The sequence below is a fragment of the Balaenoptera borealis genome, assembly GCF_965194805.1.
Source record: "Balaenoptera borealis genome assembly, chromosome: X".
NCBI classification, from domain to species: Eukaryota; Metazoa; Chordata; class Mammalia; order Artiodactyla; family Balaenopteridae; genus Balaenoptera; species Balaenoptera borealis.
The window spans coordinates 118,957,045-119,029,133 of record NC_138881.1 but is presented as its reverse complement, the minus strand read 5'-3'; the positions used below and the strand labels follow the sequence as shown (position 1 = coordinate 119,029,133).

Here is a 72,089-nt window from a genome sequence, read left to right as displayed (position 1 = left end):
GAGACAAGTCATGATACGTGGGCACAAAAAGGAAAGAGGATCTTCATCACATAGCAAGGCGCCTGATAACTATTTTAAAATGTTGAATTAAATACAAACCACAATTAGAATCCTATTTGATAGAAAGTATGAAAAACGATTATATTACTGACAATTATAGGTGGGGATTGAGGATGATCATGGGTTCTAGGTAGATTTACCATAAGCAAAGATGTGATTGTATGACATCATGGGGGCATATTCAGGGAAAAGTCAGATTGGTCTGAACCTAAGGTATGTGTAGAGGAGAAGTGAGAGATAAGACTGGGGTAGTTACTAAGGATCAACAGTATTGCTCTGATCCTACTTTGCTGCAAATCCATTAACCTCTACGAAATGTTACGGTTCTCCCACAAAGGAAATGGGGTGCCTACTCTGATATGATATGTAATCATCCACTACTGCTGATACCAATCACTGAAAAGCTATAATGACAGAAGACAATGGTACTGATGTATCTTTAAACCAAACTGAGCCTAACAATCTCAGGTCTGGACTTTCTCCTCTACACAGGCTAGGAAAATTCTAAGACATCACCATGGCTCTTTTCATGCCTGTTGTAAGGGCAGATGCCCAGAATTCACTTTAGTTAGGTACCCAACACTGAGTACACTGCCTTTTATACACCACACCTTTGAGAATATGTCTCTAATGGACCTTGGTGTCAGTCAACATGACCTGTTTGAGAACATTAGCTTGCTTCTGGCCCACCACCTGCTGAGGATGAGTCCAAGAAGAAATTGTCATCCCTGCATGAACAGTGCTGGACCTTCACCCTTTACGCAGTAGGTACAGTTAGAGCACAGCAAGAGATCTGCATCCCTGCTTTTTAGGTGTCACTCAGAAGACACAACATAAGATAAATCAGGAAAACTAAATATTTCATATATGCCACAGTAAATCGGGTGATTTTTATGGACGGAAGGAAATTGGCATTGGATGCCATGGGGAGAAGAAGCTTTTAATACTGCATGCACTCCTGTTTTAATCAAACTGAAGTTGTAATTTATGTTTAGGAACTATAAATATAATATTCTAGCTAATGTTGATTTGCATTTGGTTTCTGAACAAATAGAGCAGAATTATAGGAAACTGTAAAAAAAAAATCTCTGCATTTTACATGCTAAGAAGGCATTTTAATCGACTGTATGCTAAGATTAGTGGTTAACTATTACTGGCATAGGTTAAAATGTAAAACCCTGAAATTTCGGAAGTGGTGTAGTATTTGTATTTGGGATGTTTTCACATGCTGAAAGTCTAGTCTATTAAGTTATATAACTTCTTCCACACCAAAGCAATATTAAGAGACCAGTTGACGATAACAATATATAATAGATGCTTCGAGCTTGGTCATCAGAGTAAAATTTACCCAGCAAGCTAAATAAAAACATCTTGCCTTAATACAAATTACTCAGGGCATTTTTGGGGACTTAGGAGAATTTGGGCTAATTCCATTCCCATCTCCCAAACTGTGAACTAGTGCAACTGAACTGACCACTTTAACCTATTACTTGACTTTTCATTAGTCCTTGTACCTTAAAGTCACCAACTCACCACCTAGGCAATGCATAATTGAACCAGCAAAGTTGTAAAGAATGTTTGACATAGGTTATCATTGAATAAAGTGCTCAGATTTTTATAGTATATGTGTATTCAAAATTTCAGATTGTGGATTTTTACTCTGACATGTTATTCTCAGCTTATGAGGTCAAATTATTTGGGAAACTTCCCAAAGTGAAACTCTGTACCCATTTAACAACAACTCCCCATTTTCCCCTTCACAAACACTGGCAACCACCATTCTACTTTCTGTGTCTAAATTTGACTACTCCAGGTACTTCATATAAGAGGAATCATACAATACTTGTCCTTTTGTGTCTGGCTTATTTCACTTAGTGTAATGTCTTCAAGGTTTATCCACATTGTAGCAAATGTCAGAAATTTGTTATTTTTAAGGCTGAATAATATTTCATTGTATCTTATACCATATTTTGTTTATCTGTTCATCCATCAATGGGCACTTGGGTTTTTCCTACCCTTTGGCTATTATGAATAATGCTGTTATGAGCACGGGTGTACAAATATCTGTTTGAGTGTCTGCTTTCAATTCTTTGGGGTATATACCCAAAGGTAGAATTGCTGGATCATATAGTAATTCTATCTTTAATGTTGTGAAGTGCTTCCAGACTGTTTTCTACAGTCTCGGTTCTTGCTGTGCATCAGAATCACCTCTTGAGTCTTAAAAATAACACTTGCTTGATCCCCGCCCCGGAGACTGATTCACTAGATGTAAGGATGCATCTGACTTCTGTTTCTTCTTCGAGTTTATATTTTAAAATATACTAGTGATAAGTTATTAAGAGATAGTTTTTAAAGAGTGAAAATGAAAGAATATGGAGCAAAAAGTTCAAGTCTCCTGTTAACATTTGGAGTGTATCTTTACATATACATGTGTGTACATGCATTCACAGAGACAAACACACACGTACTTTTTTGTATTTAAAAAAAAATGTGATCACACCTTACACAGTTTCTACAGCTTTCAACTTGTCTCAACAGTGAGATAAGAAAAATAATTGGCAGACAGGTTATGGTTTAATACAGATAAGAGAGAGGGAATTGTCAATAATGTCGGTTTCCTAAGAAATGGTGTAGGGATTAGATACAATGTTCAGATTGAGAGTGTGGCTGCAAATATGCAAAGAGGACAAAGTATTTCTGTTCTTTCTCTCTGTAAGTTACAAGCAAGATCATATCTTGGCAGTCAGAGGGGAGGTACAACATTGAATGCTTGTTGAGTAAAGTTTTGTTATAGTTGTTGTGGGTAAAGGGAACTTGAGTTTACAGAATGAAATAGGATTGCTATTAGTGTTGTGAGCCCGTTCACTGTCTGTGCTTTTGATTTATAGTGGAATGCATCTACCATGTTGTTCAGTAGTATTGTGCTTTGTGGGTGAGGTCACAGAGAAAGTAGATAATTTAGTTCTTTCAGGGATTGTTTTTTACTATGTATTTAAAGGGCAAGAGTGACCTTTCACTTTAGAGTATTGGTGAGAACATTATTGACATGAAGAACCACAAAATTGAAGGCATATATAGAAGGAGTGAAGAGCACAAGTTATAATGGACTAGAATTCCCAGTCAAAGAGCCTAGAAGCCTGAATCTTAGAAGTTTGTATTTATGGTTATTAAAGAAAGCCAAAATTTGGCAGAAGTTACGATTGAGAGAAAAAGTCTTTGAATAGTTAGGGAAAATACCTGAGAGATTCATAAACCTCTCAGGTTTATGTGACATGGAGAAGGAGATACAGTCAATTGGCTTAGATTCTAATCTTTGGGTATTCTTAATGAGGTTTTAAAGGAGCCATCTGTAAGTAAGAAAGGGCAACAAGGAAGGTACAACTTAACTTTCTAAATTAATGATTTATAGAGTATCAACAATACATGAATTATGAAAGGACTGAACAAAAATAATGTTCTGAGAGGAAAGCCAGATTTCAGTGAAGGAGATTGAAGGATGTTTAGAGAAGAAATTGAGTACCTAAGAAAGTTGGATGATATGAGGATTCTGTACTGTTTTACTTACTATAATTTTATTGTATGTTTTTTATTTTGGTTGGCCCATTCTTTCCTCCTTATATTTAATTTTTACAATCCTTTCTTCTCATGCAGTAATCTTACTAATAAATGTTAGAATTTTTGGCCATGAAGTTATTTTAATTTAGTTCTCCTATTTTAACTCCCATGGCCAATCAGATTTTGAAGCTTGTTGACTCTAAGCTTGGTATTTTTCTGAATTTTTATTGAAAATTTAAAAATCCAACTGTAGAAAAATTTCCCAGAATATATGATGTTTTTAGTTTACTCCATTCTATTTTCTTTGTTGATATATGCTTTCTTTTTTTCATATATTATGCAAAGTATGAATTGTTAGCCTCCTCCCTATTGTTTAGCTTTATTATGGAAAAATTTCTTTTTCTTACATTTTCATTTATTCAGCAAATATGCACTGATCCACTACCATGTGACAGGCAATGTTCTAGGTGCTGGGGATAGAGTGATGTGTGAGAGAGGAAGGGTTTTCTTTCTTTTTTTTTTTGACATTTATCATGGCTTATTTTATTTTTTAATACATGTTTGCTTTTTTTAACATCTTTATTGGAGTGTAATTGTTTTACAATGGGATGTTAGTTTCTGCTGTATAACAAAGTGAATCAGCTATACATATACATATATCCCCATATCTCCTCCCTCTTGCATCTTCCTATAAATTTTTCTTCTATGAGTTTTGTTGCTTCAGTGGGACTTGGTGGAGGTGAAAGTGTGAGCTCAATCAACCACTTTTAACCATAAGTCTTGCTCTTTTACTCTTTAGTGAAGTATAGGAACTGTATCAGGAGAGAGAATCCAGTACTACTATAACACTGAAAAGAAGTATAATGATACTATAATGAGAGTCAGAGCAAGTCAGATAAATACCTGATACTATAATGATACCATAATTCTTTGATACCTTTTGGGAATTATGACAACTTTCCTCCTTTGTTTAACTCAATCTTACAAAAGCATTAAATCCAGAAGTATATAAAATATGCAAATGTCTTGCATAGTAAAATATCTAGTTGTTTTACATGATTCCAAAAAATCAAGGTAATAAAGGTTCAGACAAACATGATATTTTTATCATAAGAAGGTAAATGTGATTTGATAGATGTCACTATTGTTTGCTGATATAACTTGTGGTTGGAGTGAAAAAAAGTTTTCTGAGAGAAAGTTAAGGAAGTATTCATTTGTATTTAGAATTCTACACACATGAGAGGGAAACTTGGTGGTGATAGTTTCAATAAGAATAAAGTATAAAGCAAGACTGATTTTGGTGTTTGAGGATACAAAAATGGAATTTTCTTTAGGGTCACAGATGTCAAAATATTCTGTGAAATATAATACACTAATGATGGGAGATATCTACTGAAACATTTATTAGCTAAGAGAGGGTCAGTTAATTGAATTATTGACTTGACTTGTTCAAAAGATAATAAAAAGGGAATTTCACCATCCAAGTCTGAATTCTGACCAAGAAGTACAGCTTAGATATTTGGAAATAACAAAAATAAAGCATTATTTTATTACATTTTATGACATTAAATGAAGGAGGGCAACCAGCTATAGCTGGATTTACTCACATATTTTAGAAATTTTTATTGAGCAATTACTCTATGATAGACAATGTTCTAGGTGCTGGGGACATATTAGCATATAAAACAAAGAAGAATTCCTACCGTCTTGGCACTGAGGTTGTAATTGGGGGCTCAATAAAAACACAAATAATTAAATTATTTAGCTGGTAAAATGGTGGCAAGTGCCATGGAGAAAAAATAAGACTGTAAAAGAGGAATGAGGAATACCAGATTGGAGACTATAATTATTAAAATGGTAATCAAGAAAAGCCTCAGAGACAAGGTGATATTTGAACAAAGACCTAATGGAGGATGTAAAAGAGCAAGTAATGGTAATATCTAGGAGAAGAGCATTCCAGGAAGAGGCAAGAATACGTTAAAAGGTCTTGTGATGGAAGCATGTCTGGTATACTTGAGGAACAGTAAGCAAGGAAGCAGTGCAATGATCAGGGAGAAAACTAGTAGATGATGAAGTTAAAGAGGAAATGGTGGATTAGATCATGTTGAGTCTTCAGTCCATTTTAAAGACTCGGTTTTTATTCTGAGTAAGATGGGGAGTCCCTGAGGGTTTAGAGCAGAAGAGTGACATGATCTGATTTATATTTTTAAACAAGACTATGCTGGCTGATATGCTGAAAATACATTGTAGGGGGCTAGGATGGAGTGAACATCATTTAGGTAGCTATTGAAAAAAAAATAAGAGGTCATAATGGTGTGGGTAAGAATGATAGTGGTGAAGAGATTGAGAACTGGTTCAATTCTGAATAAATTTAAAGTAAAACTAGTGGATTTTGCTCATGGATTCAGTAAAGGAATGTGAAAGAAGATGTCTCCAAGGATTTGGTTTGTTCAAATGTAAAGATGAAGTTGCCATCAACTGAGATGGGGGAGAATTGCAGGAGCAGGTTCAGAGCAAATATCAGGAAATTTCTTTAGAAATGTTAAGTTTATGGTGACTGTTAGACACTACAGATGACAAGTATGTAGTTGGATGTAAGACTCTAGATTTAAGGCAAAAGTGCTGGGTTGACAATATACATTTGGTATAGAGCAGAAATTTTATGCTCATGAAATTGTATGAAATCATTAAGGAAATCAAAGTAGATAAAAATATTTCAAGATTTGATCCCTGGGACACTCCAATATTAAGAGAACAGGAACATGAGTATGAAAGAAGGTGGAAATTAAGTACTGTATTGAGATGAATATTCACAAATTTAAAGTGAGACAAGTCAGCATCGTTGTGTATTTCTCCAGAGCCACATTCTGCCGTACATGTTTAGACATAGATTACATGATGATCTGGATTGCCAAGGCTGCAATTTTGCCATGAGAATGCAATGAAGTGAGAGAAGACTAAGGAAGTTACAGGGCTGTAACTTGTAAGATTGTATAAGAAAGTGATCATAATGATGGACCATAGAATTTAAAGGTGGGAAAGGAGGGAGGTGAGGATATCAAAGGGATGAAGGCAGTTGAAAAGAGTTAGTATCAATGGATTGAAGATACTGGTGAGTCAAAGGATTATTAAAGTCAGGGAGTTGAATTAGGGAGAGTAGTCTTCACAGTAGGAAGGTGTTGGTTGGAAAGCAGAGGGTTTGAAAATGGTATTATGGAGGAGTTGTACTGATTAATAATGACAATATATAGAGTACAACCATGAAAGTAAGTGGCTAAAACAGGGTTGAGGAGATGAGGAGGAAAGGTCAAGAAATTTTGTACATTTTATTAGGATTATCACTTATGTAGATATTGAAATCACCAATAATTGTGACAGAAGTAGTGTTGGAGAAAACTTCCCAGAGCCAAGAACTAAACTCTTCTAAGGTAAAGACCTAGAATATCAACAGTTGCCTGTTACAAGGAAAGGCAGAGGTGGTAAAGTCTGACAAGTTGAGATTAAAAATTCAGGGGTTTTTAAAGCAATCTACAGATTCCATGCAATCCCTATCAAACTACCAATGGCATTCTTCACAGACCTAGAACAAAAAATTTCACAATTTGTATGGAAACACAAAAGACCCCGAATAGCCAAAGCAATCTTGAGAAAGAAAAACGGAGCTGGAAGAATCAGGCTCCCAGACTTCAGACTATACTACAAAGCTACAGTAATCAAGACAGTATGGTACTGGCACAAAAACAGAAATAGAAAACCCAGAGATAAACCCACACACACATGGTCACCTTATTTTTAATAAAGGAGGCAACAATATACAATGGAGAAAAGACAGCCTCTTCAATAAGTGGTGCTGGGAAAACTGGACAGCTACATGTAAAAGAATGAAATTAGAACACTCCCTCACACCATACACCAAAATAAACTCAAAATGGATTAAAGACCTAAATGTAAGGCCAGACTCTTATCAAACTCTTAGAGGAAAATATAGGCAGAACACTCTATGACATAAATCACAGCAGATCCTTTTTGACCCACCTACTAGAGAAATGGAAATACAAACAAAAATAAACAAATGGGACCTAATGAAACTTAAAAGCTTTTGCACAGCAAAGGAAACCATAAACAAGACCAAAAGACAACCCTCAGAGTGGGAGAAAATATTTGTAAATGAAGCAAGTGACAAAGGATTAATCTCCAAAATTTACAAGCAGCTCATGCAGCTCAATATCAAAAAAACAACCAACCCAATCCAAAAATGGGCAGAAGACCTAAACAGACATTTCTCCAAAGAAGATATACAGATTGCCAACAAACACATGAAAGGATGCTCAACATCACTAATCATTAGAGAAATGCAAGTCAAAACTACAATGACGTGTCACCTCACATGGGTCAGAATGGCCATCATAAAAAATCTACAAACAATAAATGCTGGAGAGGGTGTGGAGAAAAGGGAACCCTCTTGCACTGTTGGCGGGAATGTAAATTGATACAGCCACTATGGAGAACAGTATGGAGGTTCCTGAAAAAACTAAAACTAGAACTACCATACGACCCAGCAATCCCACTACTGGGCATATACCCTGAGAAAACCATAATTCAAAAAGAGTCATGTACCAAAATGTTCATTGCAGCTCTATTTACAATAACCAGGACATGGAAGCAACCTAAGTGTCCATCGACAGATGAATGGATAAAGAAGATGTGGCACATATATACAATGGAATATTACTCAGCCATAAAATGAAACGAAATTGAGTTATTTGTATTGAGGTGGATGGACCTAGAGTCTGTCATACAGAGTGAAGTAAGTCAGAAAGAGAAAAACAAATACCGTATGTTAACACATATATATGGAATCTTAAAAAAAAAAAAAAAAAAAAAAAGGTTCTGACGAACCTAGGGGCAGGACAGGAATAAAGACGCAGACGTACAGAATGGACTTGAGGACACGGGGAGGGGGAAGGGTAATCTGGGACGAAGTGAGAGAGTGGCATGGACATATATACACTACGAAATGTAAAATAGATAGCTAGTGGGAAGCAGCCACATAGCACAGGGAGATCAGCTCAGTGCTTTGTGACCACCTAGAGAGGTGGGATAGGGAGGGTGGGAGGGAGACACAAGAGGGAGGAGATATGGGGATATATGTATATGTATAGTGGATTCACTTTGTTATAAAGCAGAAAACTAACACACCATGGTAAAGCAATTATACTCCAATAAAGATGTTAAAAAAAAATTCAGGAGTTTTAGGTAAGTGAAAGGAATATAGCTACCCCTAAGTATCTGCAGGGGATTGGTTCCAGGACACCCCGTGGATGTTGAAATCAGTGGATGCTCAAGTCCCTCATATAAAATGGCATAGTCTTTGCATATAACCTACACACATCCTCCTGCATACTTTAAATCATCTCTAGATTACTTGTAGTAACTAATACAAAGTAAATGCTTTGTAAATAGTTGCCTGCATGCAGAAATTTCAAGTTTTGCTTTTCGGCACTTTCTGAATTCTTTTTTCCCAAATATTTTCAGTCGTGGTTGGTTGAATTGTGGATGCAGAATCTGTGCGTATGGAGGGTTGAATTTGATGTTCTGGAAACGACAATGAGGAACTGTTTCTGACTTTATATATATAGAGTGTGAGAGAGAACACAATCACCAGAAACAATTCTCTGGAGGCTGTGGTGTCCTAAGGGGAGAGCCAGCTTTTCTTTAGAGCAAGAAGCTTGAGGAAACTCACAGAGAAGATGTTAAAAACATGGGGGAGGGGGGGTTGCTGAAGATGTACCATGAGGTCCAGGAAGAACAGTAGCATGTCTTCAGAAGTTCAAAGGGAGAAGCAGTGGGGTCAGAAAATGGGTTTTCTGAGGAATATAAAGATTATAATCCAGAGGATAAAGAATGCCCTAGGAGATCTGGCTGCTTATCATAACTTGACCTAAGTAAATGAAGAGCATAGTAAGGTTACTCCTGGTTGTCTAAAGGCAGAATGATGGGAGTGGGGGAGGGATGAGTATCTTACTAAAAGCATACAGGAGGAAGGCACTCTTTTATTTAACTCCTTTCAATGGAAATTTGGAGTCTAGAGGAGAAACAGTCTTCTCTGGCACACAGGGATTTAGGGCTGCTTCTTCAAAAAATGATATGAGGAAAACAGGGGCAAGATGGTTTAATCCTGAGATGAGTAGCTCTGTGGTTCCCTCTTGTCTCCTAATGATGGTGGTCTGGAGACAGGGTGGAGGTAGTGTTTACCCTTGACTTTTAGATCCAAAAGGTCATAAGAAAGGGAACTGTAAAAATAAATAAAAATAGCTTAGTGAGGGAAGGAGGCTGGAATAATGCAGTTTGGGCTATCCAAATTATAATCATTGTGAAAGCAAAAGAGAAGGCATTAAATAAAATGAAGGAAGTTTCACAGGAAGGAAGATCTCTAATTTAAAAGAGTCTTATGTAAAAAATATAAGGAGAAGCACATAACCAAGGACGAGCATGGAAAATCTCTCTGAAGCTGTGAAAGTGCTAAGTATGAATAGAAAGGACTTTGTAGAGAGAAGATGAGGATGGAGAGGAGGATGAAATGATTGTTGTAGACTGTGAAACAATAAATTCATGGCTTGGAGCAGATCGTGTCATTTATTTTCATTTTATTTTAGCAAGCACTTATCAAGTTCATCGCTGTTGTGGTATAGAGATAAATAAAACACAGAATTTATTTTCAACACTTATTAATACAACAAATATCTCCTGAGTCCCTAATATGTACTAGACACTGTCTTAGGACCTGAAGATAAATTGATGAACTAAACATATCTAGCCACTGCCATCATAAATCTTACAGTGTAGTGTAAAAGACAGATATTTATCAAGCATAGAAATAAATACTAATTTATTGTACAAAGAGCACATTATGACACAACCTACCTACCTCTATCACAAGGTACCTTAGGGACCCAAAAAACTCACTTTTATAGTAGTTCACTGCAGAATTAATTGGCAACTGGAGGGGAGGGCATATCTGAATCTTCAGAGCAAGGGATGTGGTTGGAAAAAGCTCTCCCCTCTAGTGATTCCATATGACTCCACTGGATGTGTGCCTCCACTAAGAATCTCCAAAGTAGAGAGGTGGGGAGGGGATGGAGTAAGACTCAAGATCTATGCACTTAATGGTCATAGTAAAGCACAGGCAGGGCTTGGGTTTTGGAGAATCTTATTAGTCAGAATGTGTTGGATTATAAGCAATGGGCCTAAGTTAAAATGAAATTTATTGGTTCAAGTAACTGAAACATCCAGGGATTTAAAAAGTACTAAAAGTAAATGAAAAAAAAATCACCTAGGTCTAGATCTAGATGTTTAGATCACATTTTCAGAAATCTTTGTTTCCATCACTTGGCTCTTTTTTTTTCTTTTAAAGATTTTTTTTGATGTGGACCATTTTTAAAGTCTTTATTGAATTTGTTACAACATTGCTTCTGTTTTATGTTTTGGATTTTTTTTTTTTTTGGCCACAAGGCATGTGGGATCTTAGATCCCTGACCAGGGATCGAACCTGCACCCTCTGCATTGGAAGGCGGAGTCTTAACCACTGGACTGCCAGGGAAGTCCCTCACTTGGCTCTTTTCTCCTTAGCATTGCCTTTACTCATTGTCTGCTCTACCCATGTTGTGAGAAAGATGATTACCAGGAGATTTAGGGTTCTATCCTAACAACTTGGCAATTCCAGTGAAATTCATCAGCCTCTTTCCTGTTATTTCAGCATAAATCACAGTACTATATTTGACTTGGACCAGTTTGGTCGATATGCCTATATCTGAACCAACCACTACCACCAGGGTAGGAATATGCCGATCGGCCAGATCATACACCACCACCCCCCCTTGAGTTGAATAATGGGTTCTCTCTCATGGGAAACCCTAAAAACGGATGTGAAATGTCAATTCTCCAAAGTGAAACTGAAGTTTTATTAGAACAATGGAGAATGGCTGATAAATAGGAAAAAACAATTGATGTCATTTACAGAAGGCTTGCATGAAGTGATGACGTTTGATCTGGCTTTGAAAGATGGTTAGAATATTAATAGATGAAGGGAGAGAAAGGGTTGTTCCAGATACAGGAAACAATATGGGTAAAGGTATGTGAACTAAAAGAGCATGAAGGCTTCCCGTTCCATTTGATGCACTCAACATTCACATCTGCCTGCCTTCTCTCCAGAGACACTGTTAACATGAGAGTAAAGACGGCAGAAAAAATGTGGTAGATGGATTTCATTCGTGGTACTAATTCTTCACCCCTCCACACTTCTCGCCATGCAACTTTTTGGCACCTTCCTGCTCAGACTCGGGTTAGCCAGAGTGTGATTTTTTTGACAGATAGGCTGTTGGCAAATGTGACACAAACAGAGACTTGAAAAGTGCTTACAAAATTGAATTTGGTTGCTCTTGTACCTCTGCCTTTGCCATGAGAATGTGTCTGGACTGGCCTGCCGGAGAGATGTGAGAGACACGTAAAGCAGAACAGAATTGCCCCAGCTGACGTGTGAGGAAACCTAGCTGAGATTAGCACCTAGTGCTTCCGAGGCTGACTATAGACGCATGTGTGAGCACAGCTCAGATCAGCTGAGTCCAGCTCCCGTCAGCTGAACACCAGGGAAAAATAAGCTAAACAAACGTGTATGTTTGTACACCACTGAGGGTCTGTGCTTTGTTGTCATGCATTGTTATTGAGTTGATAGATAACTGAAACAGGAATGAATCGATATGAGGGAAGAGATTGGGAAGGGCACCTCTAGTGACGAAGGTATTTCAGCATATTTCTGGAAGACTGAAAATAGCAACATTAGCAAATGAAGTTGAACGGAAGAACAAACAGCCCAGGGGAGGACTGCGGTGACTGCCAATCGATTCTCTAGGTCTGGTCTTTGAGTTGGTGGTTACAGGTAACAGGGTTTATTAGCGGTGCTGAAAACAGGGGGATTCTTGAAATTGTTTACAGAGTAACTTGGAGAATTGCCTTCAGTGTCAACTTCCCTACCTGTGCAGAGAGTGGTGAGTGACAGAGGAACAGGCAATCCTGAGTGCATTTTTAAACAAATGCTAGGAATGCTGTTCTCTAGAGAGATGGGCATTGATTCTACAGCACTAGAAAGGATAGCTGACAGGAATGAGGCCAGGAGAAGGAGGAGAAAAGGTGGAAAGAAGAGAAGAGGACAGTCATATCACAGATTTGCATAATGAAACATCCAGAGTTACCGTTAAAGGTGATAGAATGAGAAATGGAGGCTCGTGCATTTGACGTAAGGTTAGAAAGGTTATGATTACAGTAAAACTATCCACATTTTGGAGGAGGATCTGATGAAAAAGTTGAGGTGGTATAAGTGATTGTAGTCCTCATTTTCTTAAGTTCGTAAATTGAGAAACAGTTAACACAGAGATGTTATATAATGCAGTGGAGGTAAGCACAAGAACTAAACACAAACGTCCATCAGAGATTGCTTCTGGAGTAGGTCTAAGAATAGAGAGGTTTGGAGTGGGAGACTTTTGTTTCCATTTTAAGTTCTTTGATCTTAGTTCATTATCTCTTTTAATACATGTGTGTGTAAGTCAGTACAGATAACAAAACACTCTAGCTACTTAAAGCAGGAATACATTTGATACAGGCAACTACATGCTTACAAATTATAGTAAGACCATGAGGAACAGAAGTTGAGGGTCTTCCATGAGGATATTGATTTCAAGGTTACAGCATCGTAAATGTGATCCAGAGGTCAAGGAGCTGTTGCTCCTGTAACTATGCTCTCTCCTATCCACAAAACTGGTGACTGGATAGAGGACCCTGGAAGTTTCTACTGAAGAGACGTTACAAACTCTGATGTGCTTTAGAACAAGAACTTCTGGTATTTGATGAAGAATGGATTTAGGAGTCCTAGAGACCACTGAGGAAATGGTTTAATTAGCTCAGGTAGAAAATCCTTCTATGGGGGAGGAAATTCTTGCTCCATTCCCCACACCTGCATTCTTGTTTCTTCCTTGTTCACTAGTATAGTCATTATGCAGGAAACATCTTTATGATATGCTGAATCAACATAATTTCTTGTCCTAGGTGGCAATCAGAGAGAGATAAGGACACAGATTTGGATCTTGAACTTATATGCACTAGAGGCCCTTATGGATATTTGGGCAAGGCCATCTACTCCAACAAAACTTTACTAAGGAGTTGTACAGGAAAGTCAGGCACTTGTGGAACTACTGATGAGGCAGTACATTGTTGTTCATTTGCTATCGTGTGTGTGTGTGTGTGTGTGTGTGTGTGTGTGTGTGTGTGTGTGTTTCCCCACAGGAAGGAAGGTGCCTGGCAAAGCGGGATTCAGACATTCCTGGATCCCTGACCATAGTATTACCTGGATTCCATAGAAACCCAAACTTTTATTCCTCATAATTACAAAATCCTGATCTAACTTTGCAACACACAGACAGCAAGGGAGTGATTCCCTCCTTATATGTGATAAAGGCATATGGAAATAGGAAAAAAAAAAAAAAAAAGAGCAGAACTGCTCAAGTCCTCAGCTGCTTTTACATTAAAGAGAATAATCTTAAGACTGGATAGAGTGAAGAAACATGGATAAAAGGGAATTGAAGTCCAAGTAAGACATTTCTTTTTTTTTTTTTTTTTAACATCTTCATTGGAGTATAATTGCTTTACCATGGTGTGTTAGTTTCTGCTTTATAACAAAGTGAATCAGCTATACATATACATATATCCCCATATCTCCTCCCTCTTGCATCTCCCTCCCACCCCACCTATCCCACCCCTCTAGGTAGACACAAAGCACCCAGCTGATCTCCCTGTGCTATGCGGCTGCTTCCCACTAGCTATCTATTTTACATTTGGTAGTGTATATATGCAAGTAAGACATTTCTGAGTATCTAAACTCTTTAAAGGAGTTGAAGGCTCTATATGCAGATAAATTATCAAGGTCAAAAACAATATCCAATTTTACCCTTGAGAAGCTGTGGAATATTAGAGAAAAACCAGGAGACTGGGGATGAACACATACTTCTCCCTTTATTAAAAAGGGGAAAATGGTGCAATCTGGAAAACAGAGATCAATAAGTGTGAGAACAATCTGTGGCAAGATTTCAGAGTGAATTATTCAACATACGTATGGGTAAGTGTAGCTAATCTACCATAGCAGTTAAGAGCATGGTTGCTGCTGGCTGTCTGGGTTCTAACCCCTGTTCTAAAACGATGATAATAATAGTACCTGTCTTATAGGGTTGTTGTGAAGATTAAATGAATTAATATAAAATGCTTAAAACAGTACCTTGTATATAGAAAGTGCTATGTACTTTTATATAATAATAATAATAATATATTTAGAAAGCACTTGGAGAAAAGTGATGTTCACAAAAAATAAGTCTGGGCTAACTATGAAAAATTCATCCAAACTAACTGCGCTTTCTTTTAAATAACATTTTGAGTTTGTTAAAGAGGAAAATGCTAATTCATAGGGCATTTGACCAAATGCCTCATTTCCTCCTGAGGCCTGGACCAATGGTAGAAGAAGTGGATATGGAGGTGGCCAGCAATCGGATGAAGTGGAAAGAACATGGGTGTCTGGATCAGACAGATTTAGATTCAAAGTCTGAATCTGTAACTTCTCAGTAAAATATTGAGTAAGTTATATAAACTCTTTGACAGTCAACTCTATCGTGTGTAAAATGGGGAAAATCATATCTACCTTGCAGGGCAATTGTACGGATTTGGTGTTTGTGGATGTTGCGTCAGTTGGGATTTGGGGTGGGGTAATTGCAATAGCTCCTTTCATCCCTACATTGTTTTGATTGCAGGCTTTTTGTTACGTCATCTGTATTGAACGACTTGACTTTGAAGGGTGTACCTCATTATATATAATCATTCCTATTAATAAGTTATTTAGAAACCTTTTCTGAGTCTATTATCTGTGTAACTTTCCCTCTTTTCACCCAGAAATCTCTATACTGAAGTAAATCTAAAAAAGACACAGACCCTTTAACTGGTCACAATTCCCTGACTCTTTTGCTGGTGATAATAAAAAGACCATTTTACATAGAAATTACTCCAAGCAAATAATGTACGATAGTTGGATAATTATAGTGAGAAGCAAATTGAAAAGTCAGTTTTCATAATTAGTCTCTGATATGTTGTGGCTCAAAGATTTTCATGCAATAGAGAACTTTGTATGTGGCAAGACTTATTAAGTTGATATCCTCTTAATCAACATCATACATCAGGTGCTTTCAAATTAACACAAGTTGAAATAGTTCAAAGAAGCTTTTACATTTGATATCATTAATTTAATTGAATCTTTAAGTACTGATTGCTAGGTCATAGATAAGATCATTTGTACTTGGCATATGTAAGAGACAAGAGACATCTACTTGATATTTTTCAGTGCCATGACTTCTGATACATGCCAACCATCGCTGGTCACCTATGATACCAGCAGGGCTGTGATGGGGAGGAGTCCTCACTGTAGATTCAACATAGATATTTTTCATTTGAATGTGTAATATATAACTTTGATATGGTCAGTCAAAAGCATAGAACACTAAAGAGCTGTTACGAACGTTCAGATCTTTCAAGACTAAACTGAGCCTGCTGCTGACAGGGAAAGGATAAATATTTTTGACCCCCTTTAGGCCTGGAGTAGCCTCATTGTTTCTGTCTCCACTGTGTCCCAATAGGTACCTGTATATAGAGCAATTGGAGGAAAAGAAAGTTGGGCTCTGATTTCTTGGTGCAGATGTTCATACTTTGTCAATGTTTTCTATCCCTTCTTCCATCGGTACTACCTCTATATAGTTATTATCTACGTCTGCCATGCCTTCACTCATCTTACCCTTCACATTCTCAACTACAGTCATACCAGTCAGCAGTTCTCAAAATAAACCATGTTCTTTCATTCTGCTCCTCTGTTTATGCTGTTCAGTCTACCTGAAACTCTCTCCCCTCTTCTTCTCCTCCTCCTCCTCCCCCTCCCTTTCCCCCTCCTCCTCCTGTCCGTTGCCCCTCCACTCCCCCTCCCCTCTTTCTCTTGCTACTCCTCCTAAAGGTAGCTTCATGATTTGGCACAAGCATCCTCTCCTCTGGGGAAGTTTCTTGACACTACCTGGTCCAGCCTGAGTTTGGTGTCCCTCTCTCATTCACAGGAATGAGAACATCTGTCTGTCCTAATCATCATATTGCACACTAAATATTTTCATTCACAAATAAAGCATCCTAGGACTTTTACCAATTCTTAAATACCATGTCATTCCACCACAAAAATATGTACTCTCTGACGCAAGGAAAACAGCTAAATCAAGAAGGGTATACTGGGCAGATGGCTAGACTGACTTACTAGCTAAGCAATGTGTCGCTTTACATAAGCTTTGCAATATATTAAGGCAAATCCTGGCTTCAGCAAAATTATACACATGATAGATACAGGGAAGGATAGTAGTAAGGCTTTCTTTTTGATTGATAAACTACGTAATTTTGAGCTACATTATTGAAGTAATCTCTCCATTTGGAACAGGGCAAAGGGAGTAAACAGGATAACAAAAGGTTTGGAGAGAAAATAAGTAAAAGCAACCTTAGGAGAAAAAAAATGAATCTACAGCCAGGTGTTGAAACAAGTAATACATATCTGCACATCTATTTATAAATGATTGTATAAATAAAATGAAGAAAACTACTCTTGATACCCTATGAGTGGTATGTCATTGTGCTCAGGAACTCGTGGCAGACACACCACTGTTGTCAGTTACTGGAGTCCTTTTCAGAAACAGTATTGAATCTCTCATTTCCCCAGGCTCACATTCATTGGAAGACCAGGGATATTTCTGTTCTGGCTGCAGGACTGTGGCTTTGTTCAGAATAAGAAGTATAGGGGAAATTGGAGTTGCCTGAATTACTCTAAATGCTGTTGATGTTACAACCACATACAATTTCTCTCACAGCTGTGGGGAACTCAACCCTCTGGGAATTCCCTCTAGTGTGAGAAATATGCCTGTAAGGTAATAACATATGCAAAACTGAATGAATTTTAACCGGGATTTCTGCCGACTAGGTGTCCCCAAGTTCTCTGGCTCTGTGCACTTACCTTTCCCTTGAATATTTAAAAATGTCGCACTCACTTATGGAGGAAAACAAAGGCTCCATCCCACCCCCGATACCTCAGAGGGCTTACATAGACTGAATTCTCTGTCTTACCTGTATCTTGTTTCTTGTGGCTATTCCCTTCTATCCACTCTATATTGATCTAGACATGTAACCTAATTAGAATTGTAAGATTTAGCAACATTTAAAAAAATCCAGTTAAATTTGAATTTCATAAAGTCAAATTTAAGTGAGCATCCTGTATTTGATCTGGCAACTCTGAACTTATCATCTTTTCCTTAATTTACCCAAAACACCTCTCTCTCAGAGGCAAGTGTGCATAGGATATAGAAGATTCATGGGTAACAGAGGCAAAGTTACAAAAAGCAAAGAAGTTTACTTAAATAGGAATGTATAATTCTAGATTTTAAGTCCCGTGGTCGTTCTCATCACAAGGACCCTTACACTGGTTGACTCTTCCTCAGGATTCCTGGCCTCCTGTCGTGTTGCTAAACCCTCTCTGTCCCTCTTTCTCCTTTTGATTATTAGCACTTGGACCCTGTCATTTTTAAATTGTTCCAGAACAAAAACAACCCCTCCCATTTTATTAAATGAGATGTTTTGGCTTTTTAAATTTGTCTCACCGTAGCCCATTCCCAAAGTGCCCTAAGGTGGCTGAGGCGGGAGGGGGGCGTTTACTTTTACACATTCAGTAACCATCAAATTATTCTCCCAAATAAAAACCATACTCTCCTAAGAAGACGCCAGCTGGTCAGCTTTAAAAATATAGTTTTTTCTCTTCTCTATTATATAATTAAACAACAAATGAAGGAAAAGGGAACATGATGTGTACAGAGTGTAGGATGAGCAATGAAACTGAGCAAGTCTTCACAACAAAACTGCTAAGTCAGTCTGAGCTAAGCATTGAAGGAGCAGTAGACCCTTCCTGAGTACGGAGTGGAGGAGTGATCTACTAAGTAGGGTTTTTAAAAAAATTGTATTGAGTTCTTCGCATGGGAATGGATCAAAGTTGCCAGAAAGCTACTATTCTTTCTACTTCACTTTGCTCATGTTGTATATGAAGTGTGTATTTAAAATATACTTGACTGACTCAAAGAAAGGAAGAAATTCAAGAGAATTAAAAATCAAAGCCACAATATAAAGTGTGACAGTTTTGCTCTTGTATGTGAAAGCAGGGTCACAAGGCCATGCTATTCTAGCACAGAGAATCTTAGTTCAAATTCCTTGGGGGAGGGGAGTCTTTCTCTTTGGATGAAGATGTGCTCTCAATTACATAGGTAGATATGGCAACATTGAACAGCCAAAGTTGATTCTAGATTGTTGAATTCAATAATATGGAGTCAATAGTATAGATTTAAGCTGAATTCATAGTTCTACAATTCATGTGAAAAGCATATCTTGAAGGGAACTCTGTGAAAGCTTTGAGACCAATGTGGATTTTTATGTCTGAAGGATTCCAGGATTGGTAACCTGAAAAATTTCCCTACTAGCCACCAGTCAATCCAATTGAACAAATGTTCCCCAAACAATCTTCCTCCTGCCTGCACACAAGAGATGGCTATCAGTTTATTCTGCTTTGGTGTCCTGAATACTTAGAACAAAATTAAGCCTTGAAAATCCTATAAAAATACAGAGATAGATAGTACATGGAAATCCCTAATAAATGAGCTTCATACAAAAACCCATTTACCAGCTGTGTCTGATCCAAATTCAGCTCCAAAGGTAATCTGGAATCACATTAGTTATTTTTATTCCATTCGTGACATATTAGAGATATAAACACACTGTCTCTCCTATATAGTAGAGTTTTAAACTTGTATTTGCTATAATAAAGTTACCTCAAGATGTGAATTTTACAACAAAAAATTAAAATATATTAAACTAGATAAAGCAACCATGATAAAAGAAAGTCAGTAATATGCTAATTCCAAGAGATTTTTTTTTACTGCCTTGAGGGCACCAGAATTTTGATTTTAGCTTCACAGGAGATGGGAAAACTGATCAACAACTTGCCCCTCTGCCTATTCCCTTTGATTTCTCATTCCACAAGATGAATTCTTGTGGGTGAGGAAGATTTATTTCACTGGTGTTCTCTGAGCATTGACTCAGTGCTGGGCTTGTCCTGGGTATTGGAGTCACAGAGATGAACGCCAGGACTCCTTCCTTTGGGAACTCCCAGTCTATTGAGGGAAATAGACATGTAAACAGGCAGTTGCAATATTATGGTAAAGAAGTGACCAAAATATGTATGGGAGTGAGGAGTGATAGGCAAAGTACATTTGATCATACATGTAGAAAAGCAGGGATGCTTTAAAAAATTAGATTCTGAATCTTTTCTGGTGAGGAACCTGTTTCCTTTGTCCTTAACGACTGGTATGGGCCATTAAAATGTTGATAAGCCCCTGGCAGAGTATGAGGAGATTGAAGAGTGTGGTTTTCCTTTTTTCTCTCCTATTTATTATCGCACATTGTGGTGTAGGAAGAAAGGAAAGTCAGGGTGTTGGACAGTACATAGGACGTACTGCTCACCTAGCACTGGGGTTAGGAAAGCTTCACAAAGGAAGTGAGAACCAAGTTGAGATGTGATAGAAAGGAGGCAAAAGAAATAGAGAATCAGGGGAGACATCCTGGGAAAAAGACATGGTATAGATGAGGCACAGTAGAAGGAACTAGGATGCCATGCTCAGGAAACCAAAACAGGTTAGTTATTACTGGCTCATGACATGGAAAGATGATGCTGGAGAGAGAAGCAAAGTCTAGAGTTTGGAGGGCCTTAGGTACCACCCATGTAGGCCAGGCCAAAGCTTAGACTTTTTCCTGTTAAGTCAGGGATTAGCAAACATTTTTTGCCAGAGAGGAAATATGGCTTGGCTGGCCATACTTTCTCCGTTGCAACTACTCATTTCTTTCTCAATTTTGCCTTTGTAAGCAAAAGCAGCAATGAATAGTATGTAAATGAATGGTCATGGCTGTGTTCCAATAGAATCTTATTGACAAAAAAGGCAGTGGGCTAGATTTGACCCAAGGGCCATAGTTTGCCCAACCTTGATATTAGTGATAAGCAGTGGCGTGCCATTTACATATGAGATGGAAGTTGGTAATATTTTAATAAGCTTCTCTGACGAATCTGACATATATTTAGGTTTAGGAAAGAAAGATTCTTTAGTCTGAGCTGTACATCAGAGCTGCTCCACAGAATTTTCTGTGATAATGGAAATGTTCTGTATCTGTATTATCCAATGCAGAAGCCCCTAGCTAAATTCTTGAAATGAAGCAAAGTGTGACAAAGAACTGAATTACAAATTTAATCTAAATTTAAATAGTTACATGTGGTTAGTGGTTGCCCTATTGAACAGCACAGTTCTAGGCTTTGGCCAATACTTGGATTTAGACTCAATTTCAAGTAGAAGCACAAAGCAAAGATCTATGCTAGGATGTACCTATCCACGTGATATGGGACATCAGCAGTATATCTAGAAAAGATTGCAAAGCAGGTTCTGAGAACACCTTAAAATCACTCAATTCCATTCCTTTCTTTTTTTTTTTCATTCTATCTTGCCTATTAGGATCCTTTGCCTAATTTTCTACTGAGTTTTTAAGCTTTCTTTCATTTATTTACATGGACTTTGCATACAGTAAGGAGATGAGCATTTTATAATGTGAGTTACAAATTTTTAAAACTGTATGTTTTTACTATTTTAAAATTTCTTTTGAGTTTTACTGTGTTACTTTTCATGGAATTTTAAAAATACGGTCTTTTAAAAAGGTTTTTCTTTGATGACTTCAGGTATTGTGCTACTCTTTTAAGCCTTTTCTATCCAGCAATTATTGGGGAAAAAAAGAAAAAAACATTCCATAGCTTTCTCTGGAATTGTTATGGTTTGATTATTTACTTTTAAATATTTGCTCCATGTGAAATTTATTTATTTTTGTTTGAAGTGTGAGGTTAGAGATTTGACTTAATTTTTTTTTCCAGATACCAAACCATTTATTTATTTATTTATTTTTAATATTTTATTTATTTATTTTTATATTTATTTTTGGCTGTGTTGGGTCTTCGTTTCTGTGCGAGGGCTTCCTCTAGTTGCGGCAAGCGGGGGCCACTCTTCCTCGCGGTGTGCGGGCCTCTCACTGTCGCAGCCTCTCTTGTTGCGGAGCACAGGCTCCAGACGCGCAGGCTCAGTAATTGTGGCTCACGGGCCTAGTTGCTCCGCGGCATGTGGGATCTTCCCAGACCAGGGCTCGAACCCGTGTCCCCTGCATTAGCAGGCAGACTCTCAACCACTGCGCCACCAGGGAAGCCCCCAAACCATTTACTGAATAATTGACATTTACCCACAAACAGGGTATTGTATCATAAAAACTCTCTTGTATGTACTTGCATACCTAGCTTGATTTTGTATGCTACATTATTGATCTATCTATTCGTGAATCAGGGCCATACTCTTTAAATTAGTAAAGGCTTATAATGTGTTTGAATATTAATTAAGGTTAGTCATCATCCTACTCCCCCTCTTTCTTCCTCTTTTTTATTTTGTTTTTCTATAAGGATTTTATTTTACTTTTTTTGACATCGTTATTGAAGTATAATTGTTTTAAAATGGTGTGTTAGTTTCTGCTTTATAACAGAGTTAATCAGCTATACATATACATATATCCCCGTATCTCCTCCCTCTTGTGTCTCCCTCCCACCCTCCCTATCCCACCCCTCTAGGTGGACACAAAGCACTGAGCTAATCTCCCTGGGCTATGTGGCTGCTTCCTACTAGCTATCTATTTTACATTTGGTAGTGTATATATGTCCATGCCACTCTCTCACTTCGTCCCAGCTTACCCTTCCCCCTCCCCGTGTCCTCAAGTCCATTCTCTACGTCTGGGTCTTATTCCTGTCCTGCCCCAAGGTTCTTCAGAACATTTTTTTTTTTTAGATTCCATATATATGTGTTAGAATATGGTATTTATTTTTCTCTTTCTGACTTACTTCACTCTGTATGACAGTCTCTAGGTCCATTCACCACACTACAAATAACTCAATTGCGTTTCTTCTTATGGCTGAGTAATATTCCATTGTATATATGTGACACATCTTTATCCATTCATCTGTCGATGGACACTTAGGTTGCTTCCATGTCCTGCCTATTGTAAATAGTGCTTCAATGAACATTGTGGTACATGACTCTTTTTGAATTATGGTTTTCTCAGGATATATGCCCAGTAGTGGGATTGCTGGGTCATATGGTAGTTGTATTTTTAGTTTTTTAAGGACCTCCATACTGTTCTCCATAGTGGCTGTATCAATTTACATTCCCACCAGCAGTGCAAGAGGGTTCCGTTTTCCCCACACCCTCTCCAGCACTTACTGTTTGTAGATTTTTTTGATGATGGCCATTCTGAGGGGTGTGAGGTGATACCTCACTGTAGATTTTATTTGCATTTCTCTAATGATTAGTGATGTTGAGCATCCTTTCATGGGTTTGTTGGCAATCTGTATATCTTCTTTGGAGAAATGTCTATTTAGGTCTTCTGCCCATTTTTGGATTGGGTTGTTTGATTTTTTGATATTGAGAGCTGCATGAGCTGCTTGTAATTTTTTCGAGATTAATCCTTTGTCAGTTGCTTCATTTGCAAATATTTTCTCCTATTCTGAGGGTTATCTTTTCATCTCGTTTATGTTTTCCTTTGCTATGCAAAAGCTTTTAAGTTTCATTAGGTCCCATTTGTTTATTTTTGTTTTTATTTCCATTTCTCTAGGAGGTGGGTCAAAAAGGATCTTGCTGTAATTTATGTCATAGAGTGTTCTGCCTATGTTTTCCTCTAAGAGTTTTATAGAGTCTGGCCTTACATTTAGGTCTTTAATCCATTTTGAGTTTATTTTTGTGTATGGTGTTAGGGAGTATTCTAATTGCATTCTTTTACATGTAGCTGTCCAGTTTTCCCAGCACCACTTATTGAAGAGGCTGTCTTTTCTCCATTCTATATCTTTGCCTCCTTTATCAAAAATAAGGTGACCATATGTGTGTGGGTTTATCTCTGGGCTTTCTATCCTGTTCCATTGATCTGTATTTCTCTTTTTGTGCCAGTGCCATACTGTCTTGATTACTGTAGCTTTATAGTATAGTCTGAAGTCCGGGAGCCTTATTCCTCCAGCTCCATTTTTCTTTCTCAACATTGCTTTGGCTATTTGGGGTCTTTTGTGTTTCCATACAAATTGTGAAATTTTTTGTTCTAGTTCTGTGAAAAATGCCAGTGGTAGTTTGATAGGGCTTGCATGGAATCTGTAGATTACTTTGGGTAGTATAGTCATTTCACAGTGTTGATTCTTCCAATCCAAGAACCTTGTATATCTCTCCATCTGTTCCTATCATCTTTAATTTCTTTCATCAGTGTCTTATACTTTTCTGCATACAAGTCATTTGTCTCCTTAGGTAGGTTTATTCCTAGGTATCATATTCTTTTAGTTGCAGTGGTAAATGGGAGTGTTTCCTTAATTTTTCTTTCAGATTTTTCATGATTAGTGTATAGGAATGCAAGAGATTTCTGTGCATTAATTTTTATACTGCTATGTTACCAAATTCACTGATTAGTTCTAGTAGTTTTCTGGTAGCATCTTTAGGATTGTCTATGTATAGTATCATGTCATCTACAAACAGTGACAGCTTTACTCCTTCTTTGCTGATTTGGATTCCTTCTATTTCTTTTTCTTCTCTGATTGCTGTGGCTAAAACTTCCAATACTATGTTGAATAGTAGTGGTCAGAGTGGATATCCTTGTCTTGTTCCTGATCTTAGAGGAAATGCTTTCAGGTTTTCACCATTGAGAACAATGTTAGCTGTGGTTTTGTCATATATGGCCTTTATTATATTGAGGTATGTTCCTTCTTTGCCTACTTTCTGGAGAGTTATTAATCATAAATGGGTGTTGAATTTTGTCAAAAGCTTTCTCTGCATCTATTGAGATGATCATATGGTTTTTCTCCTTCAATTTGTTATTATGGTTTATCACATTGATTGATTTGTGTATATTGAAGAATCCTGGCAATTCCTGGGATAAACCCCACTTGATCATGGTGCATGATCCTTTTAATGTGCTGTTGGGTTCTGTTTGCTAGTATTTTGTTGAGGATTTTTGCATCTATGTTCATCAGTAATATTGGCCTGTAGTTTTCTTTCTTTGTGACGTCTTTGTCTGGTTTTGGTATTAAGGTGGTGGTGGCCCCATAGAATGAGTTTGGGAGTGTTCCTCCCTCTGCTATATTTTGGAAGAGTTTGAGAAGGATAGGTGTTAGCTCTTCTCTAAATGTTTGAAAGAATTGACCTGTGAAGCCATCTGGTCCTGGGCTTTTGTTTGTTGGAAAATTTTTAATCACAGTCTCAATTTCAGTGCTTGTGATTGGTCTGTTTATATTTTCTATTTTTTCCTGGTTCAGTCTCAGAAGGTTGTGCTTTTCTAAGAATTTGTCCATTTCTTCCAGGTTGTCCATTTTATTGGCATAGAGTTGCTTGTAGTAATCTCTCATGATCCTTTGTATTTCTGCAGTGTCAGTTGTTACTTCTCCTTTTTCATTTCTAATTCTATTGATTTGAGTCTTCTCCCTTTTTTTCTTGATGAGTCTGGCTAATGCTTTTTCAATTTTGTTTATCTTCTCAAAGAACCTGCTTTTAGTTTTATTGATCTTAGCTATTGTTTTCTCTGTTTCTATTTCATTTATTTCTGCTCTGATCTTTATGATTTCTTTCCTTCTGCTACTTTTGGGGTTTTTTTTTTTTTCTTCTTTCTCTAATTGTTTTAGGTTTAAGGTTAGGTTGTTTATTTGAGATGTTTCTTGTTTCTTGAGGTAGGATTGTATTGCTATAAACTTCCCTCTTAGAAGTGCTTTTTGCTGCATCCCATAGGTTTTGGGTTGTCATGTTTTTGTTGTCCTTTGTTTCCGGGTATTTTTTGATTTCCTCTTTGATTTCTTCAGTGATCCCTTGGTTATTTAGTAATGTATTGTTTAGCCTCCATGTGTTTGTATTTTTTACAGATTTTTTTCCTGTAATTGATATCTAGTCTCATGGCATTGTGGTTGGAAGAGATACTTGATACGATTTCAATTTTCTTAAATTTACCAAGGCTTGATTTGTGACCCAAGATATGATGTATCCTGGAGAATGTTCTATGAGCACTTGAGAAGAAAGTGTATTCTGTTGTTTTTGGATGCAATGTCCTATAAATATCAATTAAGTCCGTCTTGTTTAATGTATCATTTAAAGCTGGTGTTTCCTTATTTAATTTCATTTTGGATAACCTGTCCATTGGTGAAAGTTGGGTGTAAAAGTCCCCTACCATGATTGTGTTACTGGCAGTTTCCCCTTTTATGGCTGTTAGCATTTGCCTTATGTATTGAGGTGTTCCTATGTTGGGTGCATAAATATTTACAATTGTTATATCTTCTTCTTGGATTGATCCCTTGATCGTTATATAGTGTCCTTCTTTTTCTCTTGTAATAGTCTTTATTTTAAAGTCCATTTTGTTTGATATGAGAATTGCTACTCCAACGCTCTTTTGATTTCCATTTGCATGGAATATCTTTTTCCATCCCCTCCCTTTCAGTCTGTATGTGTCCCTAGGTCTGAAGTGGGTCTCTTGTAGACAGCATATATACGGGTCTTGTTTTTGTATCCATTCAGCCAGTCTGTGTCTTTTGGTGGGAGCATTTAATCGATTTACATTTAAAGTAGTTATTGATATGTGTGTTCCTATTACCAATTTCTTAATTGTTTTGTGTTTGTTATTGTAGGTCTTTTCCTTCTCTTGTGTTTCTTCCCTAGAGAATTTCCTTTAGCATTTGTTGTAAAGCTGGTTTGGTGGTGCTAAATGCTCTTACCTTTTGCTTGTCTGTAAAGGTTTTATTTTCTGCATCGATTCTGAATGTGATCCTCGCTGGGTAGAGTCATCTTTGTTGTATGTTTTTCTCTTTCATCACCTTAAATATGTCCTGCCACACTGTTCTGGCTTGCAGAGTTTCTGCTGAAAGATCAGCTGTTAACCTCATGGAGATTCCCTTGTATGTTATTTGTTGTTTTTCCCTTGCTGGTTTTAATATTTTTTGTTTGTATTTAATTTTTCATAGTTTGATTAACGTGTCTTGTATATTTCTCCTTGGACTTATCCTCTATGGGATTCTCTCTGCTTCCTGGACTTGACTGACTATTTCTTTTCCCATATTAGGGAAGTTTTCAACTATAGTCTCTCCTAATATTTTCTCAGTCCCTTTCTTTTACTGTTCTTCTTCTGGGACCCCTATAATTCAAATGTTGGTGCGTTTAATGTTGTCCCAGAGGTCTCTGAGACTGTCCTCAATTATTTTCATTCTTTTTTCTTTATTCTGCTCTGTGGTAGTTATTTCCATTATTTTATCTTCCAGATCTCTTATCCATTCTGCTGCCTCAGTTATTCTGCTATTGATTCTTTCTAGAGAATTTTAAATTTCATTTATTGTGTTGTTCATCATTGTTTGTTTGCACTTTAGTTCTTCTAGGTCCTTATTTAATGTTTCTTGTATTTTCTCCATTCTATTTCCACGATTTGGGGTCATCTTTACTGTCTTGTCTCTGAATTCTTTTTCAGGTAGATTGCCTATTTCCTCTTCATTTGTTTGGTCTGGTGGGTTTTTACCTTGCTCCTTCATCTGCTGTGTGTTTCTCTTTCTTCTCATTTTGCTTAACTTTCTGTGTTTGGGGTCTCCTTTTCACAGGCTGCAGGTTTGTAATTCCTGTTGTTTTTGTTGTCTGTCCCCAGTGGCTAAGATTGGTTCAGTGGGTTGTGTAGGCTTACTGGTGGAGGGGACCGGTGCCTGTGTTCTGGTGGATGAGGCTGGATCTTGTCTTTCTGGTGAGGAGGACTGCGTCCAGTGGTGTGTTTTGGGGTGTCTGTGACCATATTATGATTTTAGGCAGTCTGTCTGCTAATGGGTGTGTTTGTGTTCCTGTCTTGCTAGTTGTTTGGCATAGGGTATCCAGCACTGTAGTTTGCTGGTCATTGAGTGGAGCTGGGTCTTAGTGTTGAGATGGAGATCTCTGGGAGAACTTTTGCTCTTTGATATTACATGGAGCTGGGAGGCCTCTGGTGGACCAATGTTCTGAACTCAGCACTCCCACCTCAGAGGTACAGGCCTGACACCTGGCCAGAGCACCAAGATCCTGTCAGCCACATGGCTCAGAAGAAAAGGGAGAATAAAAGAAAGATAAAATAAAATAAAATAAAGTTATTAAAATAAAAACTTAAAAAATTTTTAAAAATAAAGAAACTTTAAAAGTAATAAAAAAGGGAAAGAAAAAAGAAAGAAGAGAGCAACCAAATGAAAAAAGAAATCCACCAATGATAACAAGCACTAAAAACTATACTATAAAAAACAAACAAACAAACAAAAAAAAAACAGACAGACAGAACCTTGGACAGATGGTAAAAGCAAAGCTGTACAGACAAAATCACCCAAGGAAGCATTCACATACACACTCACAAAAAGAGAAAAAGGAAAAATATATATATATCTATGTTAAAAAAAATAAAAGTAAGAGAGCAACCAAATCAGGAAACAAATCTACCAATGATAATAAAGTCTAAATACTTAACTAAGATAAACATAAAACCAGAAACAAATTAGATGCAGAAAGCAAACCCTAAGTCTACAGTTGCTCACAAAGTCCACTGCTTCAATTTTTGGATGATTCGTTGTCTATTCAGGTATTCCACGGATGCAGGGCACATCAAGTTGATTGTGGAGATCTAATCCACTGTTCCTGAGGCTGCTGGGAGAAATTTCCCTTTCTTTTTTTTTTTGGCATTTATTTAGACTTTACTTTAAAAGTAAAAAATGAGTTACATAGGTGAAAAAGCAAAATTCTCTGCTCTTAAAGAGCTTATGATTTAGTAGGAGGTGAATTTACCATGAGCCTAATGAAGAGTAATTTTCAGGTTATTTACATGGACCTCTTCTAAATAAATAGTAGCATTGGTATCAAATTTTGTTTTTAAAAAACAGGTTCTTTCCTTTATTTTAGTGGAACAGGAGCTCTAAAAACACCACTAGTGTTGAGAAACAGAAAGAGACAAATCATCCTGACGAGAATGTACTAATTATGAATAAAGGGATGGGCTTCTGAATTCTAAAATTTATAGGATTTTGAGTCCTAGGTTCTAGTCTTTCTGAAGGACAATTCTACTCTTCCCTCTGAGTTTTGGTTATATGAGCAAATAAATGTTCCTTTTGCTTCAGCACGTTTGAGCTAACTATCCTGTCACTAGCAACTGAAAGTACCTGGTAGTATTATTTAAATTATCATTTTACAGCTGTGAAAATTGAGGCACACAGAGCTTAAGAAACTTGCCCAAAGTCATAGAACTAGTAAAAAATTGGACCAACATTGAAATTGAGATCTGTCTAATTTGAGAGTGCAAATCTTTATAAGGGGTGGAAATGCACTCTCAATATTTCCATTCTAAAGGAAAATCACTGATGTAATGACTATGCCTTAATCACCCTTTTATCTCACACAACCAATAATACATTCCGTAATACATACATGTTTAATGCATTTGCAATTCTTGAAGTGTAAAGCTATAAAAATTCCAGACATACTGTCCTTTGGGGCTAAGAAATAAATAACAATACTCCCATCAATCATGTTGTAAATATTTCTTCGTATTTATTCTTAAACCAAAATGTTGTTTATGTCTAGATATATGTTATAATTGGTTGGTGTGGAGAAAAGCATTTCATTGTCAACTCTTACTCTATGTTTCTGCCTTTTTGTCCCTCCACCATTTTTCTCTTTTATCAGCAAAATCTTTTTATAGACCTGCCTAGAGCTGTAAAATATACATATACCTTTAATAGTGACACGGGTATCTTTGGCACATCCTCTGGAGTGAAATATACTTCAGAAATTTGCATTTAACAGGCAAACATAATATTGTTGAAGAACACAGAATTATAAATTCATGGACACTTTGGTACTGGTGATACTTTATCATTCACACATCCATACTTCTAACTGTAGCTTTTTAAAAATTTTTTAACATCTTTATTAGAGTATAATTTCTTTATAATGGTGTGTTAGTTTCTGCTTTATAACAAAGTGAATCAGTTATACATATACATATATCCCCATATCTCTTCCCTTTTGCGTCTCCTTCTCTCCCACCCTCCGTATCCGACCCCTCTAGGTGGTCAAAAAGCACCGAGCTGATCTTCCTGTGCTATGTGGCTGCTTCCCACTAGCTATCTATTTTACGTTTGGTAGTGTATATATGTCCATGCTACTCTGTCACTTTGTCCCAGCTTACCCTTCCCCCTCCCCATATCCTCAAGTCCATTCTCTAGGAGGTCTGTGTCTTTATTCCCGTCTTGCCCCTAGGTTCTTCATTACCATTTTTTTTTAGATTCCATATATATGTGTTAGCATATGGTATTTATTTTTCTCTTTCTGACTTCACTCTGTATGACAGACTCCAGGTCCATCCACCTCACTACAAATAACTCAATTTCGTTTCATTTTATGGCTGAGTAATATTCCATTGTATATATGTGCCACATCTTTATCCATTCATCTATCGATGGACACTTAGGTTGCTTCCATGTCCTGGCTATTGTAAATAGAGCTGCAATGAACATTGTGGTACATGACTCTTTTTGAATTATGGTTTTCTCAGGGTATGTGCCCAGTAGTGGGATTGCTGGGTTATATGGTAGTTCTATTTTTAGCTTTTTAAGGAACGTCCATACTGTTCTCCATAGTGGCTGTATCAATTTATGTTTCCACCAACAGTGTATGAGGGTTCCCTTTTCTCCACACCCTCTCCAGCATTTATTGATCCCTTATAGAGAATTTTTAATTTCAGTTATTGTGTTGTTCATCACTGTTTGTTTGCTTTTTAGTTCTTCTAGGTCCTTGTTAAACATTGCTTGTAATTTCTCCATTCTATTTCCAAGATATTGGATCATCTTTACTCTCATTATCCTGAATTCTTTTTCGGGTAGACTGCCTATTTCCTCTTCATTTGTTAGGTCTGGTGGGTTTTTACCTTGCTCCTTCATCTGCTGTGTATTTTTCTGTCTTCTCATTTTGCTTAACTTACTGTGTTTGGTGTCTCCTTTTCGCAGGCTGCAGGTTCGTAGTTCCCGTTGTTTTTGGTGTCTGTCCCCAGTGGCTAAGGTTGGTTCAGTGGGTTTTGTAGGCTTACTGGTGGAGGGGACCGGTGTCTGTGTTCTGGTGGATGAGGCTGGATCTTGTCTTTCTGGTGGGCAGGTCCACGTCTGGTGGTGTGTTTTGGGGTGCCTGTGGCATTATTATGATTTTAGGCAGCCTCTCTGCTAAGGGATGCGGCTGTGTTCCTGTCTTGCTAGTTGTTTGGCATGGGTTGTCCAGCACAGTAGCTTGCTGGTCATTGCGTGGAGCTGGGTCTTGGCGTTGAGATGGAGGTCTCTGGGAGATTTTCACCGTTTGATATTATGTGGAGCTGGGAGGTCTCTTTTGGACCAGTGTCCTGAACTTGGCTCTCCCACCTCAGAGGCACAGCCTTGATGCCTGGCTGGAGCACCAAGAGTCTCTCCTCCACATGGCTCAGAATAAAAGGGAGAAAAAAAAGAAACAAAGAAGATAAAATAAAATAAAATAAAGTTATTAAAATAAAAAATAATTATTAAAAAAATTTTTTTAAAGTAATAAAAAAAGAAGAAAGAAAGAAAGAAGAGAGCAACCAAACTGAAAAACAAATCCACCAATGATAACAAGAGCTAAAAACTATACTTAAAAAAAACAAAAAAAACCACAAAAAAACGGACAGACCGAACCCTAGGACAAATGGTAAAAGCAAAGCTATACAGACAAAATTACACAGAGAAGTATACACATACACACACACAAAAAGAGAAAAAGGGGAAAAAATATATATATCGTTGCTCCCAAAGTCCACCTCCTCAATTTGGCATGATTCGTTGTCTATTCAGGTATTCCACAGATGCAGGTACATCAAGTTGATTGTGGAGATTTAATCCGCTGCTTCTGAGGCTGCTGGGAGAAATTTCCCTTTCTCTTCTTTGTTCACACAGCTCCCAGGGTTCAGCTTTGGATTTGGACCCGCCTCTGTGTGTAGGTCGCCTGAGGGCGTCTGTTCCCCGCCCAGACAGGACGGGGTTAAAGGAGCAGCTGCTTCGGGGGCTCTGGCTCACTCAGGCCGGGGGGGGGGGGGGGGGGGGAGGGAGGGGTACGGAGGAGGCGGGGCGAGCCTGCGGCGTCAGAGGCGTCCTGACGTTGCACCAGCCTGAGGCGCGCAGTGCGTTCTCCCGGGGAAGTTGTCCCTGGATCACGGGACCCTGGCAGTGGCGGGCTGCACAGGCTCCCGGGAGGGGCGGTGTGGAGAGTGACGTGTGCTCGCACACAGGCTTCTTGGTGGCAGCAGCAGCAGCCTTAGCGTCTCATGCCTGTCTCTGGGGTCCACGCTGATAACCGTGGCTCACGCCCATCTCTGGAGCTCGTTTAGGTGGTGCTCTGAATCCCCTCTCCTCGCGCACCAGAAAACAAAGAGGGAAGAAAAAGTCTCTTGCCTCTTCGGCAGCTGCAGACTTTTTCCCGGACTCCCTCCCGGCTAGCTGTGGTGCACTAACCCCTTCAGGCTGTGTTCACGCCGCCAACCCCAGTCCTCTCCCTGCGATCTGACCGAAGCCCGAGCCTCGGCTCCCAGCCCCGCCCGCCCCGGCGGGGGGAGCAGACAAGCCTCTCGGGCTGGTGAGTGCTGCTCGGCGCCGAGCCTCCGTGCGGGAATCTCTCCGCTTTGCCCTCCGCACCCCTGTGGCTGCGCTCTCCTCCGTGGCTCCGAAGCTTCCCCCCTCCGCCACCCGCAGTCTCTGCCCGCGAAAGGCCTTCCTAGTGTGTGGAAACCTTTCCTCCTTCATAGCTCCCTCCCAGAGGTTCAGGTGCCGTCCCTATTCTTTTGTCTTTTTTTTTTCTTTTTTCTTTTGCCCTACCCAGGTACATGGGCAGTTTCTTTCCTTTTGGCAAGTCTGTGGTCTTCTGCCAGTGTTCAGTAGGTGTTCTGTAGGAGTTGTTCCACATGTAGATGTATTTCTTATGTACTTGTCGGGAGGAAGATGATCTCCATGTCCTACTCCTCCGCCATCTTTAAGGTCCGGTAAATTACTTTTTAAAGAACCCTTTCCTTTTGGTCCTACTTAGGTAGCTCATTCTCCTTTAGCTCTTTTTCCTGTCACTTTTGCTTTATTGTAAACCCATATATGTGTTAAGCATATTTAAACTCCTAGATCCAAGAAGTCCACAGGCAAATAGATTAACCTCTATGCAAACCCCAAATTTATACAAAAGTTAGCTCAAGATGGATTATAGATCTAAATGTGAAACATAAATTGAAAAACAGAAAAACACGTAGGATAAAATCTTCATGACCTATGGTTAGGAGAATTGTTTGTACATATGACAATAAAGATATGGTCCATCAAAGAAAAAAAAAAGATAATAGGGGCTTCCCTGGTGGCGCAGATGGTTAAGAATCCGCCTGCCAATGCAGGGGACATGGGTTCGAGCCCTGGTCTGGGAGGATCCCACATGCCGCGGAGCAACTAAGCCCGTGAGCCACACCTACTGAGCTTGCGCGTCTGGAGCCTGTGCTCCGCAACAAGAGAGGCCGCGACAGTGATAGGCCCGCGCACTGCGATGAAGAGTGGCCCCTGCTCGCCGCAACTGGAGAAAGCCCTCGCACAGAAACAAAGACCCAACACAGCCAAAAATAAATAAATAAATAAATTTATTTAAAAAAAAAAAGATAATAGTAGACCTCAAAAAAATGTTGCTCCACAAAAGACTCTGTTAGAAAGGTAAAAGGCAAGCTACAAGACATCTCTAGTGTCACAGTGGTTAAGAATCCGCCTGCCAGTGCAGGGGACAAGGGTTTGAGCCCTGGTCCGAGAAGATCCCACGTGCCACGGAGCAACTAAGCCCGTGTGCCACAACTACTGAGCCCGCTTTGCCACAGCTATGGAAGCCCATGCACCTAGAGCCTGTGCTCTGCATCAAGAGTAGCCACCGCAATGAGAAGCCTGCGCACCGCAGTGAAGAATATCCCCTGCTCGCCACAACTAGAGAAAGCCCACATGCAGCAACGAAGACTCAGTGCAGCCAAAAATAAATAAATTAATGTTTTAAAAAGGCAAGCTACAAACTGGAAGGAAATACTGCAAACTGCTTGTGTCTGCTATATATTGTTAAAACCTCTAAACTCAACAAAAGAAAATGAACAATCCAGTTAGAAAATGGGCAAAGGCATGAAGAGATGTTTCACTGCAGGAAATATAGAGATGAAAGATAAGCACATGAAAAGGTGTTCAATATCATTAGCTATTAAGAAATGCAAATCATACCACCATGTGGTATCACTACACACCTATTAAAGCAGCTAGAATAAAAAAATAGTGACAATACAAAGTGGTGGCCAGGTTGCAGAGAAACTGGGTCTCTTGTATGGCTGGTGGGAGTCTAAAATGGTACAGCCATGCTGAAACAGAACATGATGGCTTCTATAAAAAAAAGAAAAAGAAATTAAACTTGCACCTGAACTTCAACCCAGTAATTATATTCCTGGGCATTTATTACACAGAAATATAAACTAATGTTTGCAAAAATCCTGTATACTATTGTTCGTAGCAGCCCTAATTGTTATAGCTAAAAATTGGAAACCATCCAAATGTCCTTCGACTGGTGAATGCCTAAACAAATAGCACCTGTGTACAATAAAATTCTATTCAACGATGAAAAAGAACAAATTATTGGTGCAGGCAACACCTTGAATGGCTCTCAAGGGCATTATGTTGAGTGAAAAAAGCCAGTCCCAAAGGTTACAATACTGTATGATCCCATTTATATGGTATTTTTAGAATGGTAAAGTTACAGAGATGGAGAACAAACTAGTTGTAGCCAGGTGTCGGTGGGGGAAGGGTGTAACCGTTAAGGGATGTACTAGTCATGGTTCTCCAGAGAAACAGAACCGAAAGGTTACACACACACACACACACACGTGTGTGTGTGTGCATGTATGTGTGTATGTACATATACACATAAACAACAATATTTATTATGAGGAATTGCGATTATGGAGGATGAGAAGTCTCACGATCTTCCATCTGCAATTTGCAGACCCAGGAAGGCCAGTGGTATAATTCCAATCCGAGTCTGAAGACCTGAGAACTGGGTGAACCAGTGGTATAAATCCAAGTCCAAGGGCAGAAGAAGACCAATGTCCACACTGAGGCAGGCAGGAGGGCAAGCGTCCTCTCTTCTTCAGGTTTTTGTTCTATTCAGGCTCTCAATGGATTGGTTAATGCCCACCACAATGGGGAGGGCAGTGCTCTCATTCTACAGATTCAGATGTTAATCTCTTCCAGAAACATACTCACAGACCCAGAAATAATGCCTAACCAGACAGCTGGGCACCCCATGACCTAGTCAAGTTGACACATATAATTAACCATCACAGGGGGATAACATGAGGAAGTTTCTTTGTGGTGATGGGGCAATTCTGAATCTTGATTTTGATGATGATTACTTGCATCTAGACATGTGACAATATTTCATAGAACTACATACATGCACATACCCAAAGCGCAGATAAACACTGGTGAGATCTGAATAAGGTAAGTAACTGATTTAATAGTATTGGGCCAACATCAGTTTCCTGGTTTTGATACTGTCTTATGTTTATTTAATATATTATCTGTGAGGGGAGTTTGGTGAAGGAAAAACTTCTTGTGAGTCCTAAACTATTTTGAAATTTTAAAAGTTTTAATAAAAATAAAAGAGGACATAAAAACCTCTCAGATCTACCAAAAGGCAGCTGTTGAATCTACTATAACATGGTTAAGACACATATTTTACCAAAGCCCCAATTTTTTTTTAGGATGAATTCAGTAATCAAATCAAACATGGACAGTATACAGTCTGAAGTTTACAATACCCAATACTGTTTCCGTAATTTACAAACATTTATTTGTGTTCAAGTTTGTTTACCCTACACTCAGGTCATTTCTCTGATTTTCTGGACTCTCATAAAGGTAAAGATCAGAGCATGTTTTTCCCATCAATGTGTTTGTGATAAACATGGTGATCTGATGTCTAGGATCACAGTTTAGCAAGACCTATTAAAATGTTATTGTAGGTGGCAAGATTTAAGAGGAAGTTATCATGAACTTTAGCTATAGCCGTATATATTCCCTCCCATCTTCCAAAAAGGGAAATAGCTTTCCCTTTACTATCTAGAATAGTGGTGAATATGTTTATAGATAATAAATTTCTTTAGGCAAAAATTAACATACCAAACTCTTAGGTGCATTCAGCCTTATATTCATATTCTTGGAATTAGCACTACAGTGATAATAATAAAGATTATCATTTATTGCATGCTTGTTTTGTGCTAAGCCCTGGGCTCAGTGCTGCAGATCCTAAAAAGAATAATGAATGACCTTTACCCAAGAAACTCCTATTCTAATGCAGAAGACAGAAAACTGAATAGCAAATCGCAGTCAATGTGGAATTACTTAGCAGTTAGTCTCTTTTTCCCTGTGCCTTTGTCCTCATCCGTAAAATGGGTCCACAAATAATCCATATTTCACAGGTTCATTATGAGGATTTCAAAAGAAAATGTATAAAACGGCTCTGAAACATAGTAAGAGTTCTCTAAATGATAATGGTTGTTATCCTTATGTCAGGAGTGCTCAGCCGTCTCCCAAAGCCTCATCTCTGGACTTGTGTTCAAACCAACCTGAATAGGTCCTCTCTTTGCTATGAAGAATGTGTTTTATTATTGCTCAGATCTGGAAAAAAATATCCTGTCCTTGTCAGGTCAAAAGCATTCCTACCGATTCTGAGCACAACTCCTCTAAATTTGCAGAGGCAGAGTATTTGGAAAGGAGAAGCGATTACAGGAGCACCTAAGTAGACAGTGGAGCATAGTGGTTGAAAGCACATGCGTTGCAGTCAGTTTCATCCCTTCACTAGCTCTGTGATCCTGGACAAGTGACCATTTTTCTGAGCCTAAGTTTCTTCATCTGTAAAATGAAGGCCATAATGGTATTTACCTCATAAGGCTGTTGGAAGCTTACAGGACACAATATTTCTAAAGTGCTTGCCAGTTTCCAACCCATAGCAGGTCTTAGTTCCATCTCTTTCCCACCAGCCCTCATAGCAGAAGAACTTAGAATTGGTCCCAAGTCAGTCTCTCCCCAGCCAGAAACACTCCTGCATCAAAGGTAACATATATTAATCCTACACTGTTTTTTTCTTTCATCCCTTTGGTGCTAAAATCACATTCATTGGTCAGATTTATGAAATGCAATAGCACCTAACAGGGTAACTATTGCTTAGTAAGTGTTTCATAAATATCGGTTGGCTAACTGCTAATGGATTACAAAGGATGAGTACATTTATAACATAAACTGAAGGTTAATGTGGAGTGTGTTAGAACTTAGAAATGTGTAAAGAAATCTTGCTTAAGTGCTATTACCGATAAACTAAGGCCAATTGCCTAGAATGTTCCCTCCATACTCCCACTACCAAGGATCATCCTGCTTGGCTTCATGTACTGCTGATAACTTACTCCTCCAAGACTGCCTTTCATGTCCATGTGAACCATAGTTACCTGCACAAAAATATGTTCTCTGCTTGGGGGACGGGATGAGAGAGAATGGTTTATCCTGGTATCATGCAGCTCTAGGAGTGTATGAGAGGAAGATGAAATACATAGATACAGAGAAAGAAAAAGGGGGTTGGAAATATATTTCTAATCAGCAGATATTATGTTAGGGCACAATCACACAAGTTGCCTTTATGGAGATTTAGGAACTAAATCCAACGGGGTTCTGCCTTTAAGGATCAATGTATACAATTGCAGTATATAGTTGTATGCAGTTGACTTGAAGTTGGACACACAAAAGTTTGAGCTCTAAATCTGCCATGTCATTTTCACCACTCTAATCTTGATTGTCTCATTTTTTAAACAAAGTTTCTGAGAAAGAACTTTGGACAACATACTTTAAATATTAACATCATTGAGAACATATAATTTCTAATTTCTATTTATTAACATAGCTCATCCAGCTCTGTGAAAGGGTGGGGCTAGAATCATCCAGTTGTTGAATCTCTGAGATTTCAGTGTGTTCAGGCACCATCTATTCATAACTGGCTTTGAAGCCACTGCTTTCACTTACAGGGATGAGAGGGGCCAGTGCTCACTGCATTGTTTCTCCACTAAGGGGAGGATCTACCGGTACAAGCCATACCTGTCTTGTTGTAGAGACAGGCAGCAATGCAGGTCTCTGGCCCCATCCCCAATCAGTTTCCCCAAAACCCCACAAATCCTGAAAAGGAATCTTGTAAAGTTCAATGAGACAGTCAAAAGACAGGTTCTAACTCAATTTAATTATCTCCTTTACTTAGCCTTTGGGATTATATGTACAGATGAACACAAAAGGGATGGTTTTAAAAGGAATATCTGTTAAAGGACAGTCCTGCTCATTAATACAAAAACTAAGAAATAACCTGGCCTTCTGACCTGAGGGGCTACAAACATAATGATATTTAAATCATGCTGTCATCCTGAATTTCCCAGCCCAGGCTGGCTCCAAAAATGTATTGTTTCCAAGACAGTGCCATATCAAGGCATTCTGGAACTTGAAAAAATTCAAGGGCATTTTATCCACATAAACAATTTTCTCTAAGAGTTGCAAGTTAAAAGCAAGGAGCCCAGGAATGTCCTTCACAAATGCAGCTGTGTGATTAGTGATTAGAAAAGTCATGAGGTTGTCTTTGTATTGGGGAGGAGGACGTATAGAGGAGATATCATTATTATAATTCCTAAAACTGGGCTCTCCAATATGGTAGCCACTAGAAACATATGGCTATTTAAATTAAAAACAATTGTCCTCTATCTCACCAGCTGCATTTCAGGTTCTCAGTGGCCACATCAGGATGTGGCTGCCATATTGGACAGCACAGGCAGGCAACTTTTCCATCATCACAGAAAGTCATACTAGAGTATTAGCTCTAATACTACTTCCTTTAAAGAGAATTCCCTAGCCCTCTGTATACAATGGCATTATAGAATTTGTTCAACTCTGCCCTGCAGTATAACTGGTTACACAGATGTGTCAGCCCTACTATGAATAGAGAGTTATTTGTGCAGGAACCTTTTTTTCCAGTTTTGTTGGGGAATATTTGGCAAATAAAACTTGTATATACTTAAGGTATACAAAGTGATGATATGGTATACGTATACATTGTGAAATGCTTATCACAGTCAAGGTAATTAACACATCCATTACTTCACATCATTACCATTTTTTATCCTGTGGTGAGAACACTTAATATCTACTAATTTAGCAAATTTAAATATATAGTGCAGTATTATTAACTTTAGACACCATGCTGTACATTAGATCCCCAGAACTTACTAATCTTATAACTGAAAGTTTATATCCTGTGACCACCATTTCCCCATTTCCCCCACCACCTAGCCCCTGGTGATCACCATTGTACTCTGCTTCTGTGAGTTTGACTGCTGTAGATTCCACAAATAAGTGAGATCATGCAAATTTGTTTTTCTGAGTTCGGCTTATTTCACTTAGCGTGATATTCTCCCTGTTCATACAAGTTGCAAATGACAGGATTTCCTTCTTTTCTGTGGCAGAATAATGTGTCCTCTTGCATCTCATTGAGCTCCTTTGAGATGATTATTTTGAATTCTTTGTCAGGCATTTCAGAGATCTCTACTTTTTTAGGTTGGTTGCTGGGGCTTTATTAGTTTCCTTTGGTGGTATCACGTTTCCCTGTTTGTGATCTGTGTAGCCTTGCATTGGGGTCTGAGCATTTGATGGGTAAACACCGTTCTCAGTCTTTACATACTGGTTTCAGCAGGTAGAGGCCTTCTCATGCCAGGTTCCTGGACTGATGGGATAGCCTACGGGATCACAGTCGAGCAGGGTCTGGGCTGGGTAACGTGGATACTGCTGGATATACAATGGGGTCTGTATTTGTCAGGCTTGTTACCAGGGGCTTGGGCGGCTATGGACCCTGTCTGGTCCCTGGGTGAATAGGACTACCTCCAGGATGTTGGTCAGTAGGGCTGGCACTGGGACAAAGGCACTTCAGGGTCTGCAGTTGGGTCTGCACATGGCAGGCCTGTTACCAAGTATGCAGATGTGTTTGACTCCTTCCAGGTCCCTTGGTAGAGCTCCTGCTGGGACACTGGGTAGGTCCCTGGGTGATTAGGACCGCTCCTGGGCTACAGCTGGGAGGGGCTGTAGCCGAGTTACAGTGCCATTGCAGGATCCTCAGTTGGATTGGGGTTGTGGGCCTGCCTCCAAGCACAAGGATACTGAGTCCCTGTGTGGACAAGCCATTTCCCAGACCACAGCTGGGAGGGGCTGCAGCTGAGTTACAGGGATGCTTCAAGATCTGCAGCTGGACCAAGTTTGGCAGGCCCGCCTCTGGGTGCACAGATAGTGTTTCTCCTGGTGGGTCCTTGGACTGATAGGACTTCTCTTGAGCCGTGGCTGGAAGGGGGCTGGAACTGAGATACAGGACTGCTTCAGTATCCACAGTCAAATCAAAGTTGGCAGGCCTGTTACTGGAGGCATAGTCAGGTGTGACTCCTTCCAGGTTCCCTGGTGGATGGTGCTGATAGCAGGACCAAGGCCAAACGCAGCCATAGCCAAGTCCAGGGGGAGACAGGGCTGTTTCTGTATCTGTAGCTGGGACCACGGTTGGTGAGCCTGCTACCTGGTGTGGGCCTGCCTTCTCAAAATGGCCCTGCTCAGTTTTGGGCTCCACTGGTGTTTTATAACCCCCTACCTGGTTCCTGAAGCTCCCCCAAAGACACTTTTGTCTGTGGATGGCTGCCGAATTATTGTTGCTGTGGAGGATATGAATGGGGATCTCCTGTTCCACCATCTTGCTGATGTCACTCCAAGAACCTTATTCTTTAGGAGCATCTTTTGTACACACACACGTGTGCAATATTTAAATCAGTGGTTCTCCAACTTTAGCATGTATCAGAATTAGAAGGCCTGTTAAAACACAAAATTCTGCTTATCATCTCCAGCTCCAGATTTCCGGATGTAATAGGTCTGGAGAAAGTCACAAGAATATGCATTTCTAACAAGTCCAAGGGGTGTGGCTGATGCTGCTGGTCCAGGGACCATACCTTGAGAAACATCAACTCATATCCTAAACCCCAGGCATTGCAACCCAAAAGTGTCCCCTAAATACGGCCAGTCCTGAGCTTCAACTTTAAAATTGCTAGATCTTTCACTCACTCAGGATGGAGGGACAAAAGGCTTCAAGACTCTTTACTACAGTATTGGCCTTTCATTGTTTGATGAAAGAAAGTACTGCTGAATCTTTTGGACGGAAAAGTTGGCTGGAGGAAAAACTCTTTACAAACCTAAACTTTCTCCAAAATGGAGGGTCCTACTTAGATCGGATATGATTTCTTTGCTTCTAACACTTGACCTAAACTACTTACTTAATGCAAACCCCAAACTGGTCTAGCTCTGACTTTCTTTGAAGTAATACTTTCTTGTAAACAGTAAATGGTTGGTGTCTGCTTCCAGGATATAATATAGCAGCTCAAAATTTATTTTGCATAAATCAGAGGAGACATTCCCTAATATACCCATAAACATTGGCAGAGTAAAAATAAAAGTCAACTTTTTCACTGAGTTACATGCCACTTTTCTGAGTTTCAACCTTTTTTTTTAATTGAAGTACAGTTGATTTGCTATATTATATTAGTTTCAGGTGTACAACGTAGTGATCCAGTATTTTTGCAGATTATATTTCATTTGAAGTTTTACAAAATAATGGCTATATTTCCCTGTGCTGTACAATATATCCTAACTGCTTACTTATTTTATACATAGTAGTTTGTACCTCTTAATCCCATGCCTCTATTTTGCCTCTACCTCCTTCCCTCTCCCCACTGGTAACCACTAGTTCTCTATATCTGTGAGTCTGCTAATTCGAAAAGATACATGCACCCCAATGTTCATAGCAGCACAGTTTACGGTAGCCAAGATATGGAAGCAACCTAAGTGTCCATCAACAGATGAATGGATAAAGATGTGGTATATATATACAATAGAATGTTACTCAGTGATAAAAAGAATGAAATTCTGCCATTAGCAACAATGTGGCTGGACCTAGAGAGTATACTGCTGAGAGAAATAAGTCGGACAGAGAAAGACAAATAGTCTGTTATCACTTATATGTGGAATCTAAAAAATAAAACGAATGTATATAATAGAACAGAAACGACTCACAGATATTGAGTTTCAACCTTTGAAAGCTCTCCCAGACCAGTGGTAATAACTGAGAAAGGGTTGCATGCAGTACCACAGCATTACACACAACTGAGTATTCCATCATCTGGAGAGTTAGCTTTCTCCATTACCTTGTTATATATTTGACTGATTGTTTTCAGTTAATCGACTAAATTCTTCCATGACTTGGTACTTACAAACACTTGCCAAAGCAAGGGCATATGGAAATAATAGAGAGAGGGGAAGGAAGTACCACTTGTTGAGCAACTTCTAAAATGAAGCACAATCCTATAGACAATTTATATCTGTCAACTCATAAGACCTTCATGAATCTGCATGGTTGGGATTATTATCCTTTCATCACATATGAGAAAACAGAAACTCTGATGTATTACATGATCAGATCATGTTAATGCAGCTAGTAAGTGCTGTAGCATGAAGTGAAATGACGTTTCTCCAATGCCAAATCCCATTATCTTTTCCTCTATATTGGCATCCCTACAATGTATTTGGTAAAATGGGTGTTTCAATGGGGAAAAATGTTTGTTGGCCAAATAGGTTTTGAAAAGGTTGCATATCGTGACCTTTATTTAAGATTCCTGATGCTCACAGTATTTTAAGCACCCCGAACAAGACTTTCAGTAAAGAAACCGTACAGCGCAGGGTTTCCCAAATTTAATTGACAAGAGAACCCTTTACTCCTAAGAAAACATTTTGAGAAGTACTATTTTATTCTAGGCTGCCTGCCTAAATATAGAATGAATATTTATTTTTAACTCCAGTATTCCAAATGAGAGTTGGGGGCAGGTGATGGAGAAAGTTCAGTACCTCTCTCTCATTTCCAAATTCCTTCTTCAATGAATACAGATCTTCAGTTAGATTCAGCGGCCGAGAATTGGACTCTTTACCAGTTAGCAGGGATGCTGTGTTAAAAGGTGATACACATATTCCCCCTGTTCTCTTCTAAATCATCTTTCCTTATGTCTAAAGTGGTACAGTGAACTAGAGCCTTCTTTTCTATTGGGCCACCCTGGCTGTCTTATGCTTTCTTGGCAGTGCTAGAGTTTGGTAAGATCCTAGGATTTGAGTTTGGACCTAAACCATGTGCCCACATTCCCTGAATCTGTGTTTGGATATAAGCCAGGCTCACATTACACTGGTAGTTGACTGTCCTTTGCCATAGAACCTCATACATCTGTTTGTCTCAGGGAGCCTGTGGGAGGGGGTGGCCATGGTGGGGTATTGAATTCTAATACTCATAGGTACTTAATCTAATAGTCAAAACCCACAGTCTTTTTCATGACTCTGTTTTGCATTTTAACCCATATCTGTGGAGCTGAAAAGGTCCTTACAAATATTTCCATAATTTGCAAAGTATAAGGGAATAAAAAGAAAAAACAGTCAACTTCTTAAATTACTAATACACTTTTATTCATTCATATAATATATATGGTACTGTATGAAGTATTACATTATATTGCATATAGAATATAAAATAGTGCCCTTGTCCTTGTCATTCAGGAGTTTATAGGCCAAAACGTCAGATAAATACATGAGCGAGGAAAGAAGCAGACCTTTAGTCATACAGGCCCGATTCAGACATTTCTCCACTCTGGGACCTTGGGCACACTACTTAACCCAGCGGTCCCCAGCTTTTTTGGCACCAGGGACCGTTTTCGTGGAAGACAATTTTTCCACGGACCGGGGTTGCGGGTGGGGTCGGGGGTGGGGATAGTTCAGGCGGTAATGCGAGTGATGGGGGGCGGCAGATGACACTTGGCTTGCTCGCCCGCCGCTCACCCCCTGCTGTGCGGCCCGGTTCCTAACAGGCCGAGGACCGGTACCTGTCCGTGGCCTTCGGGTTGAGGACCCCTGACTTAACCTTTCAGATCCTTCGTATCCTCTTTAGTAATGGTGAGGTTTAACACTTCTCAGGGGCATTGTGAGAATGAAATGGAGTAACCTCTCTTGTGTTTTGCAGCCGGAAATATGTGCACCCCATGGTCATGAAACAAAAAGCCAACCCAAACTGGGGACAAAGGTCCTCTTGCAAAGTCAAGTTTACTTGAAAATGCGAAGAAATAATTTTTATAATAAAACAAACATGAATATATTAAGAGGTAGAAACAAAAGGTCCACGTGAATTTTGAGGCTAAAATACGAAGCTTCAATCACGTTCTGTTTCTGTAGTGGGCTGCTTCAGGCAGCACTTCCGGGAGGCCTGGGGGGATGTGCTTTCCCTCACCTCTACTTTATGGGTATTTCAGTGGGAAAAAAATTCTGAGAGGCACTGAAATTTATGAAAGGTTTACTAATCTATAAACATGTCACAATGTTGTTATTATTCATATTCAAAGCAGCGGCAAATAAGTGCAAAAGGAGACTGAAATGGCATGTAGGAGCTGACAAAGGAAAGCAGCAGTGTGACGGCAGGCTGACCACAGCAGAGTTCACGGGAGATGGCACTTGAGACACTGGGAGGGGACAGGTGCTTTCCTGTCATTTCTTTAGAGCAGTGACTCACAAACTTGAGTGCACATCAGCATCACCCAGAGGGCTTGTTAAAACACAGATTTTAGGGCCACAGCCCCAGAGCCCCTGATTTCCTAGGTCTGGGGTAGGGTCAGAGTATTTGCTTTTCTAGCAAGTATCCAGGTGATGTGTATGCTGTTGGTTCAAAAAGAACCACTGCTTTTGAACAGTGTTTCCTAATTCTAGCAACTTAAAAATAAATATTGATGTTTGCCCCCCCTTTCCTACTTAATTGGTCATATTATGAGCGTTAAAAATATTTCATGGTGGGCTTCCCTGGTGGCGCAGTGGTTGGGAATCTGCCTGCCAATGCAGGGGACACGGGTTCGAGCCCTGGTCTGGGAAGATCCCACATGCCGCGGAGCAACTAGGTCCGTGAGCCACAATTACTGAGCCTGCGCGTCTGGAGCCCGTGCTCCGCAACAAGAGAGGCCGCGATAGTGAGAGGCCCGCGCACCGCGATGAAGAGTGGCCTCAGCTTGCCGCAACTAGAGAAAGCCCTTGCACAGGAACGAAGACCCAACACAGCCATAAATAAAAAAAAAAAAATATATTTCAAGGTGTTTCTACTCTGCTGGAAGAGTTATGACAACCATTCCTTCCAGTTTGCCCAGGACTGAGTTGTTTCACGAGATGGGGGATTTTCAGTGCTCAAACTGGACAATCTCGCTCAAACTGGGGCAGTTGGTCAAGCTACTATGGAGTCAGGGTCTACTAGATAAATAACTTGCTTTACCTATCTTGAGGAGGATGGTGATAAACACAGTTTCTTTTAACGTTCTCTTGCCATTGCTTAGCACAGGAGTGGACACTCTAGAACTAGTTGCTTGATTCCACTTAACATTACAGAGGGGAAAAAACATGTTTTTTATAGTATGAGTATGGCACTTTAGAGACAACACTGTGAAGAATAGAAGGAATGCAAGCTTTGGAGTTAGACAGAATTGGACATGGTAGCTGCTGATTCCTACATGAATTAGTTGTGTGCCTTTGGGCAAGGTACTTAACCTATTTGAGACTCAGTTTCTTCTTACGTAAAGTGCAGAAATAAGAGCTCACAGAGTTTTTGTGAGAATCCATGAAATTATTTATTATAAACATGTCTAGTATAGTGGTAAGATCTCTGTCCTTCTTTACTGAAGATGACAATACAAATATGCAGAAGCCTTTAGGGAGTAGTAGTATCTTTATAGTTGGAACAAGGTATTCCAGAATGAAGGCTCGGTGTGAACAAAGGCCAGCTCTCAAAGGGCATGGTCTTTGGGGATAAGTACAGGAAAGTGGTATCACATTGCTTTGATCTGAATGTTTGTGTCCACCTAAAACTCATACGTTGAAAGCCTGACCCCTAAAGATAATGGTATTGGGAGGTGGGGTCTTAGGGAGGTGCTAAGGTCATGAAGGTGGAGCCTTGTTGTTGGATGAAAATTATCTAGCAAACACTTCAGTTATGAGTTACTTGGGTCAAAAGGTCAGACACCCAGTCGTGGGTAGTCTGCTTATTAAATGACATGGAGAATTTGATATCACACTGGCTTCTTATAAGCGTCTTTCATGTTTGAATCTATCCTCCCCCTCCATTCCCCACACACATATGTTAATGGATTAGTTTTTGTTAAGTGTTTGTTTTTCCACATTTTGTTCTTTTTTTTTTTAACATCTTTATTAGAGTATAATTGCTTTACAATGGTGTGTTAGTTTCTGCTTTATAACAAAGTGAATCAGTTATACATATACATATGTCCCCATATCTCTTCCCTCTTGCATCTCCCTCCCTCCCACCCTCCATATCCCACCCCTCTAGATGGTCACAAACCACCGAGCTATGGTGGTTCTATTCTATTGCCATAGAATGTTCCTTTATGATCCTTTGCAGGCCATCACCACTCACCCTGCCACCCCAAACAACAACTAGTCTGAAGTGTATCACCATAGATTAGATTCATTTGTTTTCAACTTCATTTAAGCAGAATTATACAGCATGTACTCTTTTGTGTCTGGCTTCTTTTGCCTCACAAGTTTAATGAGGAAAAATACTATATAAGATTTAAATCCACTTAAGTTTATTTAGACTTGTTTAACAGCCTATATATATTCTATTGTTGTGATTGATCTGTGTGTATCTTAGCAGTTTTATTTAGCACTTACACTTAGCAGTTGTCAGGCATAGTATTTTATAAATGTAAATTAAGTCAGCTTCATTGATAGCGTCATTTGTGTCTTCTGTATCTTTGCTGATTTGCTGTGTATTTGATCTATTAATTATTAATACTAAGAGAAGATTATCAATATCTCTAACTATAATCATGGATTTAACAATGTTTTACTTTTACTTTTGTCATTTTTGCTTGATGTATCTTACAGCTTTGTTGTTACAGTAAGATAACTGTCTTCTTAATGAATTGACCCTTTTAACATTGCAAAATGCTTTTCTTTAATATTGGTAAGCCTCTTCATCTTGAAGTCTTATGCCCGTTGCAAATATAGCCATACCAGCTTTCTTATGCTTAGTATTTCCATGATACATACCCTCCCATCCTTTTGTTTTTAACCTGTATGTTTCTCTGTATTTAATATGTTTCTTATAATCAACATATAGTTGGTTCTTGCTTTTTTATTCATTCTGACAATCTCTGATTTTTATTTGAAATCTTTAGTCTATTCATGTTTAATATAATAATTGATTTGCTTGGGTTTAAGTCTACTCTCTTCTTGTTTTATTTTCACTAGTACTACCTGACTTCTTGTGCCTGTTTCTCCTTTGCTGCTTTCACTGCGAGAGGTGAATCAAGTATCTTGTAGTATTCCATTATATTTTTCATGTTTGTGTGTGTATACAGGCACATGTAATGTGTATATGTTTGTTAGATAGTCTGTAGAGTATAATATGTATCTTTATTTTATCATAGCTTACCTTTCAGCATTATCCTACTTCACCAATAATATTAGAGCTTTGCAATTATGTGTTTTTAATTACCCCTCCTAGTCTCTATGCCCTATTAGTTATATATCAGTATTTAGCTTCTGCATATGATATAATCACAAATTACATTATTTTTAACAGTGAAGTCTTTTTAAAAATATGTACATGTGTGTATGTAACAGAAATAATATATTTTACATATAATAGCACTAATTTATAAAAATGTCATGTATATTCACTGACATATGCACTCTTTCAGATCGTCTTTATTCCTTCCTGTGGAAGTAGATTTCTATCTGGTATCATTTATTTTAGCCTAAATAATCTCTTTTAGGATTTCTTGTAGCTTAACTCTACTGAAAATTAATGATTTCAGGTATTTTCACTAGCTATTTTTCACTAGCTATTTTCACTCTCTCCTTCACTTCTGGAGACAATTTTCCTGGATATACAATTCTAGGCTGGTGGTTTATTATTTATTTTAGCATGTAAATGATTTCCCTTCATTGTTTCCTGTACTCCTTTGTTTCGGTTAATAAAGATGACACATGACTTCTTGTTGTTTCTCTTTATTTAAGGTGTCTTTTGTCTCTAGATGCCATCAAAGTATCTTTTATTTTTGTCTTCAATTTTCAATAATTTGACTATGATGATACGATGTTTGATTTCTTCGTATTCATCATGCTTGGCTTTCTCTGAGTTTCTTGGATCTGTGGATAGATGTCTTAAATTTTGAAAAATGCTTGGTTAGTATCTCTTCAAATATTTCTTCTACTCCATTTTCACTCTTGTTTCCTTCTGCTAGTCCAATTATACATACATTAGACTGTGTAATATTGTCTCACATGGTATTCATGCTATATTCCATTATTTTCTCTCATTTCCCTCCTTGTATTTTACTTTGGATAATTTTATTGACCTTCCTTCAATTTCACTGCTTTTTCTTCTGTTTTCCAGTTAATAAACCTATTGAAAGCATTCCCCATATCCAGTAACATAGTTTGTCTTTCTAGTATTTTCATTTGACTCATTTTTATAGTTTCCTGCCCTCTGCTGAAATGCCTTAATTCTTTAAGCATGTTGTACACTCTTCCCACTAGATACTCTGACATATTTTTCTTAGATATTTTAAAATATCCCTTGAATAATTTCATAATATATAGAAGAATCTCTGGGTTGAGTATATAAATGATTTCTTCTTTTGATGATGGATCACTTTGTCTTACTCTTTGGGTATAGTTTTTTTTTCTGAAATGTTGGATATTTACTGTGAGAGGTTAGTGTCCTTTAATGCAAATAATATTTAGACCAAAGAAAAGGTATGCCTCTTATCCAATCAGGCCATTAGTGCTGAGTTTTGAATTATTAGCCTCTGCTTAAGCTGGGTCTTGCCTGGGTTTTGACTTTTGAGATTCAATTTACTTGCTTGAAAGTGTTTGATGCAAGAATCGGATTTTTTTTGGCAGGATTTGTGTCTTAGTACCTGGTGGGGTTTTTTTTGTTTGTTTGTTTTTTTCATATATCTGCTCTGTTCTCAGTCTTCAGGAGGACCCACTTGCCTATCCCTTGTAGAGGGGGCTTCTCACCCTCTTCTACCCCTCCAGCATTTGTAGATAACCATTGCTTCATACTCAGATTAATTCCCAGAGTACCAGTGGGTTTTTCTCACAGGGGGTGTTCTAACAGATCTCCTGACCCAAGCCCAGTTTTTCTTGTGAATACTTGTTGAATCTATGGGAAATAGTTTTTGATGGGTAATATATCATTTTTATGGAGATCCTAGAGATTTAAAACCTGTGTCATCCAGTATGATGGCCATTTGCCTCATGTGGATATATAAAAATTAAATTATGCTAAAAATTTGGTTCCTCAGTCATACTAGGCACGTTTCAAGTTGTCAAAAGCCATGAATAGCTAGTGGCTACAATATTGGATAGTGCAGACATAGAATGTTTCCATCATCACAAAAAAGTTTTATTGGACAAATCTAAATCACTCAGCCTTTAGATATTTGTGAACAGTTCAGCTGTTTTCCTCTTACCAGAATCTGTGAAAACTTTCTCCTCCTCCCAATCAACTGTCAAATATAAAAAAGTCATGAGTATCTTTTCTTTTTTTTTTTTTTTTTGACTGGAACATTAGAATTTGTATTTTAGTTTTTTAGGTTTCTTTGTTACTTTTTGAACTCTCTGACGGAGTTTTAAACTTGTGGTTTTGTAAATTGCTTGTTCATATTGTTGGGGAAGGAGCAATGTTCTCTTGTAACTTTCTGTATTCTAAGCAAGAGCAGAAGCTCCTAATAGGATTTTGAGACATGAGATTCATACTGGAAAAAAAAAATATCCACAAACAAAAATACCCCCTTTATTTGGTTGGCATGATTATGAGTTGGGGAAGTTTGGGTCTTGAGCTCTGGTAATGCTAATATCATATTTTTAACTTTTATAATTATTATATTATATTACAGTATATTATTATATTTATTATATATGCTAATATATTTTAAAATTTTATAATTGTATTATTATATATTATATATAATGTATATTATTATACATTATATAATATGTATAACATTACATATTGGAATATTATAGAAAGTCAGAGTTGCAAACATTCTCAAAATAGACCTATCAGAAAACATACTGAACTGATAACATTTAACTAATGACCGTATAATTTCTGCTTAAATACATCTAGGGATATAGAATGTATTACTTTCAAGAAAAGAAAGGAAACATTGAAGGCTGAATATCACATGGCACCTCGCTTCCCCCAGATCAAATGATCTGAGACATAACAAACAACCAAGACAGAAGCTGCAGTATCTTTTATCACCTAAACTCAGAAGTAACATACTATCAATTCTGTTAATTCCTACTGCTCTCACAAACCAACGTTGGAATAGTATGAGAGAAGATTATATAAGAATATAAATACCAGGAAGTGGGGACTATCTTAGAGGCCCACTACCACATGGGTCAGGTTTTCAATTTAAAAGGTGAAACTAATAAACAAGTACACAAACAAAAAAAGAAAACCCTAGAATAAACTATGGGAGAAATCTTTTATAGCTTTGGTGTGGAAAAGTCATTCCTAATGTTCATATAAACTCATAGGCCATCAAATAAATAATTTATATATTTAAATATATATTACTAATAAGAAATAGGTGTCAAAATCCATCATAAACAAATCCAAAAGATAAACATCAAACTAAGAAAAAGAAATGTGATTATTTTATAAAGGAAAGAACATCAGTACATCAGATTGGGTAAATAATATGAATAGACAATTAACAGTAAAGGAAATAAAAATAGATCTTAAACAAAAAAATAATGTACTTATAATATGAAAATTTAAACTGCATCAAGCTATATTTAACTACATTAAAAGTCTATTTTTTCTCTCACTGGATCAGCAAATATTCAAAATTTTAAAAACATACTATGTTTTCAAGGAATGTAAATTGGCACAACCTTTGTGAAAGGTACTTTTAGAATTTTAGTTAAAATTATGAATATGTATCCTTTTACCTATCAGTTTCCCTTTCAGAAATTTATACTACAGATATACTCCCACATATGTAAATAAAATTTGAATAAGTTTGTTTAATGAAGCATTGTTTCTAATAGCAACACATTTGAAACAAAACACCAATCAATCAATCAATAAATTGGATTGGATAAATAAATTGTAGTACAACCAACAATGGAATTTTATGCTATATAAAAAAAAATGAGGTAGTTCTTTGTATTCCAATATGAAGTGGTTGCCAAGATACATTGTTAACTGAAAAAAGGAAAGTGAACTATAGTGTATATAGTATGTTAGCATTCATGTATAAATGGGAAAGATATTTATATGTGCTTGTATATGGGTAAAATATCTCTACACAATATATAAGGAACTAATAGTGCTTGTATAAGAGACAATGTAAATAGCTGGGAAATAGAAAAGCATCTTACTGTATAGCCCTTTATCCTTTTAAAATTTTGAACCATAGGGATTGCTATGGACTGAATTATGTACCCCCAAATTTGTGTGTCGAAGCCCTAACTCCCAACATGATGGTATTTGGAAATGGGGCCTTTAGGGGTAATTTGGGTTAGATGAGGTCATGAGGGTGGGGCCCTCATGATGAGATTAATAGCTTTATAAGAAGAAACAGAGAGAGAGAGATTGCTCTCTGTCATGTGAGGAGACAGCAAGAATGAAGCCATCTGCAAGCCCCAAAGAGGGTCCTCACCAGGGATCAAATTGGTTGGCACATTGATCTTGGACTTCTCAGCATCCAAAACTGAAAAATAAATGTCTATTGCTTAAGCCATCCAATCTACGGTATTTTGTTATAGCAGCCTGAATAAATGAATATGGGAATGTATTATCTATTCAAAAATTAAGTAAATTAAGAAAAATTGCTCCATTAACAAGATAATGCTCTTCATAACAAATTACAAGTAATTCTAACAGAATATACCCAGAAATTTTTAATCTTACCCAAAGCACTGCTGCCACAAAAATGTAACCACGACACACCTTATCTACTTGCACTGTTGAGCAGTAACTACTGACTCCTTCTTAGTCTTCTAACATTTTCCAAGATTTTGTCACATTTGTTAGTAGTGCTACAATTTAGCTATAGAAGATAGTGATGTGTTGATAAGTATTTATTTGTTTTTGTTTTTGGAGCACCATGCACAGCTGTCTGTAATAATAACCATTGACAATAAGCAGCAGATCTCATTGGATATTAGGCTGTGCCAGGTAATTGTAACAGAACCTAGAGAGGACCTCACAGTCTGCTTTCTGTCATAATGCAGTTGGTTCATATAGGCTCCATATCTGCTTCATCCATTTCATTTAGGTATCTTATATCTTTGAATTTGCTGATGATAATTGTTAAAAAAAAAAAAGTGGAATTAGTAATCAATATGGGTTAAGAGAGATAAATATATGTAGATTTGGACTTGTTGTTTTAGTAATAGAACCTATAAAATAATTGAAGATCCATGTTATTCTGTTACAAAGGTGGGAGATAAGCAATGAGTGAGGGGACTGAGCAAATTAGGACAGAGAGCTCTGCTATATTCTAGTAGGATGTTATAAGGAAGAAACTAAAGCAATTTTTACCCTACGAATTTGCCAACATATTGGAAAAAACGCTTCTGGGTACCATGCCAAGCAAAACAATATAAATATTCCTCCAAATTTCCTAATTCAAACATCCATGATATTTGATAGCGCGACCCATGTTTAGATTGAGAATAGGAGTCAACATAGATTAAATCAGGTATGTGACTGGAGACTGTTAATGACAACTTATGGTAGTGACAGCCCTTCCATAATAACACGGGGGGGGGGCCTCTAATAATAATAGATAAATTCATAAGCCTCTGGAAAGATCAGGAAAGGCTTTGTAGAGTAGGTCATCATTGAGTTGAGTTTTGAAAGATGAATGCAAGTTTTTCAACCAGATTGTAGATGAAATGGGATGGTGTGGGAGGGAGGGACATTCTAGAAAAAAGAAATTGTATAGGTAAAATCAAGGCAGTTTCAAACAGATAATTCCAGGAAGTGCAGGTGTTTCAGTATGGTTGACATATCAGATTTTGGGATGGAACCTTCATAAAATTTAGGATAAGAGAGAAGGCGTAAGGTGGAAGCATAGGTTAGATCATAAAAGGCTTCATATACTATTTCAAGGAATTCTGAGTATAGCATGTAAGCTGAGAGTTATTTGATATGACCAAACCAGCATTTTGAAGACACCATCCAATTTGATATGTGGATGGTAGTTTGCAATTAGTATATAGAAAGAAGATGGTATCAGTGGAGATAAGTGAGTAAGTTAGAATATGGAAATAGTGTAAGAAAGAGAGGATATGAGAATGAATGAATGTTAGATATTAAAAGTTAGCAATGAAGGAATAGGGGACTAATTGGGCATAAAATATAAGATATTGCTTTCAGGGATAAGGGAAAGGGAATGCCAAGATTGCATTATAAGAAGTCATATTTGAATTATCCTAATGTCAATGAATTTCAGAAGGGTCATCAAAACTTGAGGAGAAAGCAATAGTTGTCAAATAAAAATAAAAGCAATATTTTAAAGACAGACACTAGTCATTTTAACAGCACTTGTCAAGGGATAGCCACAAACTGATTCTGCCAGCAATAACCCGCCAACCATATTCTTAAGAAAAGGCTAAGAATTCATGGAAGGTTGAAGAAGCCAGGGATTCAGATTTATTTGGACAGAGTTGTGGATATGTTTTGCTTCCCATGGGTGAAGAGAGGAGCAAGCTTCCACCTACCTCAAATCAAGTGAGGGGTGCTTCAAGAAGAATTTGACATGCATTCCCTGGAGTTTTAAGGGATTCAGGGTTTGTTATCTGACTCACATCTGAAAAGTTGGAAGTAAAAAAGCTATGGTTTAAGTTCATCCGCATTTCTGCAGAATGTAGACATAGGGCTGCATAGTGAATGGCTTGTACTTCTAGAGTTTATGGTGAAAAACATGGAATTCTTTTTCCTGTGGGCCTGATGGGGAGTCCACAGGAAGACAGGCAGACTAAGCCCTTTGGGTAGGGACTCTGCCCAAAAGGACTATTGGAGAGCTAGGTGATCCCAGAAAAAGAGTGAACCACTAGACAGCAAAAAGACGAGAGAAAACTCATCTGGCAAATAGCAGTGAGCAAAATAAACAAAACCATAAATTAATCCTGTTCTCACAAGAATTTGAAAGTCAGTGAAAAACCAATTGGAGCTGCCCAACTATTTTATCTGCAGGTATTAAAACAAGTTATATGTGTAAACTTGAAATAGAAAATGGAAAGAAAGAATGAAGTTGCTGTCTGCTTGCATCTGACTAAGCATAGCTTCTTAAGTATACTTGCAGATTTCTGACTTGGATACATGGTAAAAATAGATAAGGAATGCAAAATGGCTGCCATTCACAAGATGGGGGACACTAAAGTAAGAAGGAGTTGAGGAGTGGTTGCGAGTGTGTGTGTATGTAGCTGATGAGTTCAGTTTTATACATCTTGAATTTGAGAAGGCTATGGACCATCTAGGTGAAGATTCCCAGTAGAGAGTTGTAGTTATAGAAGTGCTTCAGAGAGAGATTTGGCTACATTATTTATATTTTGTCATTATCCTATAGATAGTAATTGAAACATTAGGAGCATTTACCCATGTCAAGTGTAAGAGGTGATAAAAATAAAAAGAAACTATGGAAAAACTCTCAGACATGTCAATACCTATTAGACTGACAAGAATAATAATTCCAGAAGGAAAATAAGAAAGAACGGCCAGAGAGGCAGAAGAAAAGACAAGAGTAATTTTTCAGTAGTCAGAAGAAAAAGGAGTTTCAAGGAGTCGGAAATATAAAACAGTATCAAATACCTCCAAAAACTCAAAAAAGATGAGGACTAGTGAGAGGCCATAAAACTGGGATATTAGGAGATCAACATCACGTGATCTTTATCAGCGCACTTGGGGGGTGGAGGCAGGCAGGATAGATAATAGGATAACAATGATTTCCAATATTTAGGTAATATATGGACCATTTTTAAAGGAAAAATTGTTATGTAACAAAGGATTTTTATCATGCTACTCAAATATTTCCAAACCTAAAATCATGTATATGCTATTACCAAAAAATACAATTTAAGCACATAAATACACAGTTCAAATAATTTAATGCAATGGTGTTATCGTATGGAAATCAAAGTACATCTCAGAACTAATCTACAGTTATATAAAGTACCTTGTCAAATAGTTTGAGCTTTGTAATGACTGAATTCTCCCGTGACTTTTCTCCTATCACACTTTTGTTTGCACATCACATCATGCTATGATTTGGCCTTTGCAGGGCCTGAGTTCATTATATGTACCATAAAACTGTTCCTTTCATTTCCACTAGACAACAAAAAGGATACTAATTGGCACCAATCTGATTAAAAACATAAACACAAACCTGGCACTTACCTCCTTTAAAACAAAAACAGAACTCTGGGCTCTGAAATTTCAAGTTATAATATTATAATATGTTATAGTCCAACATATCATAACATAACATATATAATATATAACATATGTTATAATAAAGTAGACTTCCAGATATCCAAATAGGCTTGTATTACTTATTAAGTTTCTGAAGAATTACACATCTGCACACTCACAATCTGATAGATTCATCTCTGAACCCTGAGAATATGTCCGCAGGCACTCTTTTCAGAAGCAAGGCATTATACTATTATATCGAGATATACTATCTTTCTTTCTACACTGTAATTGATGATAAGCATAGACTATCTTATTAATTTTTATATCCTGGTCTCAGTGATTACCACAGTTTTTGAAATGGAGAGAGATTTAAAAGTTTTAATGAATGAATGAATGTCAGTCTCTGTTTCCTTTATATAAAGTATAGAGATTGGATCAAACATATTGGTGGGAACTCGTTGCTTTTAGTAACAGTTTTTTCCCATAATTTTGGTCCTGAATCAACTCATTAAGGCATGCCATCAAAGGATACAATAGGGATATGAAATGACAATCTTAGACTACAATCAGATCCCCATGAAGCTCAGTCCCAGGACAGTGCTGCTTCCAATGGGCATTGTGATTCAGGTAGCTTCCTGCTGGGAGATGCAACAGTTGTTTGCTGACACACACATCTGCAGCGGCAACCTTCCAGCAGGGCTTCAGAACTGGAACTGCACTGTACTTAGCAACAACCTGAAAGCTCGTTGCCCAGTAGGTAAGCTTTTCACAGCTGGAAGTTGCTTTCACATATATTATGCTGCAACCTGTTTACACTTTCACAGATTTCTAGGAGCATTCAGCTAATTAAAAACTTGGGCAGAGGTGGAACTGGAAGAAACAAATCACCCACAGAACCATGCCACATCCCAGTGGAGTTTCCCAGAGGTTCACTGACTGAAGTTGGGTCACAATTCTAAAAATGAGAAGTGCTATGCATCTTTCAATATGGCAGTGGGTTCCTGAAGACCAGGTCTCTGATGCTTCACTGTGTGGTCATTCCTAGTTCAGTGCTTTGGCTGGTGTTTTCTGCTCCCCTTTCCCTTCCTTTTGCTTTTTTCCCCTCACACATGTCCACCTGGAAAACTTCTGCCAATTCAAGTTTCTTGCTTACTTCCACACTCACCGCCTACCTCTTCCCAGAGATTTTCTGACTAATATCTGTAATTCCCCAACTTTCCTTCTTCAGTTTTATACAGAAGTTTCCTGAATAAGTAACCTGAGTTAAAGCAGAAAGTGAGCTTTGAATTGAAACAGATACGTGTTCAGTTTCTATCTGCAATAATTACATTTGTGACTCTGAGAAAATGTCTTAAATTCACATTCCATCTCCTTATCTAAAATTTTGGAATAACAATCACCACCTCATATGATTGTTGTAAGGATTAAATGCAATGATAGATGTGAACTATCCAGCTCAGTCTGTGGCACATAATAGATATTCAATCAAGGCTAGCTGTAGCTTTTGTTATTTTGCTGAATACCTGAGAAGTCATTCCATTTGGGGTGTCTCCATGTCTCTAAAATCTTTCCTGACTTTTAACTGGCCATTCCTGCAGGATGATTCTTTATTCTACTCTTCTGGGTCTCAAAGACCACGTGGAAGCCTGCCACCATTCCAGCTGTGAGCCTGGCTCACCTAAGCGGAAGGCATGATTTATATGCTAAGTGCTGACTACTTCCTTATTTCTCCACGTGGAGGTGAACTAATGTCGTTTTACTAGAAGTCACCATCTTTAACTTATGTACACATGATTTTTGGATGCATCTTGTTCTGTTCCTTTTCTATAAGGAACAGTAATCGCTTCCAGCCTATCTTTTTTTTTTCAATCCACAAGTAGATTCTTGCGTATGCAAACATTTCTGACAACACCATTCTGTAACTGGATTGTTCAGTTTCCAGATCACCAGCACATCACACCTCCTAGTCACCCATGGTGGACACTTCAAATTCGTTCTAAATTATTTCATATCCATACTTTCCCACCCACCCAATCAGTTAAATCCTGGTGATCCTGTCTTTGCAATGTCTTCCACGTCAGTCCCAGTTATCCCCTGCCTTTCTATTCAAATTGCCACTACCTTCATTCAGGCACACTTCTTTCTTCTGGACTCACTAGCAACCCTGTTTCCAGTCTCTTATATCCTTAGACCAATCTTCATATTGTTTTCAGAATTGTCTTTATAAAGCAAAGGTGACATCTTAAATTCTGTTTCTCAAAATTTGTCAGTGACTCCCAATTTCCTTCAAAATAAACTCCAAACTTCTTAGCATGATATTCCCAATTGGACCCCCAAACCACTTTTTCAGTTTCTCCAAATTCACCATTCCTTGAATATGGAACTCAGTCCTTAACAAAGCACTTAACTCTATGGATCCTAAACACTTTTCTGCCTCAGCATTTCTGTTTAGACTGTTCCCTCTGTCTGGTTGGCTATATGCCCCACTTGGTTTTTGCTTATTAGATTCCGTCTTCCCTCAGGCACAGGTTCAGTGCCCTGGTCTCTCTATTCACAATTAATCATTTGTCTTTCTGCATCCAGAGTACAAACTTATACATGGATTTAACATTTATTTCATCATGTCTCATATAATGCAAAGTATTTATCTATATGTCTTCTAATGTATAAACCCCTAAAGGGCAAAGATCATCTCTACAGCCTCACAGCACATAGAACAATGACTGTACATTAAATGAACACAAGAAATGTTTATTGCATTTAATCAGATAACATGTAACCTCTTCAACTCTATTTGAAAACATAAAGAGTTATTTTTTTACACCCATTGATGCCAAAATCTGTTCAATTGTGTGAATTGCTAGTCTGTCTAGTCTGAGAATGGAGCTTCTGGCAAAATTTTTCTGCAAGATCAGATTTTCTTTTCAGTTTCAAAAAGCTCTCTCTTGCTCTCTTTGGATTCGAAACACTTGGGTCACATATAAGAATCTGTATATTTTCTAAATTAATAACATCCTGACACCCTATGGCAGTGCTGGAGTGGGATCTCTTTTAGACTGATGAACTGTGAATGATTTAGTTAAGCTACTACTGTGCCAGAAAATAACGAATAGCAAATCCATTACCAAGCAACGTGCCCTGATTTTATAGTTTAAGAAATTGAAACAAAGAGGAATTCAGAGCAAGAGAACTGAATTGTAATGAAAGAAAATGCAACATCTCAGGCATCTCACCACATGACTGAGAGAGATAACATATTTAACATCACATTCTTGAAGAGACTGAAATAGATTTTTAAATTTAAGTCATGCATTTTAATCACAGGTGGGAATATGTACTAATTCCTATAGAGTAAAATTTTTTAAAAGCGACAAAACCAAAACATACATAAAATGTTGGCATTTCCTTCTTATATATTTATGCTGATATAGATGGATTATATCAGAATTTCCATATGTTTCATTTCGTCTTTAAAATGCAGACCAGGCTTTCCTTTAATAGGGAAACACAGTTGTTAACTGATACATTTAAAGAAACTTGACTCATATTTTTAGAAAACAAAAATATCAGAGTCCCTAAAGCATTTGAATAGATTAACTCAGTGCATATTTATGGAGCTTTGTTTTAACGACACCTAACGTTTCCATAGATTCCAAGTTGCCAAAGCTCTTTCACATTCATCATTCCATTTGAACCTCAAAATATCCCTGTGAGAAAGTATTATTATCCCCATTTTCCAGTGAGGTCATTGAGACTCAAATAATCAAAATGACTCTTGTAAGCTACTAATTGGAAGTAGAAGAAATGCATTGTAACCCACAGTCCTATATTATGTGGATTTTGTTCTGCTTAGCTTCATACTATGTATCTGGTTCCATGTTAAGCACCGGGAAGGATACAAAGATTGAGAACTAAGGACACTTGCCCTCAAGTAGCTTGTATTTGTTTCACTTGATAAAATACATGCAGTTGATTAGCATTCACGAATGTATAAATGAGTAATTATGGGTAGAAAGGGATGGGTTGGTAGGGGTATAGAGTAAATTATTCAGTTAATTGTAATTGACATGTGTTAAGTCTTTTGTCCTGCCTGTATACAACCTGCATAACAATTTGGTTATTCAAAAAATAAAGCAGGAGGAATCAAGATGGGCCTAGCCAAAAATAATGGTCATTTAAAAATTATTGTATGTTCATTTGTATCATTTTTCTTTACATTCCATATATAAGTGATATCATATTTGTCTGTCTCTGTCTGGCTTACTTCACTTACTATGATAATCTCTAGGTCCATAATAACTTTAAATGGAGTATAATCTGTAAAGTATTGAATCACTATGTGGTACACCTGAAACTAACACAATATTGTAAATTAAAAAATTGTCAATTGATTATGAAAAAATAAAAAATAAAATTATTAAAGGATGTAAGCAGACTTACCCTAACCCTGTTTTTTTCCAACCGATATCTGACCTGCACCCCATCCTTGGCCCATCCCTACGTCTTACTGTACTCTCAATTTATTCCTGAGCTTCACTTCAATTCTAGGCTTCAGCCCATCCCTTATCTCACCTGTCTCTAACCATTTAGATCACAGCTGGAAACAGGAGAGTTTGAATTTGTGTAATCCATGTACTTTTTAGAAGGTTAAACAGAACAGACTTGTCAAAGTATCCCTACATAAAAATGCCTATGGGAAAGTGACTGAAAAAAATATTCTTGACATCAAGTTGGCTGTGTCAGAATGGTTAGCTAAAGGAGGGTATTATTTATTGCTGTGTAACTAACTATCCCAAAAGTTAGCAACTTAAATACAACACATTTTTACCTCATAGTTTCTGTGGGTGAGGAATTTGGGCATCACTTAGCTGAGTGGTTCTGGCACAGGGTGTCTCATGAGGTTGCCATCAAGCTGTCCTCTGGGATGCAGAGTCATCCATAGGCTTGACTGAGGCTGGAGGATTCACTTCCAAGATGCATAACTCACATGCCTTTTGGCAGGAGGCCTTAGTTCCTTACTGTGTTCCTTACTAGGGCATTTGAGTATCTTCACAATATGACAGTTGCCTTCCCACAGAGCAAGTGATCAACAAGCAAAATGAAAGTGAGGCAGGCGGCACAATGTCTTTTATAATTTAGCCTCAGATATCACATACTTTTGCCACATTCTATTGATCACACATAACAATCTGGGAAGGGACAACACAGACCTGTCAATACCAGGAGAGGGAAGATTATTGGTTTTGGCTGTCACGAGGGGCTGTGTACTCTCAGAAGCATAGAAAGAATAGGTCTGATCTTAGAGACCTTAACACTCATATCAGGAGAGCTCGGGATGAGGAGGAGTGGAAAGCCTCTTTTGAGAACACTGAAAGCTTGTCTGTCCTTCAGTTTGATGTTGAATCCTTCAATGAGCTTTGAAACTGTCACCATAGATCAGGGGTTGGCAAACTGTGGCGTGTGGGTCAAATTTGGTCTGCAGCATATTTTTATATAGTTAGTGAGCTGTTTTTTTTTGTTGTTTGTTTTTTTACAATTTGGAAGTACTATAAAAATAAGTATGTATATAGATAGATGATGGATGGATGGATAGATAGATAGATAGATAAACTATTTGACAGAGACCATATGTAGCCCACAAAGTCTAAAATGTTTTACTAAGTGGCCCTTTAAAAAATTTGTAAATCCTATCATAGATCATCAAAATACATATAAAACATCTAATAAAATGTCAAAGTTTAAACTGCTATATTGTCTGGAAGGAGATATGTACAAGAATCAAGAAGTATTTTTCTCCCCAGCTAGAAGGTTAGAGCATCATGGTATCTTAGACCCTTAATTTTTCCATTTAACCTAATAATAACTAAAATCAACTATCTTGAGATCTCCTTATTTCAGCATATCCCAAACCACTGAACATTAATCTCAGATGCACACATGCGCACACACAAAAGACTCCATGGTGAACTATGCTTCAGAAGCATCACATACTGTATCCTGTTTTTGGAGATTCAGAAGTTATTTGAATAATAAATGCTCTAAGAAGTCTTTCAATAATTCATTTTTGTCTGCTTAATCCAGCATCTCCAAATCTAATTTTTCATGGACCATTTTTATTTACACATTAACATCTACTGACGTACCGCGTGTGTGTGTAACTGATGGATACATTCCCCACTCCGCCACTTCAGGGCACTCTAATAAGCTTAGTTCAAGCCTTGATCATCTTGATATAAGTGTGGGAGTCCCTTCCCATCTTTTTTCTAGATAATCAGAAGTCCCCTTTTGGCTTTCAAGGATCCTGGAGGCACTTCTTGAGAAACCTTCACAGGCATGCTGAATATAAGCTAAGCCAAGTCTTGGAACAAGCCCATCGTCCCTCTAACTAGGCGACTGGCTGTTGAGGACACTAAGTCCTTATGAAGTCACGTTCCCGTTCATGTTACTAACTGACAGTTGACTGACATAGATCTTGAAAATGGGACAATAGCTTGATCAAACCTTGCATTCAGCGTGGCTCCTGCACACTTGAATCACGCTGCCGTGTTGCAGTTTCATGGTCCCACTTTCAGACCATTTTCCTTTTCTTATGGATGGGAGAGGGATCTATATTTTAACACAATCTCACCTGATTCAGATGTGGCTAGATTACTGATCAGCATGTGAAAACAGTTTTCAACAAACTGCTACATAATGCTAGATTTTGCTGATGTACAGCATTAAATTCAGTTCTTGGCCTTTTGTTTTTTTCTCTAATACACATGATGATGACACTTACATGTATGGTACATTTTCCTAATAAAAGAAATATATTTGATTGCAAGTGCCTAAGTGTGTTGATATTTTAGGGATAATCCTGAATCCACTCTAGCGCATATAAAAATAGAAACCATTCTTCAAACTTTAACACAGCAGCTATGACCTGTGCCATTGGTTGTGTGCTGAAATTGGCCCAAACAACTCAGGAAAGCTGGCTGTGAACATCTCTTCCCAATGGCAGATTCAGCACCTTCACATGAAGAGCCCAAAATTGACCATGGGAGGGGTATCTACATCACAGAAATAAGCAAATGCTACAAATCAGAAAAATTTTAAACAATTATCAGCACATCGCTGTTGGAGATGCGTATTAAAACTAACAGGTAAATTTAATATAACCTTGTAAATCAACTACAATAAAAATAAACAATTGTGATGTGATGATGTGTTATCACACTGAGGCTGAGAATGGCTGCTTTACTCTGTTGTTTTGTCTTTGTTTTTGCCACCGAGTACTGTAGCAGATCAAGAATCACACTGACCTTGGTACAAATTCTGCTGTTTCTACTGCCTAGCTTTGTGATGTTTTGGAATTTATTCTGAGATTCAGTTTGACAATAGAAAATGTGCATAACAACATGAATTCCTAGGAGACACATATGGCTATTGTGGATGCCTTCTGTAAGTTATATTACATAGTACCTGGCACATTGTAGGCACTTTAATACATGGTAGCTACTATTGTTAATTCATCTCTACTATAGGAGCAGTGATCTCAGCTCAAGTCTAAGCTGGGATCATTATCTACGTCTCTGCTGAAATGTCCCTACTATTTCTCCCACCTTCCTGCATCCATCTACACAGTTCACTCTATGCCCTCCTCATTCTGACTGTAGGGCCTCTCTAGGACCGCTGACTCAAAATACCATGTACACCTGCTCTCAGATCATCTGGAAGACATTCTGCTCCCTTGCAGTGTAGAATGAGGGATAAAGGTAGGAATAAAATTAATTTCAGGGTGATAAACTTCATTGGGTTGGTTACTACTCCAAAATGTTATCCTGTTCCTGCCAAACACAGACAAATTCTCACAATAGAAAGATACAGTGGGGAACAGTAACAGATAAGGCACTTCATATATGCCAAAGAGGCACATTTTCAAATATCTTGAAGGCTCTCTTGGGAAGGTTTGGAATGACATATTTAATCCCTTCCATAAGAGACAATCACAGGTGCTTAGGTCATGCCCTGACCTTCGACACCTTGACAATCCAGGACAGAGTCTTTTGTAGTTTTTGCTTTGTGTTGTTTTTCTTTTAAACCACAAACTATATCCTTGACCTACCTCTACTAGCTGACCTGCAGGTGTTTGCTGTTGACTGTAACAAGAATTCTGTTCCATTCAATATGCATTTACTAAGCGCCTGTGTGCATTTTTTAAATTCAATTTCCTTTTCTGAAAATGCAAATAAGTTATTTTAAGCTTCAGGGGGATTATTTGAGATGCAATTGTTATTTTCCAGCCTGGCTGTGCTGCTGTTTATTTTTATGTAACTATACAAACACAGGTGTGTATTTGCTGATATTTTGTTTATTTGATTGAGAAAATAGGAATCATTTCCAAAATAGCAGAGTTTTACAAGCTCTTGGTGCCAGGAACTGGGTCTTAGTCACCTTTCTATTCCCTCTAACTGAGCTGGTGCCTTGTATGAGAATGTGCTCACTAAATGTTTGTCACATTGAATCATTCTTTATACCTGAGGTGTCCCCCGTGAAGATGTTCTCTTTACACTGAAACCCCTCATCTAAGGTCCTAAATGTACTGCCGTCATTTGAAACACAGTAAAACTTCATGATGAGGTTCTTTTTTTTTTTTAACATTTTTTTTTTTTAATAAATTTGTTTATTTATTTTTGGCTGTGTTGGTTCCCCGCCTCTGTGCGAGGGCTCTCTCCAGCTGCGGCGAGCGGGGGCCACCCTTCATCCGGGTGCGCGGGCCTCTCACTGTCCCGGCCTCTCGCTACGGAGCACGGCTCTAGACGCGCAGGCTCAGTAGTTGTGGCTCACGGGCCCAGTTTCTCCGCGGCACGTGGGATCCTCCCGGACCAGGGCCCGAACCAGTGCCCCCTGCATCGGCAGGCAGATTCTCAACCACTGCGCCACCAGGGAAGCCCCATGATGAGGTTCTTGAGTATTTCACAGTGTCATTAGATGGTAAAGTCAGTATCATTTGATGTTTTTAGTATATACATGCCTAGATCCTCAGAACTGCACACGTCTATTATCAAAAGATAAGCTGTCTTCTCCTTGGATCCTGATTCCTGCCCTGAGCATCAAGCATATTAGGAACACTTGCATTAGTAAAAATTGGCTCAGTGTCCATGGTCATTCTTACTGATGTCTTAAGTTTTCTTCCCAGTCTCTTCAACTGGGTTATAACTTTTGTTACTTCTTCTCTGGATCCCTGATAATAAGTTCCCCTGGGCTGGCCTTCTTTCCTTCCTTCCTTCCTTCCTCCCACAGACTATTTCAGAACACCCATATATGCCCAGGATTTGCGTGAAACACTGGGAATTCAGTAATAAATAACAATGCCATCTTTGAGAAGCAATTATTCTTTTTTAAACAGCATAGAACAAAAACAATAAGCTGTATGATAACATTTTACTACTTATTAAAGTGCTTCACAGGAAAGTATATATGTTGGGCAAGTATTGATGTTATTATACTTTGGCACATGTATTAGTATTAGTTTGCTAGGGCTGCCAGCCAAGTACCATGGACAGGGAGATTTGGACAACAGAAATTGATTTCTTCAGGGTTCTGGAGGGTAGAATTCTGAGATCAAGTCGTCAGCAGGGTTGGTTTCTTCTAAGGCAGGGGTCCCCAACCCCTGGGCCGCGGACCAATACTGGTCTGAGGCCTGTTAGGAACTGGGCCACACAGCAGGAGGTGAGCAAGCAAAACTTCATCTATTGCTCCCCATCACTTACATTACCGCCTGAGCTATCCCACCACCCTGTCCGTGGAAAAATTGTCTTCCACGAAACCGGTCCCTGGTGCCAAACAGTTTGGGGACTGCTGTCTAAGGCTTCCCTCCTTGGCTTGTAGATTGCTTTCTTCCGCTGCTATCTTCGTATGGTCTTCCCTCTGTGTCTCTCCGTGTCCTAATCTACTCTTTTTATACGGACATCAGTCATATTGGATGAGGGCCCACTGTAAACACCTCTTTTTCACTTCATTACCTCTTGAGATACCCTATCTCCAAATGCAGTCACATTCTGAAGTATTCAAAGTTGGACTTCAACATATGAATTTTGGGGAGACAAAATTCAGCCCATAATATCAAACAAGAAAGTTAAGCATCAGAGGAGTCATATAACCTGCCAAGTTATCCTAGTAAGCAAGGAATAAACTATGATATAATCTAATGTCTGTGTAAGTCTAGAATTCATATTCTTTCTACACCATGGCACAGCCTTTCCAAGCTCCTGTTATGAAACTACTGAAATTGGATCTTGCTCCTTATCCCCTGCCACTTTCTTTTTAATAGGGTGGTTTTAGCCCCAGTGTTCTCTAGAACCGCTGCTTGATTTTCTGACTTTGCCTGTCTGATTATAGCTTTAAGATTTTTATCAGTTTTGCTCTGCTTGTAATAATCTTCCCCTATTTCAGATCAGACCTTGGTTCAGATGTACTTACTGATTACAAATATACATGTACTTCCGTGCCCTCTTGCAGTTATGTGGGGCCACATATTTAGTTCTAGGCTATGGAAATGATGTGTCCTCGTTCTGTGCCTATTATTCATCTTTTTTTTTAACATCTTTATTAGAGTATAATTGCTTTACAATGGTGTGTTACTTTCTGCTTTATAACAAAGTGAGTCAGTTATACATATACATATGTCCCCATATCCCCTCCTTCTTGTATCTCCCTCCCTCCCACCCTCCCTATCCCATCCCTCTAGGTGGTCACAAAGCACTGAGCTGATCTCCCTGTGCTATGCGGCTGCTTCCCACTAGCTATCTATTTTACATTTGGTAGTGCATATATGTCCATGCCACTCTCTCACTTCGTCCAAGCTTACCCTTCCCCCTCCCCATATCCTCAAGAGTCCATTCTCTAGTAGGTCTGCGTCTTTATTGCCATCCTGCCCCTAGGTTCTTCATGACCAGTTTTTTTTAGATTCCATATATATGTGTTAGCATACGGTATTTATTTTTCTCTTACTGACTTTCTTCACTCTATATGACACACTCTAGGTCCATCCAACTCACTACAAATAACTACATTTCGTTTCTTTTTATGGCTGAGTAATATTCCATTGTATATATGTGCCATATCTTCTTTAACCATTCATCTGTTGATGGACACTTAGGTTGCTTCCATGTCCTGGCTATTATAAATAGAGCTACAATGAATATTTTCATACATGACTCTTTTTGAATTATGGTTTTCTCAGGGTATATGCCCAGTAGTGGGATGACTGGGTCGTATGGTAGTTCTATTTTTAGTTATTTAAGGAACCTCCATACTGTTCTCCATAGTGACTGTATCAATTTACATTCCCACCAACAGTGCAAGAGGGTTCCCCTTTCTCCACACCCTCTCCAGCATTTATTTTTTGTAGATTATTTGATGATGGCCATTCTGACTGGTGTGAGATGTTATCTCATTGTAGTTTTGATCTGCATTTCTCTAATGATTAAGGTTGTTGAGCATTCTTTCATGTATTTGTTGGCAGTCTGTATATCTTCTTTGGAGAAATGTCTATTTAGGTCTTCTACCCATTTTTGGATGGGGTTGTTTGTTTTCTTGATATTGAGCTGCATGAGCTGCTTGTAAGTTTTGGAGATTAATCCTTTGTCAGTTACTTCATTTGCAAATATTTTCTCCCATTCTGCGGGTTGTCTTTTGGTCTTGTTTATGGTTTCCTTTGCTGTGCAAAAGCTTTTAAGTTTCATTAGGTCCCATTTGTTTATTTTTGTTTTTATTTCCACTTCTCTAGGAGGTGGATCAAAAAGGATCTTGCTGTGATTTATATCATAGAATGTTCTGCCTATGTTTTCCTCTAAGAGTTTGATGGTGTCTGGCCTTACATTTAGGTCTTTAATCCATTTTGGGTTTATTTTTGTGTATGGTGTTAGGGAGTGTTCTAATTTCATTCTTTTACATGTAGCTGTCCAGTTTTCCCAGCACCACTTATTGAAGAGGCTGTCTTTTCTCCACTGTATATTCTTGCCTCCTTTATCAAAGATAAGGGGATCATATGTGTGTGGGTTTATCTCTGGGCTATCTATCCTGTTCCATTGATCTATATTTCTGTTTTTGTGCCAGTACCATGCTGTCTTGATTACTGTAGCTTTGTAGTATAGTCTGAAGTCAGGGTGCCAGATTCCTCCAGCTCCGTTTTTCTTTCTCAAGATTGCTTTGGCTATTCGGAGTCTTTTGTGTTTCCATACAAATTGTGAAATTTTTTGTTCTACTTCTGTGAAAAATGCCGTTGGTAGTTTAATAGGGATTGCATTGAATCTGTAGATTGCTTTGGGTAGTATAGTCATTTTCACAAAGTTGATTCTTCCAATCCAAGAACATGGTATATCTCTCCATCTATTTGTATCATCTTTACTTTCTTTCATCAGTGTCTTATAATTTTCTGCATACAGGACTTTTGTCTCCTTAGGTAGGTTTATTCCTAGATATTTTATTCTTTTTGTTACAGTGGTAAATGGGAGTGTTTTCTTAATTTCACTTTCAGATTTTTCATCATTAGTGTATAGGAACGCAAGAGATTTCTGTGCATTAATTTTGTATCCTGCTACTTTACCAAATCCATTGAGTAGCTCTAGTGGTTTTCTGGTAGCATCTTTAGGATTCTCTATGTATAGTGTCATGTCATCTGCAAACAGTGTCAGCTTTACTCCTTCTTTCTGATTTGGATTCCTTTTAATTCTTTTTCTTCTCTGATTGCTGTGGCTAAAATTTCCAAAACTATGTTAAATAATAGTGGTGAGAGTGGGCAACCTTGTCTTCTTCCTGATCTTAGTGGAAATGGTTTCAGTTTTTCACCATTGAGGACGATGTTGGCTGTGGGTTTGTCATATATGGCCTTTATTATGTTGAGGAAAATTCCCTCTATGCCTACTTTCTGGAGGGTTTTTATCATAAATAGGTGTTGAATTTTGTCAAAAGCTTTCTCTGCATCTATTGAGATGATCATATGGTTTTTCTCCTTCAGTTTGTTAATTTGCTGTATCACATTGATTGATTTGCATATATTGAAGAATCCTTGCATTCCTGGAATAAACCCCACTTGATCACGGTGTATGATCCTTTGAATGTGCTGTTAGATTCTGTTTGCTAGTATTTTGTTGAGGATTTTTGCATCTATGTTCATCAGTGATATTGGCCTGTAGTTTTCTTTCCTTGTGACATCTTTGCGTGGTTTTGGTATCAGGGTGATGGTGGCCTCATAGAATGAGTTTGGGAGTGTTCCTCCTGCTGCTGTATTTTGGAAGAGTTTGAGAAGGATAGATGTTAGCTCTTCTCTAAATGTTTGATAGAATTTGCCTGTGAAGCCATCTGGTCCTGAGCTCTTGTATGTTGCAAGATTTTTAATCACAGTTTCACTTTCAGTGCTTGTGATTGGTTTGTTCATATTTTCTATTTCTTCCTGGTTCAGTCCTGGAAGGTTGTTCATTTCTAAGAATTTGTCCGTTTCTTCCGGGTTGTCCATTTTATTGGCATATAGTTGCTTGTAGTAATCTCTCATGATCCTTTGTATTTCTGCAGTGTCAGTTGTTACTTCCCCTTTTTCATTTCTAATTCTATTGATTTGAGTCTTCTCCTTTTTTTTTCTTAATGTGTCTGGCTAATGGTTTATCAATTTTGTTTATCTTCTCAAAGAACCAGCTTTTAGTTTTATTGATCTTTGCTATCGTTTCCTTCATTTCTTTTTCATGTATTTCTGATGTGATCTTTATGATTTCTTTCCTTCTGCTAACTTTGGGGTTTTTTGTTCTTCTTTCTCTAATTGCTTTAGGTGTAAGGTTAGGTTGTTTATTTGAGATGTTTCTTGTTTCTTAAGGTAGGATTGTATTGCTATAAAGTTCCCTCTTAGAAGTGCTTTTGCTGGATCCCATAGGTTTTGGGTCGTCGTGTTTTCATTGTCATTTGTTTCTAGGTATATTTTCATTTCCTCGTTGATTTCTTCAGTGATCTCTTGGTTATTAAGTACTGTATTGTTTAGCCTCCATGTGTATGTATTTTTTACAGATTTTTTCCTTTATTTGATATCTAGTCTCATAGCATTGTGGTCAGAAAAGATACTGGATATGATTTCAATTTTCTTAAATTTTCCAAGGCTTCATTTGTGACCCAAGATGAGATCTATCCTGGAGAATGTTCCATGAGCTCTTGAGAAGAATATGTATTCTGTTGGTTTTGGATGGAATGTCCTATAAATATCAATCAAGCCCATGTTGTCTAATGTATCATTTAAAGCTTGTGTTTCCTTATTTATTTTCATTATAGGTGATCTGTCCATTGTTGAAGGTGGGGTGTTAAAGTCCCCTACTATGATTGTGTTAGTGTCAGTTTTCCCTTTTATGGCTGTTAGTTTTTGCCTTATGTATTGAGGTGCTCCTATGTTGGGTGCATAAATATTTACAATTGTTATATCTTCTTCTTGGATTGATCCCTTGATCATTATATAGTGTCCTTCTTTGTCTCTTGTAATAGTCTTTGTTTTGAAGTCTATTTTTTCTAATATGAGAATTGCTACTCCAGCTTTCTTTTGATTGCCATTTGCGTGGAATATCTTTTTCCATCCCCTCACTTTCAGTCTGTTTGTGTCCCTAGGTCTGAAGTGGGTCTCTTGTAGGCAGCATATATACGGGTCTTGTTTGTGTATCCATTCAGCCAGTCTGTGTCTTTTGGTAGGAGCATTTAATCCATTAACATTTAAGGTAATTATCGATATCTATGTTCCTATTAACCATTTTCTTAATTGTTTTGGGTTTGTTATTGTAGGTCTTTTCCTTGTCTTGTGTTTCCTTCCCAGAGAAGTTCCTTTAGCATTTGTTGTAAAGCTGGTTTGGTGGTGCTGAATTCTCTTAGCTTTTGCTTGACTGTAAAGCTTTTAATTTCTCTGTCAAATCTGAATGAGATCCTTGAAGGGTAGAGTAATGTTGGTTGTAGGTTTTTCTCCTTCATCACTTTAAATATGTCCTGCCACTCCCTTCTGGCTTGCAGAGTTTCTGCTGAAAGATCAGCTGTTAACCTTATGGGGATTCACTTGTATGTTATTTGTTGTTTTTCCCTTGCTGCTTTTAATATTTGTTCTTTGTATTTAATTTTTGATAGTTTGATTAATATGTGTCTTGGTGTGTTCCTCCTTGGATTTATCCTGTATGGGACACTCTGTGCTTCCTGGACTTGATTAACTATTTCCTTTCCCATATTAGAGAAGTTTTAAAGTATAATCTCTTCAAATATTTTCTCAGTCCCTTTCTTTCTCTCTTCTTCTTCTGGGACCCCTACAAATTGTATGTTGGTGCATTTAATGTTGTCCCAGAGGTCTCTGAGACCGTCCTCAGTTCTTTTCATTCTTTTTTCTTTATTCTACTTTGCAGTAGTTGTTTCCACTATTTTATCTTCCAGGTCACTTACCCGCTCTTCTGCCTCAGTTATTCTGCTATTGATCCCTTGTAGAGAATTTTTAATTTCATTTATTGTGTTGTTCATCACTGTTTGTTTGCTCTTTAGTGCTTCTAGGTCCTTGTTAAACGTTTCTTGTATTTTCTCCATTCTGTTTCCAAGATTTTGGATCATCTTTACTATCATTATTCTGAATTCTTTTTCAGGTCGACTGCCTATTTCCTCTTCATTTGTCAGGTTTTTTGGTTTTTACCTTTCTCCTTCATCTGCTGTGTGTTCCTCTGTCTTCTGATTTTGCTTAACTTACTGTGTTTGGGGTCTCCTTTTCGCAGGCTTCAGGTTCGTAGCTCCCGTTGTTTTTGGTGTCTTTCCCCAGTGGCTAAGGTTGGTTCAGTGGGTTGTGTAGGCTTCCTGGTGTAGGGCACTAGTGCCTGTGTTCTGGTGGATGAGGCTGGATCTTGTCTTTCTGGTGGGCAGCTCCACATCTCGTGGTGTGTTTTGCAGTGTCTGTGGCCTTAGTATGATTTTAGATAGCCTCTCTTCTAATGGATGGGTTTGTGTTCCTGTCTTGCTAGTTGTTTGGCATAGGGTGTCCAGCACTGTAGCTTGCTGGTCGTTGAGTGGAGCTGGGTCTCGCCGTTTAGATGGAGATCTCTGGGAGATTTTCGCCATTTGATATTACGTGGAGCTGGGAGGTCTCTTGTGGACCAGTGTCCTGAACTTGGCTCTCCCCTCTCAGAGGCAGAGGCCTGATGCCTGGCTGGAGCACCAAGAGCCTGTCATCCACATGGCTCAGAATAAAAGGAAGAAAAAAAAAAGAAAGAAAGAAAGAAGAAGATAAAATAAAATAAAATAAAGTAAAATAAAATTATATAAATTTATTCAAATAAAAAATAGAAAATAATTATTAAAAAAAATTTTTTAAGTAATAAAAAAAAAGTAAGAAAGAAAGAAGCCACCAAACCAAAGAACAAATTCACCAATGATAAGAAGAACTAAAAACTATGCTAATGAAAACAAAAACAAAAACAAAATGTACAGAACACTAAGACAAATGGTAAATGCAAAGCTATACAGACAAAGTCACAC

The 72,089-nt window shown here is 38.1% G+C and overlaps 1 long non-coding RNA gene across 1 annotated transcript; it reads left to right on the top strand.

Annotated features, from left to right (window-relative positions):
* Positions 1–36,650: 36,650 nt before the first annotated feature.
* LOC309620129 lies at positions 36,651–47,085 on the top strand. The gene is made up of 2 exons (XR_014239433.1): positions 36,651–44,913; positions 45,208–47,085. It is a non-coding gene; the product is annotated as an uncharacterized lncRNA (long non-coding RNA).
* The last annotated feature ends 25,004 nt before the right edge of the window (positions 47,086–72,089 follow it).